Source organism: Rhipicephalus microplus, chromosome 8 (assembly GCF_043290135.1).
Source record: "Rhipicephalus microplus isolate Deutch F79 chromosome 8, USDA_Rmic, whole genome shotgun sequence".
NCBI lineage: Eukaryota > Metazoa > Arthropoda > Arachnida > Ixodida > Ixodidae > Rhipicephalus > Rhipicephalus microplus.
Genome location: NC_134707.1, coordinates 130922719 through 130994807, shown reverse-complemented (window position 1 = coordinate 130994807; position 72089 = coordinate 130922719). Strand labels below are relative to the sequence as shown.

At 43.6% G+C, this 72089-nt stretch overlaps 1 long non-coding RNA gene across 1 annotated transcript; it reads left to right on the top strand.

Moving 5' to 3' along the window:
• The first annotated feature begins 42162 nt into the window (after nt 1-42162).
• LOC142769383 (uncharacterized) lies at nt 42163-51341 on the top strand. The gene is made up of 3 exons (XR_012885812.1): nt 42163-42897; nt 46453-46662; nt 50810-51341. It is a non-coding gene; the product is annotated as an uncharacterized LOC142769383 (long non-coding RNA).
• Nucleotides 51342-72089: the final 20748 nt, after the last annotated feature.

The following is a 72089-nucleotide window of genomic DNA, read 5'->3' as shown; positions in this document are numbered from 1 at the left end:
TGATGCCACCTGCGCAAAATGTTGCTGCTTCGCATCCCATTGGGGTTTCCTTTGGGAAGACGTTACTTTTTTCTTTTTTTTGCTCTTTTGTAAGCTTGTCTCTCCCAAGGTGCACTCCAAGGCTTGGAGGCCGGCACAGTGGCCTCCTTGTCCAAGCCTTGTGGGAGCACATTGAAAGGCCTGTGTGTGTAGGGAGGTCAGCTTCACACTTTGGCTGCCTCCCAAGGGTAAAGCAGGCACACTGCATGCTATGTGGGGCAACAAGTGCCAGTGGCATAGGGGTCTTGCAGGCCAGTTCAAAATAATAAGGGGATCAGAAAGTGTACAGTTAGATACAACCTTCGAAATAGGCTGACTGGGCTAGTTGGTTGTGCATACTTGAGGTTAACAGTGCGAAAAAAACACACGGCGGACAGATCAAGCGCTGATTGATTGATTGATTGATTTGTGGGGTTTAACGTCCCAAAACCACCATATGATTATGAGAGACGCCGTAGTGCAGGGCCCCGGAAATTTTGACCACCTGGGGTTCTTTAACGTGCACCCAAATCTGAGCACACGGGCCTCGACATTTCCGCCTCCATCGGAAATGCAGCCGCCGCAGCCGGGATTTGAACCCGCGACCTGCGGGTCAGCAGCCGAGTACCTTAGCCACTAGACCACCGCGGCGGGGCCAGGACAAGCGCTGACTTTCAACTTAAATTTTTTTGATAAGAGTGAACAGAAAAAACAGCAAAAAAACAGATGCGAAGATACAAAATAACAACAATCACTGAGCCAGTTATCGCGACCCTCGCACCCTAACAAACATTGCTCTCTTTCTGACAGAGCAACTGATAGCTTGCTTACGCATGCGTTCCTTCAAAGCGCCTTCTGAACAGCCTCATGGATTATTATACACTCGTGCTCTGATTTAATGTTACCTAGAACTGTTGTCCCTTTGAACTGCGGAGTGCACCCTTACGTGTAGCGTGAGGAAACCATCTTTGCCATTACCAAGGTTATTGGAGGGTTCCCGTTAGCGTTCTTTTAGGCATCTGCCTATCTGGCCCACACAACTTGCACTGCAAGACAATGGGATCCTGTACACGACGTTTAGCGCCCAGTCTACAAACTGTGTCCTGTGCCACGGTATTAGAACTATTTTAGGTGGATCGACGGCACTTCCGGAGGGAAGAACTTCTGTCCCTGTTTTGTGAAGAGGCCCGAGATAGGGCCACAACGGCCGTGGCTCAGGCGCAGGTCGTGAAAGCAACTGAAGGACAGAAAAATGAACTTGTGCCTTTGTTTAATAAGTGCAAAAGTAAATAAATTAAAAAAAGTGGCAAACAATTACATTATCACGATACGGCAAAGATAGCCGCAGAAAAATTTTTTGAAATCAAAATGATGAAATTGGAGAGGTTGGTGCCATTTTCGTGGCACTGGCTACTCATTTTTTCTTAGTAGACAAGATATGTAGAATGTTTAATTCACCACATGGAAGGTTCGCATCGGAGCATATCTTTTCGCAATCACAAACGTCAGATCGTGAATTCAAACATGCGATGATAAAATCCCGTGTAACTATGACAAAAGTTTGTTCTTGGTGGAAGCAATGTTCACGTTGTAGTTAGACAAGAATAACTTGTTAATCGAAGTCTAGCAGTAGAAAACCATAATTTTGATTTTTGTCGCGGCGGTCACACTTTGATGCAGGCCCGAGTGCTGTGTGATGAAAAGCGTGTGAACTTGAGCTTCTTAGTGCATATTTAAAGTGAAAAAAACAGCACAAAACACGAGACAGACAAAACCTTATTCTGTGATGCCAGTGCACGTTACAGAACACCACGCTGTCGAGAATTTCCGAGCCTTTCACTATGGCGTGCCTCATATTTATATCGTGGTTTCAGGGCATAACACCGCAGGTTTTCTCATTGTTAACAAGCATGGTTCTTGCTTGGGTAGAGTAGGATGGCACATGTAGATCTATGGAGATCTTTTAAAGCAAAGGAACAACTCTCAACTCTAAAACCGCACATCTTAATAGAGAAATGTAGATACATTCATATTGAAACGGCCACAAACAGAAAAGGACAGCACTTCAACTAAAAAGGAAACCAGCTAGTATTGAAGACGCATGTGAAAATAAAGTGATGCATTTTGACTTCGAGGTAGCAACTTTTGAAGCTTGTTAGCCTCATTCGTTTGCAATATTGGCGCCAACGCACTCCTTCATAATGATAGGGCACTTGTGCCATTATTCATGTCTACTTTATGTTCCTTTCGTATAAATGAGAGGTTCTAGTTATCTAACACAAATTCAATAGTCAAATCATACACGTCCTTATCGCTGCCATGCTTCCGAACTTTTCACTCACCTTCTTTCAAATGTTCAAATAGTGCGGCATTAGGGTGCATAAGTCCTCCTCTTGTCTTCGAAACTACAAGAGCTGATGCAACTCTTAACATAAATGTCCCAGTCAGTCCAAGCTTGCACTTAGAATAATTTGTATTTTTAGTTTTCAGCTAAGAAACCTGCATACATAACAAGTTAAGCAGTCAGTAACGCTGTCTGATGCAGTCATCGAGTTAATACATTGTTGCACTCAACCTCCTTGAAAGCTGAAGTTAAATCACACAAGCTAAGGAGTTGTCGCTGTTCACTATAAAGTAATGGGCAGTTCCTGTATTTGGGTGGCTTTAAAAGACTGGATAGCATGCTGTATAATTGCAAGATTGTCGGCAAGCAAGGATGTTCATTTTGGCCTCCAGCCAAAAAACTTTTCCACATCTTCGTTAAACTTTGCAGCTAACACATATTTGAAGTCTCATTTCTTTAACAAGTAGTTTGACAGCTGAATCGTAGACTGAATAGTCACTCGCAAGCCCTCAGCAGTGATTCCCGAAAACAAAAAATGTGAGGATTAATTCATCCTGGCTTCACTTCTTCCCAATTATTGAGTCATTGTGGAAAGAACTGTAGCAATTCAAAATTCTTTCCGTCTAATCATAGACCTTCCTAAGGGGGTGCACATGCAGCGACTGGCTCGGTGGTAGCCAGTCGCTGCATGTGCGCCGCTTGGCTACCACCGAGAGCGGAGCGCTCCGCGAACGTCTCGCCCTTTTCTTTTCATTTGGGTCTTCTTTATATTCTCCCTCTCCCCTTTCTCATGGCGCTGAGGCGTGGTTTCTAATCTTACATACCCCTTCCCCTTTAGTAACCGGTTCCTAGACTATGAATGCCATGAATCAAAAATAACATTTTTGATTCATGGCATCAAAAATGTTATTAATTCGCACAGTGAAATTGACTTTTTCCATGCATGTGTTGTAGCCAGATTTTCACTGGGGCTCAATACACTTCTTTCCCATTTCACGACTTCCTCACATGAACAGCATGGATTTTCATCACGCACACGCAAAAAACAAACACAAAAACAAGAGTGCAATGTGAGTACTGCTTTGTCTGAACAACACTGTGTGTGGTCTGAACGAGGCCCGCTCGCCACTCGCAAGACTGTGAGCCACGTGACTGCTTCTGCCATGTCGCGGCGCGGTGGAGTGGAGGAACCAAAGTTGAGCGTGCGGCGTAGCGCATCGGTGGCGCTCCGTCGTTCCACCTATACACCAGAACACAGCGAGCTCAGTGCTTGCTGCCATATTTGAAAGCGCATGGCGCCATCTGTTTCAAGCACTGCAAAGCAACACACTCAGCTACCACGCGAGCAGATGCTCTGCAGATATACGCAAAACTGCACAACCTGAGTCCGGCTGTAAGCATGTTTCGCGCTGTTCCTGAGCTGGAATTTTACACTGATTTCGTGTGAAACGTCAAGGCGACCTTCCTCGACAGGCCGGAATGTCAGCAGCACGTGCATTTCAGACTACGGAAGCAGCTTCAGCAGGTATGTACGACAGTCGAGCCCAGATGTATACAGTTAAATCTCGTTTTAACAAGACGGGCTATAACGAAATAATGGATATAACTAGCACATATTAATTCCCCTTGAAAGTCCCCATACAAACCAATGTATTCAAAACCTCGTTTTAACGAGGCGAAATTTGCCTGTTATAGGATATAACGAACAAATTTTGTTAGGAAGTAAAATTTGGAGCCGATGTCACGACAGTGCACAACGCTAATTGGAGACGGCGCGTAGTGCGAGAACTGTATTTAGCAGTTTAAAACTTCCGCAACGCTCGCAAAGCAGACGACACGCGTTGTTTCCGGAGGAGAGGTCGCTGCATGTGCGCCGCTTGGCTACCACCGAGAGCAGAGCGCTCCGCGAACGTCTCGCCCTTTTCTTTTCATTTGGGTCTTCTTTATATTCTCCCTCTCCCCTTTCTCATGGCGCTGAGGCGTGGTTTCTAATCTTACATACCCCTTCCCCTTGAGTAACCGGTTCCTAGAGGATGGATGGATGGATATGGCTGTACCCTTTAGATCGGGCAGTGGCTAGCGCCACCAAGCCGTAATACTTAATGAACCAAAAACTAGATTTATTTTTTTCTTTAAAGCGTGAGTTTGAGGATTCGTACTTTGCAGTGAAGAGTTTAATTTTCACTCGCGCCTTGACTTTAGCCACCAATCAGATAACCTCCTTCTAGTGAAGTCCACCCCCTTAAAGTTTATTTTGCCCTCCCGGTCCCTAAACCCCAGTGCTTTGAAAAACTCTGCGCCATCATCCTGAATTATAGGGTGAAGCCCTTTACAGAACATTATCAAGTGTTCGGCAGTTTCTTCTTCCTCTCCACACGCACTGCATACTGTGTCTACCCCTTCGTATTTGGCCCGATATGTCTTGGTTCGCAGTACTCCCGTTCCGGCCTCAAACAGTAGAGAACTACCCCGAGTATTATCATAGATCCTTTCCTTGGCAATTTCCTGCTTAAACGTTCGATAGACCTCTAGTGCGGACTTCTTAATCATGCCCATTCTCCACATGTCAGTCTCCGTTTCCTTCACTTTCTTCTTAACCGATAGTTCTTTTAGGTTTGGCCACCTGCTGTTTTCTAAGTATTTACCAGTCAACTTCCTGGTTCGCTTCCTCCATTTTGTATCGACATTCTTCATGTACAAGTAGCTGAAAACCTTCCTAGCCCAACGCTCTTCCCCCATTTCTCTCAATCGCTTCTCAAATTTTATCTTGCTGCTAGCTTGCCTGCCCTCAAATGATGTCCATCCCATATCACCTTGTACTCCCTGATTTGGTCTATTTCCGTGAGCTCCTAAAGCAAGCCTACCTATTCCACGTTGCTTAATTTCTAATCTTGCTTGAACTTCTGATCTCATGCACAAGACCGCATTGCCAAACGTCAGCCCAGGAACCATGACCCCTTTCCATATTCCTCTCACAAAATCATACTTATTGTAATTCCACAGTGCCCTATTTTTCATGACTGCTGCATTCCTGTTACCTTTAGTCGTCACGTATATTTCGTGTTCCCTCAGATACTCGGTCCCATTGCTTATCCATACGCCCAGATATTTGTATTTATCTGTTATCTCTAGCGTGACCTCCTGTATTCTAAGCTTACTACCTTCGTTGTCATTGAAAATCATGACTGCTGATTTTTCCTTACTGAATCTGAAATCTAACCTATCTCCCTCATTACCGCAGATGTCCATCAATCTCTGCAAATCTTCCTTGTTGTTGGCCATTAGCACTATATCATCTGCGTACATTAATGCTGGTAGTGCCTGATCAATAAGTTTTCCTTGTTTGACTAAAGAGAGGTTGAAGCCCAGTCCACTTCCCTCTAATTTTGCCTCTAATCCTTGTAGGTACATCATGAATAATAAGGGTGACAGGGGGCACCCCTGCCTAAGCCCCCGTTTTACCTCTGCAGGCTTGGATACCTGTTTTTCCCACTTTATAACTACCTAGTTACCTTTATAGATACCCTTTAAAAGATTAGTGACTACATGTTCCACGCCTAGTGTGTCCAGTATTCCCCACAATTCCTCTTGAACCACGCTATCGTACGCTCCCTTGATATCCAAAAATGCTAGCCACAGGGGCCTGTGTTCCTTTTCTGCTATTTCTATGCACTGCGTCAGTGAGAAGAGATTGTCTTCCAACCTCCTGTGTTTCCGAAACCCATTCTGCAGTTCTCCCAGCACCCCCTCATCCTCTATCCTCGCCTGCAGTCTTTCCTTTATAATCTGCATCGCCAGCCTGTAGACCACTGATGTCACTGTTATAGGACGGTAGTTGTTTATGTCAGCTTTGTCCCCCTTTCCTTTATAGATCATGCTCATCCTGCTAAGTTTCCATCCGTCGGGAACTTCACCATCGATTATTATTGTGCTCACTGCCTCTCTCAAAGCCTGCTTAGACTTCGGACCTAATGTCTTTATCAGCCTAATTGGGATGCCATCTGGGCCTGTTGATGTACTACTAGGGACCCTTTTCTCAGCCCTTACCCACTCTTGTTGTGAAAATGGAGCCATTGAACCACTTGATTCGTCCTTGTCTATTGTGGTGCATAAAGTACTTCTTTGTTGAAATTTTTCTGTCACCCTTGTTCCTATATATTCAATAGCTTCGTCCCCTTCTAGCCTAGCACCTTGGGCTGTAGTTATAAAACTCTGCTCTAGGCTCGTCTCATTTCTTAGGGAGTTTAGATGGTTCCAAAATTTCGCAGCTGCCTTTCTATCTTTTTTATGTACTTCTGCCAGCCACTGAGCTCCCTTCCTTCTAATCTTTTCATTGATCAGAAGGGATGCATCTCTTCTACAGCTTAGAAAGATTGCCCATTTTCTTTCAACATCATCTGTCGGTTCACCCCGCTGCTTAGCATGTCTGTGTTCCCTAGAGGCTTCCTGACGTTTTGCTATGGCTCTCTTAACTTCCTCATTCCACCAACTTTTGGGTTTGTGTCTTCTTTTCCGGGGCGACTTGTCACGCGTCTTAGCAAGCTCCAGCTCAAAGAGTCTAATTACATTAGTGTATGTCCATACTGTCTTATTATCCTCCGTGATTACTTTCTCAATTTTTTTAGTGGCTATTTCAATTTGCCTTTCCGGATAAAAATTTTCCTGTAGTTGCTCATCTTGTCTCCTTCCCACTTTCACTGCTCTTCCAAAACTTAGCTTGATACGTTTGTGATCGCTACCCAGACTTCTGGAGCCACCTTCATCTATGTGCATTCCCCTGAGCTTATCATACATCCTATGTGACATCAGTGCATAATCTATCGTCGACTGAAGCCTTCCTACCTCCCATGTTATTTGCCCTTCACACTTCTCGGTACTGTTGCAAATGATCAAATCAAGCCTTTCACACATATCCATGATCATTTTGCCTGTCGGGTCGGTGTACCCATCTATATCTTCTATGTGCGCATTCATGTCTCCTAGTATAATTATCTCGCACTCTCTTCCTAACTCCTGAATGTCCTTTGATATACACTCTACCATTGTCTGGTTTTCCTCTCTGGCCTTTGCTCCCGTCCACAAGTACACGAAACCAAGGAGTGTCATTTGACCTGCCACTTTCCCTTTTAGCCATAAATGTTCCTTGCACTCCTGCTTGACCCTTTGCCAGTCTGTACTTTTATGAATGAATGCCCCAATACCACCCCCCTTTCTGCTGCCTTCTGTTCTATTACAACATTCCCAGCCGTAGTCCGGATTGTTCGGAGGTTGTTCCATGTCCCTGAGATGTGTTTCTACAAAACCGTATACCATCGGCCTCTCTTCCCTTAGGTGTTCTTCTATCTCTTCCCACTTCAGCCTGTTCCTACCACCCTGCATGTTAATATACCCTATGTCTGAATTGGCTCGGCGCTCGTGGCTACGTCTATTTATGCCCCGGACTCTACCTATCTTAGATATTGGTGCCACTTTGGAATCGTATCTGTCTATACCACCTGTTGAAGAGTCTCCCTGGTTGTTTTCCTCGTTACTAGCTATCCTGCACCCCGAAGGGCTCGCTTGCCCCCCAAAAAAGCTACTGCGCGTCCTGCAAATCGCCAACCCACCTCATGACCTAGCCGCCCATCGAAGTGAATTCTGTCTCGTTGAACCCCCCCCCCCCCACCTATGCACCTCTCTGTTTATTTCCACCACCCCTACTGAAACGTTCCGCATATACGAATCCGTACATACGCAATTATTGGACTACGGAAAGCCGCATCATGCGGAAAGATACGAACATGCGCAGCCTACGGAAAGCGCCATATCATGCGAAAAGATGCGGACATCCGCAGCTTACGGAAAGCGCCACATCGTGCAGAAAGTTGCGGACATCCGCAGCTTACGGAAAGTGCCATATCATGCTAAATTACCCGATAAGCAGCTTACGGAAATTAGCATAATGCAGAAACTATGCAGCTATCTGCTTCATCTTGCAAAGATCAAATGGACATCCTAGATCTCGAGTAAAAGCAATTGGCCATTCACGTTGTTTGCAAAAGCAAGTACTGTGTATAAATATATATGAATATTTCATTCTTAATCTGTTGCATGAAGGTGAAATATGTTTGCTATCTGAAACAGCCTTGATGAGTAAACAAAGGCTTGAAAGAAACAAATGTGTTAAGAAGCTACCTAATGAGGAATAGAATTATCTGCATCTTTCTAATTGTCGTGATGCGGAAGCAAAACTGCCTTTCAAAAAAATACATTACAAAACTACTAAATTAACATGCTAGCGATCACAAATGGTGGTTACATTGCAACACATTAATGCAGTGTTCTATGCAAGACCTAAAGAACTTATAAAGTTATTATTATCAATAGAGAAGCATTATTATACACACCAGCCCTGCTACAATCAATATATTTTTTTATTTGTCTGAATGCTCCAGCTGTGAATGGTGACATTTCAGTGTTGATGGTACACAAATGAGGTGACTACACCGTAATTTCACGTGCTCCACCTAAGCCACAGGATGGTGGCACAAAACACAATGTAACAGCAATTTTAGAACGAAATGTTTAAACATAAATAATAATCATAGCACTGTGAAAGTGTGGCGCTGTGTTTGTATCATGAACGCCTTGTGGAGATCGGCGAAATGCTGCTTGAGGCTCCGGCACCACTGTAAATTTGGAAGGTCACTGCCATAGAACTTATGTGTCCTTCATAGGCACCTGGAAATGAAAATAATTGGCACAAATAATGTCAGAGACACATGTTAGCACATTAGTTCACATGCACAAGAAATATAACACACAGAATGAAACTGAAAATGTAAGGCACACAATCCTTCAAGTTATGCATATGTGAATAATAGAAGGAATGAGTGTATAAATTAGTTCTGCCACATCAAAGAAAACAGCATGCTTACCACAGTGAAAATAACTAGGTTGTCACGCTTTTCAATGGTAGAGATAATCGATTAATATGTCCTTATGAAATTATGATTTAAATGCTTCCTGCACAGTAAAACTTTAGAAACTGCAAGTGAAAGCTCTCAATGTACATTTAATAGTGTGTGCATGTATATCTGCTGCCTTTATACTATACAGTTTGTGCACAAAATTGGCATCTTGAACAATTTTGAGAGTTAAACCTATGTAACTTATGAAGGTTAAAATCACCATGAAAGCAAGCAGGACAAGGCAGGTGCCATTAAAAATCTGTGCAAGCCAGATAACTACAACCGAACTGCACACATATAGGGAAGCAAGAGTACCAGAAATTCGGCTGCTGACCCGCAGGTCGCGGTATCAAATCCCGGCTTCATTTCCGATGGAGGCAGAAATGCTGTAGGCACGTGTGCTGATTTGGGTGTACGTTAAAGAACCCCAAGTGGTTGAAGTTTCCAGTGCCCTCCACTACGGCGTCTCTCATAATCATATCGTGGTTTTCGGACGTGAAACCCCACATATAAATCAAGAATAACAGAAATAAACTGCCAACAGAAAAGTTGTGTGCATGTGCTATCTGTAAGTGCTTACACCTTACTACATACAGCATGCTCATTCCATTTTAAATACCAATATTGAAAATAACTGCTCTATTAGGAATATAAAAGGTAAGGTAGAACTGAACGACCCTACAAAAAGTGACCCTATTATGACATCACGTTTTCTTATAACAAAATTGACTGAGACTCTGAAATATCATTATGCAAGAAAACATCTTCAAAAGAACAATCAAGTTTGAAGTCATATATTTTTAATATGGCTACTATGACTATAACCAGGAAATCGACCTCAACATGGCTAATGTTAGTTTTTAAGGCCTCTGTTCACTAGACAATGAACTATACCACAAAAAGCACAGCGTTCAGGCAAAGCACCACACAAAAAAAGAAAGCAGTCCGTTTTGTTATTATCTACAATGCCCTTAAAATGGCATTTTTACCTCTACTTCCCGCTTTTTATCAAAGTAACTGGTGTGAAACAAGTTAGCTGAAAATGCACTGTGCCTCCAAAACCTGTTGGTTGAATCTGAATTTTTAAAACATGGTGAAGCTTGCACTAAATTAGGCTCCACAAGCCTTGGAACAGCGAGACTGCATGACTCTTAGGACTACTTTGGTTACTTGTGTTTTGTTTCTGGGCCTAAGCATAAAGACAAGGGCTTAACTGAATTGCTGCTAACAAACAAATGCTTTCGAAATTGCCCGAGCGTCAAAGGATGCTCAGACATTTGTTGTTTTTCGCACTGGGCTATTCTACACCAAACATACAAACCATACTGCCTGGCGACCATCACAGATGTATAGTTTAAAAAATGATGGTAATTTACTCTCCTGAAAATAGCTATTTGCAGAAATGTTTTGAAGAGAAAAAAGTAGTGGTCACGTGGGTACCATCAGAATTTCGCAGAATGTCGTGCGGGTGTTATTTGTGAGAAAAATTTCGAATTACTGCTTTTTCTTGCCATATCAAATTTGACCTACATATTAAGTAAAGGTGCTTCTTAAAGTATTTGAAGTCGAGTAACATTAGTGCAATTTTTCCGCTACATAGGCTTTGAAGAATTCAGCCAAACTGTTTATCGTTTGCATTTCTTGTATGGCAATACTGCACTTTGTATGAATATTTGAGCCACAAATACTCACTGCACAGAAGTTATATTTCACGAAAAAAAATAATGTTAGGTCCAGATTACAAATATCACTATATAATCGTTTTTGTCCACATTGAGAAGCAACTTGAGCTGTGTGTTTGTCTAATTGAAAATTACTTTTATGTGTAAGTTGAAAGCAAATAAACAGTTCTTGTTACATGGCAAGTGTTATCATTACAATTTTTGTTTAAATAAGGAAAATGATTTTTGAAGTCTCCTATTGAGGGCCATGGAGAACTTCGGAACGGAAGCTGTCGTATATCAAATGCAGAAAACAGCCTTCATAAGAAAACTTCAAAAACTCATTTCTACTTTAAGACAAAGTGTAATCATATAACTTGCCATATAAAAAGAACTGCTTCCTTGCTTTTGATGAGGCAAAAAAATTGCACTAATATTACTGAGCTTCATGCACTACACACAATCACCTTTACTTAATACCTAGACTGAATTTGGTGTAAAAAGGCAGTATTTTTGAAACACTTTTTACTTTTTACAAACAACACCCAGACGACATCCTGGGAAGTCCAGAAGGCACCAACGTGGCCTAATATTTTGTTCTCTGCGATATATTTTAGCATTTCGCTGTTTTTAATACAGTAACCGAGCACAATATTTTTTTTTTCAGAACACATTTAGTACGGTTGGCAAAATGGCTGGGATGTTTGATGTGTAATTGCTTCACTGCCAGCATTTATTCTTCCGAAGCTCAAGCTATCACTTCTCTGTTACTGCCTCCCTCACATACAATGCCTGCATAGGAAAGAAAAAGAAAGGCAGGTCCGACAAAGTTCGCAAGGCAAGATATTTTCATGTTGGATAAATTCATTACCATAAACAGCAGCAAAACAACATTCATTTTGAGTAGTCCAAGACACAAGCTATATACCAGCATACTAAGAGCCAAGCACAAACTTTTCATTTGAACATGTGTGGTGATAGACAGGAAGCACTTATTGCAAGACTGATCAGTCTGTAATTAACTGAATGAAGTACAATGCACTGTTCAATCCAACACCACATAGGCATCTTTGCTATAGCAAAGCCATGTGTCATTGATTCATGCACTTGATGGGACAATGCAAATGTAACAAAAAAGGTGAAAAAAGAAAACAAAAGAAAAAAAAAGAAGAAAAGGGGGGATGCAAAGTAGGAGCAGTGTAGCACTACTTTTACTTTGCATCCCCCTTTTCTTTCTTCTTTTTTCTTCTTTTCTATCATTTATCTTTTTTTTGCTTCCCTTTGGAGGAGAGAACACTTTGTATCAGCGCAACCTAACTTGAAAAGAAGCAAGGGCTGCACTCTTCTGCGTTATAGGTTTTTTTTTTCTCAGACAAACAATTCCAACAGGCACACACGCCTACAGCAAAAGATGATGTCATTACTGACCTTATTTAAACTAACACGCCAAGGATGACAAGGTGACTTCTAAAAATTAGGTCCTCCTATCGCAACATCGGCCGGCCTGTCTGAGGTACTTCCACTGTTCACCCTGATTACTAGATGTTTCCATCTGTCGACTCACATCTTCATTTTGGATAACACTAAGACGAGCTTACATTGATGAATACCCACGAAAGTTTAGTGATGTATCATGTATGAGATTAAGCAACTCTGTTAAAAAATTATTGATAGCTTGCTTCCAGGCTTTTTATACTGTAGCCTAAAACTTCGTAATATCTTCTATGCACATGAACCAGATTGACAACGTAATGCACAACATGCTTAAGAATTCTGCGAGGAACATGATAACGACAAAACGACCGGCCACCCAAATTTTCGCTGTACATGTTTATAAAATATTCATGTACACCCAAACGAGGTGCTTATGATACAAGCCGAAAAAACCTACAAGTAGGGCCTTGGAGCCTTCTGGAAGTAGACGTGTTGCATTTTTTCTGTGGAGGACTTTACACCCATAAGTAAGGAACAAAACTCCTATATAATGAAGAATGTTGGCAGCTATCAGTTATAGAAAAACCTAATGCAGCTAATGTTCCCCGACACATCTGTACATTTAGAGAGGTTACGTAGCTTCTGTGATTGTGGCAGTAACTCCAACAGGACCAGTGCGAAAATTGGCACTACTTGGCTAGACAAATGTCCAAACATGCCTGCCCGACTCCCTCTAGCCATCCCGGCTGAATCTGACACATGATTTCTTAACTAATGGCTGGACAAAAACAAAACCACTGAAGCACTCACAATACACAGCATGAAGTTCCTCTAGAGTGGTCAACTTCGTCTTCTGCGATGAAAGAGCAGCACAGTGTACTGATAAGGCACTCCTTGCAATGGCTTTCAATGCCACACAGTGACCATGATGTTCCTGTTGAAGAGAGCTTCGGGAGCTTGGAGGGTGCTTGCTCTTTTCTGGGGGCTGCTGGTGCTCCTCGTTTTCTGCTCAAAGTCAACCTGCACAAAGTTGTAGACGAGGCTTTAAGAGTTGTATATAATGATATGCATATTTTCGCTGAACACACATTTCCTCGTGGCACACTGAGCAATTTCTTATAAAACTTAAGGCCTCGCATATGGAAACCTTTACAATCGATCCGAAGATGCACTCGACTCTAAAGGAGCAAGTTTGTTAAGTAGTGTATATAAAGAAAGGTCATTCAGCACAACCACAACTACAGTTGCACACGAAAACGACAATTTACACGATCCTGTTTATTTACATGGTCCATTTTATTTTATTTACACGGTCCATTTTACACGGTCCCATTTTACACGATCTGGTCTGCATGAACTCTTGAACCGGGCATCATATAGATTGAAAGACACACACAGAGTTTGAGACAAACCTAGTTTCCCGTGGAGCATCTTCTTGCACTATAACAACACATCTCAATTTAGTTAGTTGGTCAGAACGAGGAGAAAACAGCTCACACTTGAAAAGCACGGGAAAAAAGGAATGACGCCTGCACCCTGTGCTCCCTGTACATTCTCGTTGAGGGTGCAGTTTTCACCTTAACCTTATGCAATTTCGCATTTATAACATTGTTCGCTGCATAATCTTTGTGGCATTAAAGTGTGTGATACCGTCATGTGTATCCCATGTAATTTATAAAAATAGAATACAAGATAGCTTGATTCAAAAATAACAAAGTGCATCCAGTGCCATGTCCTGTAGCCATTCCTTAGGCAAGTGGCAGAATGATTTATTCTTCAAAACATATCTTACTTGTAACCACTACAACAGCTAACTCGTGCACTGGCACATTTTGTTTGCCTCTTCAGATTATAAGGTACCTTTTTTACACCAGAAAGTCTTCAAGAAGAATAGAAGTGTTGTAATTGTGAAGAAAGAAAAGTAGAAGGAAAAAAGATAACCTGCCCTGTACAGGGACCGAGCCTGCGAACTTCGAATAACATGTCCGATGCTCTATCAACTGAGCTACCATGGCGGCTATCCCTCTTCCATTTTGTACGGTATATATGTGCATTTATACATGGAAGAGTCAGTCAGCGCTGCTTGTTACCATTATGGCAAGTGTGGCACACCTTTTTTTTGCCTACTGGCAATAACATTACGATTGCAATTACGTTACGATTACTTCCAATATCCCTATACTTCTTTGGCAGCATTATGCATCTGTCAGTTCTCAGAAAATCTGCTAGTCACAGGAGGTGGCAATGGTTCACCCTCCCACCTAAATGCATGTACTTGAACACATGCACAACTGATCAAAAAAAAAAGTCACACACCGCTAAGATTACTGAGATTCACTGTTTCAGATTCATGAGTAAAGGAAAGAACTATAAATTTAAGGGTTTGTTGTCTTTGTTGAACACATTATAATGAGAACTAGTAGAAAATGATGCCAAACAAATTCTAGGGGATGTTATCAAAAGTAACTTTAACAAAATTATGAAAAGAAAAGTGTACAAAAATGTAACTTGGCAACGTTTCTTGACAATTGAATTGACATTACTTTTTATAACATCCCTATATTTTACTGGGTAATGTTGTCAGGTAATTCTCATTATTAGAGTTGTGAGTAGGCTGACAAAAAAAGCATATGGCATTGATACTTCTTTTGAACACCTAATAGTTTGAGGACCTTAAAAGAGCGGAAGCTATTTTGAGTAGACCAGAATATTTAGTTGGAGCGAAAAAAAAAACGTACACACATTTTTACCAGGCTTTTTAACACATTTTGAGACATAAAAGTATGCTGCCAGTAATGTTAAGTACCATTACTTTTGTCACACTATGCACTGTAGCAGGTGTAGTTAGAGTGGTGACAGTGAAGGATTATTCAAGCACGCCACCAACTGTGTTCACATCAATGGTCGCGTATTTTAAAAATAAACCTGCTGTATAATAAAAAAAAGTTTAGAGCATTTATGTTTTTATCCAAATCAAGTTAAACCGACTGGGTAAGCAAACCATTTGCATAAAATCAAAAGGCATAAAGTGATTCATGTATTATAACTATGTGAACAAATTTTAGCAACGCAGGGCAAAGTTACAACAGTTCTATTAAAAACCCCTCTCATTATAACATGCATTAAAAGCACCACACCAGAATATTTTACAGTGCATGTAATATCGAGACTACTAGACTGTCTATTGACCTTTTAGAAGAAGGGTATCTCCTTCACGTTCAAGGGGCAACCACTTAGCCTTTTCCTGAGCTTTTCTGTGAATATTTCCTGAATTTCAGATATCATTAGGATTGATTTAGAGTGAACAGATTTTGCTTACGCATTGAAACCTAGTTCTGTATGTAACTGCAATTATGGGTGCCAAACCACCTCCAATTAATTTTTAACATTTAACTCATTTTTTAACTGCAGCAGCACAACTAGCTGTGGGTGCCCAAAAAGTAGCTAGAAACAATACCTTTACCTCTTTGAGCCTTTCGGAAGTGTTCAGCTTCTCAGTGCTCACCTTACAACATTTTTTTAAATACGTTGTTGTGTGCCCACTACTCTTGCTCCTTGTACAGTGAGGAGGAGCACATGGCAAGAAGAGACAAGAAGCATTGCGAAAAAAAGCGAAATAAGCGAGGACCTCTTTTGTATCGTACAATGTGTGTAACATTACTATTGCGACAACATATAGACAAATTATCACGGCTATGCATCCATTGTAGAGTCATACACAGCTGCAACACCACGACTAAATTTCAACCTTGTGTTGGTTTAGTATCCCTTTATAGTGGCAAGCTAATGATATCTGCATTTGTTTGGCACACATTGAGATGCAGCGAAATGTGATATGGTAATCTCATTTAGAATGCACGTCATGTGGCTTCATTGTATATGTGGCCACAAGTAACTCTGGTTGCAAAGCAATATGGCAGAGCCTAAACAGACGTCACCGACCACTCCAATCTGAACTTGCCTTTGCTTTTTGCCCATTATCATCCCAGCAAAAAATGAATAATTGAATCTGCTATAGATATGTACACGCTTATGCTAAGGACCCTGTATGAAGAGTGTTTTGTCATTATTCATATCAGTTATTTCTCGAAGAACACTTGCTGTCAAACACAAATACATTGCTGTTGAAGCATCAAGACTCAAATATAAAGCAAAAAGAAGTGTCTCTTTAAAAATTACAGGCCACAAGGTGCAAGATAAATATTTGATATACTTGGGATGTAAGGCACGCAAAAGAGGTGCTGCCATATTATACTTTTTCTTGTGTTGAAACCTGCTTGCTTTACTCACCCAACACATCTGTAAAGATGCCGTGAAAACACCAAAGAGCTGATGCAGCAAGGTTGAACACATGTCCAGGGATTCCACCATTCCTAAGCAGCCCTACAGCCTCCACAGTCCTGCAACCATTTGTAAAAAAAATATAGTTCTACCCAAAGTTCTTGGTTTACAGACACACATGCAAGACGCATAACCACTCTATAGGAAATTTGCATGATAATGCGCTGGGTAGCAAAACGGATGCCAATATCAAGTATCCCGGCCTGCCGCTTCTTTCTTTCCGTTCTTAATTAATCAATCCATGGTTAATAAATGTTACCCCAATGTGAAGTGTACTGGCAGTCCGGTGAAGAATTGCAATGTATTTCAAACACAGTCCAATTCATGGCAAGTAAGCATCCAATAGCGTTCTGTCAGCTGTTCAAGAAAAGAGCATGAAGTTTAGCTAAAACCCAAGTTTTTTATAAACACCATTCAAATTGATATAAAAGTTGTGAGCATTATGTGAAGGAACACGGATTAATCTTTAATCAATGATTTCTTATAATGTACTGATATGAATGCAACTAACTGAATATGAAACGATAATTTTTGCTTGAGAATTTAGAGTTATGAACACTATCGCACTTGCCAGCTGCATCTTGTCCAAAACAGCAGCAAGATAGGCTAGTTTCTGTAGGTGAGCAGTAATGAGCAGTGCAAAGTAACAACAAGAAACACCAGTAACAACAGTATGGAGCAAGCACAGACTGCCAACTGTATAACTTACTGCACAAAAGTTCGCCTGAATATCAGTCAGACAACTCGTGCAAATGAAGGTCCAGTTGGGAATGAACAAGTTACGAAATCAACAATGCCTGCTTTCACTAACAGGACCCTCATTCACATAAAGTATGCAGCGATAGGCCCCTACCGAGGTACGTCACAGCATGATGTCACTGGCACATGTAAAAGGTGTGGCTGGAAAAACACTCCCGCTGGTGGCTCAGCCCGGTACAGTCGTGCGGTGTTTGGGGCAAGCTTTAATTTTTCAAAGCTTACACTTCACGTTACAATGTCGACATTAGCTGTAGTATGTGTCAGCAAACATCTAGCTGTGTGGTAAAATATTTGCCACGCTGTCTGTTTATCTTGAAGAAGTGAACACACGTGGTGGCCTGTGCGAGGAACAGTGGCATAGTCTTCAAAAATGTGCACTGTTGATTGCGGCATGTAGTGTGCATTGAAAGGTATTGAGAATATTGGTTCAACTGAGAATATTGTGTGTGGTGTGTGCAGTGTCAATAACAATGTGTCTTGTTTGCGAAGACGTTAGCACTCATGGCAGGGACCGGTCGATGAAAAAACTTGATTCGACATTTTAGTCAAGGTAAATATGCACTTGACGCGACCATCTGCGAGTGGGTACATCTCAGTGTTTGCGCTATGTGCAGAAAAAAATTGCATGGTCACCGGGCTGGAAGATACCATTTGCTGAAGCTGCATATATGAATCGCCCCGACGAGTACGCAAGCCCAATAAAGGTATAACTCGTTTTATCGAAGGCCTCATATGTCTTCATGTAATAAGCAGAGATTCTTGTTTCACATATACTCAGTACCTTTACCGCTCGATATTCATGAAGTGACAATGCAAACAAGTTTGTGTGTTAGGTCCTAAGGGAGCAATGTAAATATGCAAATAAGTTGTAGGTGTCAGATGCAGCGATGTAACTGCGCAAAAGCTTATGTATATATTAGGCTACAGGTTTAGAATCGCATACATCTCAGTGGTCTATCAGGAATGTCACAAACAACTTCCTTGCCAACCAGCCCTTGCACAGAGGGAAGGAATGGCTGGCACGGCGCTCGAAGTGACGTCACACTATTTGCAAACATAGAGAGGTTTCTTACTTAGGCAACATTTTGCACAATATATTTTTTAGATGCAAGACTGTACTCGTCCACAATAATCATACTGATGTCTTTTGTTGTTACTTTGTGCTGTGAATTACTAGGCATTTAGTCACCATGATCTTTAAAAGCTAATTTCAGTGTTCTCTCTCATATTGCTGACAACTGTGTTGTTGCATAAATTGGGCAAGAAAGCAACACAGAAAGGCTGTCACAATAAATACACCAACATGGGTATTCTCCTGCAAACAAAAGTCGGCACTCCTCCTGTCATTACCCGTCTTCCTTCTCTCTTTGCCTTGTTTGTGCTGAAACAGCCAAACACCTGATGAGTTAGATGAGAAATATTAACGCATCAAAACTATAGGTGCTTGCATCAGCAACTACACAACAGCATGATAACCGCACCCCTGCCACACAGCAGCGAAACATATTTTGAACATGCTGGCAGTGTATTATTTTATAAAAAGCAACTCTGGCAGATTACAAAATCTCGCATTGTGTATGCAAGTTTTCTTCAAAGTCAGGCGTACAATGTAGGTGCTGGCCGGTACATTATTAGTTACAAGCAAAAGCGTCTTGCAGGTACATATGCAGATTGCACGAACACCTCTCTCTCTACACTAGGCACACACATTATATCTTTTAACAAGCACACGCCCCTGTTTAGGGGCATAATAACGCTCTACCGTGAACGTATGCTAATCAACCCACTTAGGCGGTTGGCTAGGTGAATCGAGCCAAGTTACGAGTTGTATCGCCCGCGAACGTAAACAAAATGCTGCTTTCCATCAAATGGCACTGCAGGCTTCGTTTAATCAACAACGTAGCAAGCGCCGTGTGCGTCTTCCTCACTACACTGCACATATGAAAAAATCGATCACCATACACATGCATGTTGCCGCAGTTGTCTCGAACTAGCTCCAGTAAGGCCGCGCCGATGCGCCATGGCTCTGCTAGCGTTAGCCTTGTCAAAGCGAATCGGCAACCGCACTCGCAAAGGCGCGTAAGGTTGCCGTTTCACGACGCCTCGTTCGAGTGCAGCAACACACACTTGCACTGAGTGGCATACTTGGTCTACATAAAAAAGTGTCCACCTTACCTTTAGTTTCTTTCACACTGTCCTGAGGGAAGCAACCACAGGCGTCAGCCGTCACCTCGGAGTCCTTCGAGCGCCCGCCCAACCCGCCGATTGCTTGGACGACTCGCACTTAATCCGCACTCGAACAACCGCGGGAATAGGGCGCAATCTTAGCACATCACACGAACGAGGAACGGCGCTTCCTTGCGTAAATTTAACATTTCGTGTTCTCGTGTGTAGCAGCGCGAACACAGGAGAGAGCTACCCACGGAGACAAAGACAAACAACATGTGGCTTTAGCTGTGAATGGATTTGGCTTGGATATCTGTGTGAGGGGAAAAAAACATCTGTCGCTGCTATAAACTAAAAAAATGTATGTTATCTGGCAAAATAACTTTAAAAGTGATAAACGGTTATTCAAAAAACAAGTTACAACTTATGAATATTTTCGCAGGTTTTTGTTTTGTTTTTGTTCTAGCAGACGACAGCCTCCTACTGCTTCTACGACAGACGTAGTGCGGTTTCACGTTCAGTGCGTGTCGCCGACGCAAAGCTCTACAGTAGTGATATCAGAGTTATCAATTCTCAATGAATAATAGGATGGCTACAAAGCAGTAACATTTTGATATAGTGCACTACGCAATCTTTCAAGGTATGACATTTCTTTGCTCTGAAGCAAATCGAAGCAAGCGGGCCGGCGCAATCAGCTGATGTCGCCACTACGCGAGGCATGGTCGTGCGCAATAACGTCGCGCCCCGCGCTCGATTTGTCATCAAGCGATAGAGCTACTAAGTGGAATACAGCGAGATGCAGGGATTAATGGCGTATCACTCTAATTCCCTGTGGTGGCCGACTCAATCGCAAGAGAGCCCCGGGAAACAACCTTCAACTGCTCAAGCTTGTGTGTGGATGTAAAAATACTTGTTTTCATCCGCGGCGGGGCAGCAATCTATAGTTGAAAGACATGCGAAAAGCATGTGACGTATATACAATCACAAAACGTATGCACACAACAATAGATACGATCGCATATCGTACATAAATATGCCAACACATAGCGTGTGAAAAGCAAATTTATATGCATAACTTAAACGCTACTTCACTGTTCTGCGCGAATAGCTCAGCTAGTTAACGCACTCGGTTCACGTGCACGAGCACAACTGAGTGGCGCAGGTTCGAGTCCCGCCAAAATTATTTTTTTTTGTTTTTTTTTTCAACGTTTTCATTGTACTGCTATTTTTTCTAATGCCTTAGGTTATAAAACAAAATAAAAGCAATATTGCGTTCAAGTACGTATGTGGGACTGTGTTTTTTGCGCAACAGTTATTAGTATTTTTATTTTCAGTATTAATTTTTTTATTTATTTCATAATATAACAAAATTAAGGACTAAGGGGAACATTGGGTCTGCTTTATTGTGAAGGGACTCGAGAACTGAGAAAACTCAAACCAAAAAGTTTATTTGAGAAAAAACTGAGCATTTCACAGCCGGACCAGTTTCCTCAAGGGTAGGCCCTAGGTATGCGCGAGACTTGCTATATGACTCATCTCAAGCTGTGGCAGTTGAGGGAAGGCAATATCACCGAGGAGCAGTTCCAAAATATATTTTGGTTGATGTTTTTTGATTCCTCCAAAATAAGGGCTGCACAATTGTGATCGAGCCAAACCAAGAATTGCGGGCACGAAGTCATGAGACAGAAAATGAATAATGTTGTTTGTTTGAAAAATTGCCCTTAATAAAAGGAAGAGTTATGGAGTGCTACGTAGCTTAACCCGCAGTAGGAATTTTATATATACATATAAATAGTTTAAAATGGACAATGTTGCACACACAAACATTGGTTAAATTTCTTTGCAGCACAGTTGAAGCATCTATGTAGAACTGAAGCATCAAGAGAAGCTCATGCGTCCTCACTTTATTGCGCTTTACATAGCTTGTATGCGTCCATGCAGCCATGATATGATATATTTTAAAGCATTTGTTTAACCTATAATCTTTTTATTCATTAAAGCTGGCCCATAAGTTGTGTCTTATGTAGCACTACAATGGAAGCGTAATCTGCATGGTGGTCTGAAACAATGCTTTTGAAGATCACAAAACGACCCAGCTCTATACACGACCATCCGTGCATCAATAATAAGCACCATTATGTGTCCGTACATATCAGTTGTGCTCTCATACTTAATTATTTTTCTGACCACTGCCTCTGCCCCTACCTCGTTTCTGTCGTGAAGCTGTGGCAAGTTGTGTATAGCTGTATCTATATTGTAGGAGCACATATACTATCAATAAAAAATTATTTTTAGGCTACATGCAATTAGTTTTCATAGATTTTCATTTCTTTTGTCGGTGCTCAGAAGAGCTAAGCTCATGGTCGATATCTTAAAATGACAGTTCTCTTTGCCAATGTTAATGAGAACAGTTTCATTATTATTGACAAGTTCATTCACATTGAATTTAGTTCTCATTATTATTGTTTCTACCAAAAAACGAGCCCTTGAAGTTATGCTTTGCTTGCTTGATTTGTTTTCGTGTGACAGCATGCAAGTAAAATGACAGTTATTGTCATTCCTTGTGAATGACACATTTTCCGTGTGACAGACTTTAGCACCTGGTCATCTGCAGAAGTTCTATTCATTCTGGAAAAGGGCGAACAGCGGTGACTAACAACACAGACTAGCCTGCGTTATTCTTTTGTACTATATATGTCACTGTGCATTCATTTATAACTTTATAGAGCTCGTATTTCCTGCTGAAAATGTGACAACAACTGTACAGTTTCCACATTTTTGCAACAATCCACATTCCTTTCATACACTATTGCACATTTTCGTAAGCACCTTACAAAATTTGTATATTTCCGTAAGACCTTACATTCTGTATTTTCCTTATGAAAGCTTCTGTACACTCAATACACTTTCCTTATCCTCCCAAATCTTCCATAATGAACTCTCCGTATGCTCCATAAGTTTCCTTATCTTTCCATATTTTCCATAAAACTCACTCCATCCACGCCATAAAACTTCCTTATCCTTCCATATACTCCATATAAAGCTTTCCATATATGCCATACATTTTCCTTATCTTTCTGTATACTCCATAAAAAGCTTTCCGTATACGCCATACAATTTCCTTATCCTTCCATATATTCCATAAGAAGCTTTCCGTAAATGCCATACAACTTCCGTATATTTCCATAAAACTCCATTAGTTTTCTGTATGTAGCATAAGGAAATGTTACGGAGTCCATATATTTTCCGTAAGATTTCATACGGAACTTTTCAGTAGGGACCTCAAAGCCTTTCTCTCGACTCATCCTCCATATCTCTTGGTTTGCGTTGACCACCGCTCTTTGCAGGTTGCTATCACGCACCGGTACCTCCGGTATTGTGCATATTACTACCTCTACCTTAGGAGAAGTGGCGCGCATGTCATCGACGCCTTTCGCCAGTGTGGCTGCTAGTCCTGCTGAATCTCTATTTAGGACATCGTTTAAACCGCCTGAAATTATCACTAGGTTTCGTCTATCAGCTGTCGTTTTGAGCTTTGCGTTCGCTTGCCTCATGACTGCTTCCAGCTTGCGTCCGGGGAACGCCCCTACTGCAACCCTCTTGTCACCTCTTACCCTCTCTTTGATGGCTTCTGTGCATCGATTTAAATTCGAGTCCCCGGCAATTATCACATGCTGCGACTTTTCAGCTGGAGCGTTCTGCACCTGGGGGCTACTTGCACCTGTGACGCCGGCTGCTTTGTTCCCTTCCTGCCCCACCACTACCTCACTGAAGCTGGGCCTTGCGACAGTTGAACCGGCTAAACCTGTTTTTTTCCAAACTTGCCTGCTTTTCCTTCTCCACCGTTCTGGTTGCCGGCTCCCTACTGTTCTCTCGGTAGGTCGCTTCTTTGTTCAGCTTCGCTAGCGCTTCCTCGGTGGACTTCAGTCTTTCTCCCATTGCCCTCGTTTTTCTTGCTCTGTTGCCAACTCAGTCTCGAGCTTGGCGATTCTCACCAGCAGTTCACTCTGGGCAACCATCATTTTCTCCATTTTTTCCTCGACCTCACATTGCCTACACTTCGCGTCAGCCTCTTCTCCATCCGCTTCTACACTTGGGTCCACTTTCAAACCCACTCCACATCCTGAACACTTTACAGTCTTTTTAACCATGCCTTTCTGACACCAATTGTCCCTATACTCGATAATTACTAAACTCGAGCCCTGCACTACGAGAAAAAAAAGTCTAAGCTCTACTACAAAGATGTGTGTGTTCAACGTACGCGCGCCTCCCCCACGGGGTGGCAAAAGAAAAAAAAACAACAACAAAAAATTCAAACACACACACCCGCACTAACTAATAAATACCTGGTGACTGGCCCCCGAAAAAGCCGTACCATAAAATAAGTGCTACGAAGATTTCAACCGCTGCCTTATAATTACAAAGACAAGCTCAAAACATGCAAAAACACTTATCTGCGCAGTCGATCCGGAGCGCTCAAAAAACACGTCCATCCACCTTGACAGCCCGAACTGAACTGAAGAGGGCAGCGCAAAAGAGCGCCCCCTTCTGCCCCTTCCTCTTCACAGTCACTTTCTCTGCAAGTGTTGTCGCTCGCCGACGTGAGCCGCGTTGCTTTTGCGTGCGTGTTTCTTCTCTTTTTCGTCCGCTTACGCCTTATCTTTTGTCGTGCTGCGCTCGTGATTCCAGCAACATGAATGCGCCAGGCGGGAAGCCAAAGCGCATAACGCTAGATCAGAAGGCGGCTATGATAAGAGCCGTCGAATCGGGGACCAAGAAAGGCAACGTGGCAAGAGACTTTGGCGTATCGACGAGCACGCTGTCAACCATCTTGAGCAAGCAGGAGTCCATTATCGACGCTGTTGCACGTGGCGTGAAAGGAAGCGCTAAGAGGATGAGGGCACCTGCCTTTGAAGCGGTCGAAAGGGCAGTTTTTAAGTGGTTCTCGGACACGCGGGCCGTGAATCTGCCGGTGAGCGGCGCCTTGCTGCAAAGAAAAGCGAGAGGCTTTGCCTGCATCATGGGCTACGACAACTTCGTAGCAAGTTCGGGTTGGTTCCAACGCTTCAAGGAGCGCCACGACATTGTCGGGAGAGCGGTCTGCGGCGAATCGCAATCTGTCGACGAAGCAGAGGCTACCAAGTGGGCAAAAGAAAACATCGTGTGGCTGCTAGAAAAATACAGTGCGGAGGATATCTTTAACGCGGACGAAACCGCTCTTTTTTTCAAGATGTTGCTGCACAAGACGTTAGCCCTCAAAGGCGAGCCGTGCCATGGCGGCAAACAAAGTAAGCTGCGGATGACTGCGCTACTTTGTGCAAACACGACCGGCTCTGAGAAGCTGCCAATTTTCGTTCATGGTAAAAGTGCATCCCTTCGCTGCTTTAAGGGGAAGAGGCAGCTCCCAGTCAAGTACGTAGCCAATCGTAAAGCCTGGATGACCAGGGTGATTTCTTCAAAATGGCTTTGCGAATGGGACGAGAATCTGAGAAAGGCAAACCGCAAGGTGTGCCTTGTTTTAGATAACTGCACCGCCCACCATACCGCTGCCGTGCTTCAAAACATCGAGCTGCTGTTCCTTCCTGCAAACTGCACAGCAAAAATACAGCCGCTTGACCAAGGCGTGAATATGTCGCTGAAGGCAGGTTGCCGAAAACGTGTGATAGACAAGCTCCTGCTCAACATGAGGATGAAGCGAGACACCGATGGTGACTTGTACGCTGCGCTCGAAATGCTTCAGGCGGCGTGGATGAGTGTGACGGCGACCACGATCTCAAACTGCTGTCGACACGCCTCATTTGCCCCCGCACCAGACGCCAGCGATGAGCAATCAGACGAGCCCACTGTGCCAGACGGTTGCTGCAGCATGTACGGCACTTCGTGACGCCGGTGTCGTGCCTGACAGCGAGTCATTTTGCGATTATGTGAGTGCGGGCTCGGAAGTGGTGGCAACGGAGCAGCTCCTGGATGACGATATTGTGCGCCCTGTCAGTTATCGTAACAAAACTAGTGACGATGACTCTGTCGACGAACAGGAGACAAATGTGCCGACGGCGTCGGAGGCATTAGTTGCGGTGGACGTACTGCGCCGCTACTTCGGCGCTCACGAGGGCGGCGAAGATAGCTTGAACATTGCGGCCGCAGCTGAGCGAGCCATCGTTCGCATCAGGAAGATGCATCAACGTCCAATTACGGACCTCTTTGCAGCTAAGTCTGCCTGAAATGCAAGCTGTGTATTTTGAAGTGCATTAAAACAGGTGCATGACTTTTTGCTTTTTATTTGGGAATGCGGTTATTTTGTTGCATACCACCACGCGGCGGGATGCTATTTCGCCTCCTATTTTTCGGGGTAAGTACAGTGAATAAACAAGCGGCGATGGCGTACTGATTAGAGCATCCGCCTCGCGTGCAAGAGGTCCGTGGTTCAAATCCCGATGCCGCGCAGTTCCCAACCGGATAAAAAAAATCCGCCTGTTGATGGAACTGCATTAAGAGGCCCGGGGTGCGGCCTCACCGGTAACCACCGCCGGGAACGCACTCCCTCACCAGAGAAGGATTGGCAACCCTGGTGCAGTATCTGGCCACTACCTCCCACATGCTTACGTCAAATAACTCACGGCCCTCAGTCCCCAGCAGCTGCGAAGCAACTGACCACGGCGGCGGTCAGATCTGCAACGCAGCAGAGGGTGCTAAGAATCTCTGGATCCGGACAGGCCACCATTGGAACTTGGCAACGTTTAACGCTAGACCTTATCTAGTGAGGGAAGTCTAGCTGTACTATTCGAGGAGCTAGAGGGTGTTAAATGGGATATAATAGGGCTCAGTGAGGTTAGGAGGACAGATAAGGCCTATACGGTGCTACAGAATGGGCACGTCCTTTGCTATAGGGGCTTGGCAGACAGAAGAGAAGTGGGAGTGGGGTTCCTAATTCACAGAAACATAGCTGGCAACATAGAGGAATACTATAGCATTAATGAAGGGGTGGTAGGTATCATAATTAAACTGAATAAAAGATACAAGGTGAAGGTAGTACAGGCTTACGCGCCTACATCCAGCCATGATGACGCTTCAGTTGAAAGCTTCTATGAAGACGTGGAATTGGCAATGAATAAGGTAAAAACACAGTATACTATAGTGATGGGCGACTTTAATGCAAAGGTAGGGAAGAAGCAGGCTGGAGACCAGGCAGTTGGAAATTATGGCATCGGTACTAGAAACGCCAGAGGAGAGCTACTAGTAGAATTCGCAGAACGCAATATTTTACGGATTTTGAATACCTTCTACCGAAAACGAGAAAACCGCAAGTAGACCTGGAGAAGCCCTAATGGCGAAAGTAAGAACGAAATAGACTTTATAATGAGTGTACACCCAGGAATCGTGCAGGATGTGGAAGTGGTTGGCAAGGTACGATGCAGTGACCATAGAATGGTACGGTCTTGAATTCACCTAGACATGAAGACAGAACGGCAGAAACTGATACGGAAGAAGCCAATCAATGAGCTAGCACTGAGAGGGAAAGTGCAGGAATTCGGAGTGTCGCTGCAGAACAGGTACTCGGCTCTTAGTGAGGAAACCAACCTTAGCGTAGATACAATGAATGATAATCTGACAAGTAATATTATGGAGTGTGCAGTGAAAAATGGAGGCAGGGTAGTTAGACAGGACACTGGCAAGCTTTCCCAGGAAACGAAGAACCTAATTAAGAAGCGTCAAATCATGAAAGTGTCAAGTACAACAGACAAAATAGAACTGGCAGAGCTTTCGAAGTTGATTAATAGACGTAAGGTATGCGATGTAAGAAGGTATAACATGGAGAGAATTGAACACGGTCTGAAAAACGGAAGAAGCGTCAAAGTACTGAAGAGGAAACTTGGGATAGGCAAAAGTCGGATGTATGCACTAAGGGACAAAGAAGGCAAAATAACTACCAATATATTAGGATAGTTAAAGTAGCGGAAGAGTTTTACAGAGATCTGTACAGTAGCGGAGACAACCACGACCTTAATACTATAAGAAGTGCCAGTAACCCAGATGACACCCCACCAGTAATGATAAAAGAAGTCAGAAAAGCTTTGGAGAGCACGCAAAGAGGCATAGCTGCTGGTGAGGATCAGGTAACATCAGATCTGCTGAAAGATGGAGGACAGATTGTGTTAGAAAAACTAGCCACCCTGTTTACGAGGTGTCTCCTGACGGGAAGAGTACAAGAGTCTTCGAAGAACGCTAACATTATCTTAATACATAAGAAAGGAGATGACAAGGACTTGAAGAATTGCAGGCCTATCAGCTTGCTCTCTGTAGTATACAAGCTATTTACAAAGGTAATTGCTAACAGAGTAAAGAAAATATTAGAATTCAATCAACCAAACGAACAAGCAGGATTTCGAACAGGCTACTCAACAATTGACCACATTCATACTATCAACCAGGTAATAGAGAAATCCTCAGAGTATAACGAACCACTATACATAGCCTTCATAGACTACGAGAAGGCGTTTGATTCAGTAGAAATATCAGCCATCATGCAAACACTGCGGGATCAGGGCGTAGATGAAGTATATATAAACATTTTGGAAGAAATCTACAGGAGACCAACTGCTATCATAGTGCTTCATAAAGAAAGCAACAGAATACCAATCAAGAAGGGTGTAAGGATGGGGGACACAATCTCCCCAATGCTATTTACCGCGTGCTTACAGGAGGTTTTCAGAAGCCTAGAATGCGAACAGTTAGGGAAAAGAGTTAATGGAGAATACCTTAGTAACCTGCGCTTCGCCGATGACATTGCATTGCTGAGTAACTCAGGGGACGAATTGCAACTCATGATTGCGGAGTTAGACAAGGAGAGCAGAAAGGTGGGTCTTGAAATTAATCTGCAGAAAACGAAAGTAATGTACAACAACCTCGGAAAGGAGCGGCGCTTCGAGATAAGTAATAGTGCACTTGAAGTTGTAAAACACTATGTCTACTTAGGGCAGGTAATAACCGCAGAGCCGAACCACGAGATTGAAGTAACTAGAAGAATAAGAATGGGGTGGAGCACATTCGGCAAGCACTCTCAAACTAGGGCTGGCAAAAGTATTATTTCGGCTGGCGTACACTAAATGATCGTATTGTGATAGGAGCGAAAATCTTATCCTCATATGATGCCTTAAGAGCATATAGAAATACTGATGAGTTTACGGCATTCAATGTCATGAATTTTGACACATGCTTCACACACTGCCATCGGATATATGCTTAGGGTGCCATTATTTTCTGAGTTAGCGGTCAAGTTTTGCGTTCCTAGTGAAGACAGCAGTTTCATGGACATTGAAGTTGTTTTGAGGCCACTGCACTCTGCACCAGTTTGTGTAGGTGTTGATTTGACGGCACTCAGAGCAAGCAACGCATTGGCAAGTCCAGACAAACTCACTCTATTAGTGGCCTCTGCTCACACTAGCAGAATAGGGCAATCATCAGGAAGCACTGGAAAGTATGACCCACTACAGAGTTAAAAGGCTCTGCTACATGCATTGGCCGGTGAGCTCGAGTGAATCGACTGGCTTGGACTCATTCAGACTAATATTGAGCAGTGAGTATGAATGAGTCAGGGTCGGAAATATTTTAGCGAGGTTGAGTGTCAGTATGGTTGAAGAAAACTTCAGTATGTGTGAGTGTGAGTGAGTTCGGCCCAAGATAGTTTTCATTAGTCTGAGTCCAAGTGAGTCTGAAGAACCACATATATTACTTGAGTGAGTCTGAGCATGTTCCATTTTCTTTGTCTGACCTCTTTTTTAACACACACAACTCGTTTAGAAGTTGCTATATCGAATGGCATCAAGAAGAGCACTGAATACGTGAGACTTTGGCAGAAAAGAGCATTGAAAGCATTTATTATATAACTAAATATAGACTAGTGAACTCTGGAGTCGACTCACTCATACTCACTCACGCTAAGAATGAGCCGTGAGATTGAGTCTGAGTGAGTACGAATGAATAATGTTTTTGTCAGTATGAGTCCGAGTGAGTCCGGCTGAAGAAAATTTTCGTGGGTGTGAGGGAGAGTGAGTCCGCCTGAGAAAAAAATTATTAGTCTGAATCTGAGTGAGTCCAAAGCGCAAGCTATAGTTTTATGGGTGAGTCTCAGTGAGCACCACAAGTTTTGCCGACCTATAGCATATGTAATTCTGGTTTGTACTGTCGTGTACTTTTTAAGGGTAATAACTGCTTGTAAATTTGACTTATGTTTCCATGCAGATAATAACCAAGCTATATTAAATTACCACTTCAAAAACTGGGACAACTTTCTCTGTTTTGAAATTTACTACAAGTGGCAAGCACTCTCCAATTATGACAGGTAGATTACCACTATCCCTGAAGCGTAAGGTATATAACAGCTGTATCTTGCCGGTACTCAGCTATGGAGCAGAAACCTGGAGACTTACAAAGAGGGTTCGGCTTAAATTGAGGACGACGCAGCGAGCAATGGAAAGAAAAATGGTAGGTGTAACCTTAAGAGACAAGAAGAGAGCAGAGTGGATTAGGGGACAAACGGTAGTTAAGTATATCATACTTGAAATAAAGAAGAGGAAATGGACGTGGGCCGGGCATGTAGTGCGTAGACAGGATAACCGCTGGTCATTAGGGGAACTAACTGGATTCCCAGAGAAGGGAAGCGGGCTAGGGGGAGACAGAAGGTTAGGTGGGCAGATGAGATTATGAAGTTTGCGGGTATAAATTGGCAGCAGCAAGCACAGGACCGGGTTATCTGGCGGAACATGGGAGAGGCCTTTGCCCTGCAGTGGACGTAGTCAGGCTGATGATGATGATGATGATGATGACCTATTCGACGTTGCTTAATTTTTAATCTTGCTTGAACTTCTGATCTCATGCATAAGACAGCATTGCCGAACTTTAGACCAGGAACCATGATTCTTTTCTATATTCCTCTCACAACATCATGCCTATTGTTATTTCACAATGCCCCGTTTTTCGTCACCGCTGCATTCCTGTTACCTTTAGTCGTCAGGTATCTTTCGTATTGCCTTAGGTATTCGGCCCCATTGCTTATCCGGGCGAGCGGGCCTTTGAGTTGCCGAGCGTAATAAAAGGCAGTTCTTGGGTTTTGATGAGCGGGCAGTTCAGGTACTTTGAGAGATCCACTCGAGTAAACGTACGCAGGCTGTATATGTCGAAAAAATGCGTACAAGACGTTTTCGCGACCCGTGCTCACTAAAAACTTGCCCTGTTTGCAGAAGAACTGCGTTGCCATCGCTCAGAGCACTTGGGGTAGAAGTTACTGAAGGCGTGTTCATTCCTCGCCCGGTGATACATGGCTCCTCCTCATAAACCATCGTAGAGTTTGTACGGGTTGGTGCAGCTCGCTTGAAAAACTCGCAGAAGATCGTCAAATATCGACGACAACACTTGCTGCACATATACTGCGCGAACGTTGGCAAACGAGCCAAGTGATCCCCCCTTTCACAGTGGTAACAGCATCAAGGACGGCGCAACGGAGCCCATTTTTCCGCAGCCGAGAGATGAACGTTCTGTCGACGATGGTTTACTGACAAATGCTGCACAAGGGGCGCACCTTTTCCTTTCCTGCAAGAGATTCCGCAGCAAGTGTGATAGCCATGGGCAAATGTCCCATCCATGCTGAAGGAGGTATGACATCATCTTCAGGTAGATACGGCGAGAAACCCGACGCCGTTCATCATGGCCTGCCTTCCTCTCGAAGCTCAGTCTGGATGCGCAGGAAGCTTAGCATTTCTGCCACCTGACGATCTTATTCTAGGGGGTCACTATACCAGACCTATCCTGCGTGGCTTCTTTTGACTTCTGTTGGTAGAGAATTGTAAGGTCGTCAGGCGGGCATCTCCTTATTGCGCGTTACTGCGCGTTGAAACATCAGATGGTCGAAACTTCTCAAGCCCTTCACTACGGCGTTGATCACTGTAATGTCTTCGGACGTAAAGACATTATTATTACTTCATATTAAATTTGTAATATTAGTATAACTGCCTGAGACTGGCAACATTGATAGAGCTAGAACAGCTAGATGCTTATTTTTAATATGATATTGCGCAGTAGCGAGTGCGTACATTAAACATGCATTTTTTACTATTGTATCTTTTATGGCACTAATAATGCTGCTGCATGTTTTCCTCTTAGAACGAGCAGTAACCTGAATAAAGACATCTCTGATGTTACGCAAGATGCAGCCATAGTCTTGCATCACTGTTGCCATGCATTGTGCCAGTGCTGTGAGCGACGTTTACTGCTCTGATACACTCTGCTGCACCATACCCGCTTGTCCTTCTTCCGCTTTAGACGATCACACTGACTTTTCCTTTCAGCTCATTTCTACTCAATTTACTTCAATTCTTTTAACACAGCCAACCGCCCCAACACTTGTCCAATCAAATTCTTCAAAAACCGTCCTACTATCTTGTAACACTGCACGTCAATGTCATGATTTTAATACTTCTTTGTTTTTACCCGCGTTAGCGCAAGTAATTTTAAGGCCTTCATGAACCTGCACTCTTTGGCTATCAAATGACCCTTGCACAAAAAACACCATATATCCTTACTATCTATCCCCTATCACACAACGCACAACGCAAAGAAAAGAAACAAAAGAAAACAAACAGGCAGCTTGCTTGACAAAGTAGAAAGATAACTTAATTATGAAAAAGAAACCCGAACAGCAATTTTTAGTTTCGCCGTATAAGCATGTGGATAAGGTGCCTCAACACCTAAGGGGGAATGCAGAATTTACCTGTTCGAAGTCCTCCTTGACTATGATATTGGCAAAGTGCCAACCATGTTGTCTTCCATCCAGCGGCCGCCTACTCGATCAAGAGAACACTAATCTGATTTGGCGAGGAGGACTGCAGACCCTTGCCCCACTTTGTGTAAATAAAAATTATCAATTTTTGGCTCATTGCGTTGAAGTTAGTTTCGTCTTTATGAGAAGTTTGGTGCCTAAGCGGCACTCGGCTCTATTACTTCGTGAAATGGAACCAATACAATATAGGTCATCAGAGGCAGAGTAAATGATCGGCATTGAAGTATAGTTCTCTCATGGAGCACAGCATACGTTTTTTTAATCAAGGCAGAACCATTGCGTAATGGAACTCCTATAGGCAATGTAGCACCCATGATGTGTAGTAAATGCATAGGTGTAGGACCACCATGTTGAAATGGGTGTTCAAAAAATACCATTGCAAGCTTGCAAAACAATCATGTAATCTGCCTTTGATAACAAGCAAGACTTATTCTGCCCATAATGCTGCCTTATCCAGTGTACTTCTGTTACAACAGAAGTGCCCCCTGTTACTATAAACAACAGTGAGGTGCATATTGTGCAATTTTTTGAAGACTTGGGGTTCTATACAATATTTGATGCCATGTGTGTACATCAACTACTACAATGTCATCATATACCAAAATAGAAAACAGTTGTACTTATATGCTCTGAATGAATGAGAAAGTGGCACGTTTTGTGAAAACCATACAGGGATTAGAATATCGCTAAGTGGGTGCTAATGTTGAGAACAAAAGTACTGTACTTTTTGGCGGGGGATGAGAAGGGTCTGTTTCAAGTTCTAGTACAGACACAAAAGTCAAGTGGCAGTGCAGCACGTAGCACCCAGTCAGTCTTTTCACATTACCAACGTTCAAGATTGTTTTACATTTCCATTTATTTGATCTTTTTGTATCTGATCATTGCAATTGAGGCTGCTTTTGAGAGAAATGTGTTGTGGTGGCAAAACGCTGCAATCAATACGACACAAGAACTGCTTTACTGAATCTCATAATACAATAACAGCATCGTTCAAAGTACCTTGGTTAATATAACCAATCACTATCGACAGCCTAAACACTTAAAATAGAAATGTAGCTGAACACGTATAGGTAATTTCAAAACAGAGAAAGATGTCCCAGTTTATAAAGTGGTAATTTAATATTGCTTGATAATTATCTGCACGTAAACATAAGTCAAATTTACAAGCTTTTATTACCCCTTAGTAGTATACGACAGTACAAACCAAAATTACATACGCTATAGGTCGGCAAAACGTCTGGCGCTCACTCAAACTCACTCATAAAATATAACTTGCGCTTTGGGCTCACTGAAATTCAGACTAATATTTTTTTTTCTTGGACAACTCACTCTGTCTCACACTCACGAAAATTTTCTTCAACCGGAATCACTCAGACTCATACTGACCAAAACATTATTCATTCGTACTCATTCAAACTCAAGCTCGCGGTTCGATCTAAGCGTGAGTGAGTATGAGTAAGTCGACTCAAGAGTTCACTAGTGTATATTTAGTTATATAATAGATGCTTTCAATGCTCTTTAATGCCAAAGTCTCACGTATTCAGTGCTTTTCTTGATGCCAATTGATATAGCAACTTCTAAACGAGTTGTGTGTGTTGGCGAACCAATAATTTCATTATTTTCAAATCAGAAGAAAACAGAAGATATATTTATTGAAAACATGCCCGGAAAATCAGGCGAGTGGGAAGTCAGCCACTTGCTTCAATCGCACCCTCTGATAAATAAATACATAAGGGGTGTGTGAAAGACACTGCTTTCAAAACCATGCGATTAGATTACAATCTACGTAAGGCAGATATTAATGCTGAATAGAAGTATAGAGGTCAGACAAAGAAAATGGAACACACTCATACTCACTCAAGTATTATATCTGATGCTTCGTACTCACTTAGACTGAGACTAACGAAAACTTTTTTGAGCCAAACTCACTCAGACTCACACCTACGGAAGTTTTCTTCAACCATACTCACACTCAAACGCGCTAAAGTATTTCTCACCCTTACTCATAGTCACTGCTCAGTATTAGTCTGAATAAGTCCGAGTCAGTCGGTTCGCTCGAGCTCACCGGCCAATGCTTGTAGCAGAGCATTTTAACGCTGTAGTGGGTCATCCTTTTCAGTGTCTTCCTGATGATTGCTCTATTCTGCTATTGTGAGCAATGGCCACTAATACAGTGAGTTTGCTGGACTTGCCATGCGCTGCTTGCTCTGAGTGCCGTCCAATCAACACCTACGCAAATTGGTACAGAGTGCAGTGGCCTCGAAACTACTTCAATGCCCATGAAACTGCTGTCTTCATTAGGAACGCAAAACTTGGCCGCTAACTCAGAAAAAGAATGACACCCTAGCATTCATCTGACGGCAGTGTGTGAAGCATGTGTGATAATTTATGACATTGAATGGCGTAAACTCATCGTTATTTCTATATGCTCTTAAGGCATCATACGAGGATAAAATTTTTCCTTTATCACAGCATGGTCATTCATTGCACACCAGCCGAAATAAAACTTTTGCCAATGCCAGAAATGATTCCAGCAGTGAGACTATCGGTTTCTAACTAGATACTCGTCTAACATGACATTATTCCGGTCCCTCTACACCCTAACCGAGTTTGAAAATTGATTTGCGCTTTCGCGCTTGTGCTTTTCGTGATTGTGCAAGTTTCGCAAGGAAGCTGCCCTACTTAATCAGCAAATGAGCCACATACATGGTCACCACTTTAAGACGCAGAAGTTATGAAAGCACCAGATTACATCCACTGTCCCAGTTTCAGTGCGATCAGTGCAGTTTATCAGTCTGATTTGTCATCCACTGATGTGTTTGTTTCCCCTATAGCTGGCAACCTTTCAACGAGCAGTGTTCTCAGCTTTTGTTCCTGTTAGAAAAGCTTCATTCATCTTTAAAGAACTGTGTTTCTGGTTTGACGCTTCATTTGGACTTATTGTCACTACTCATGAAGCTTCTTAGAAGTTATCAGCTCCTCCTTTCACAGTAGTCAAAGTGCAACGGCACATTGCGAAGCTCCGTTATTGACGCTTTCAATCAAACTACGCCACTGCGAACCCATCACTAATTTCTCACCTTTGTTATCGTACGGCCCAGCATCAATTTCATACAATCAATAAAATCTTTTCACATATGCCAAATACTACCGAGGGTACGCCCATTTTTGCCACAGCCAGGCGTGGTGTGGAATTTCGTGGTGTTTCCCAGACCTTCACTGCAAATGACCAGGGGCGGTAGATGCGCAATGACGGCGGCACCACTTCAGCGTCCGCGTTCCTCCCTGGCGCGCTCGTATGGCTCACGGTCCTGATCACTGCAACTGGCATCTCTTCAAAAACTATTGCGTGAATATGAAGGCTCTTACCTTAACAAGCGCACATCCCCTTTAACTACCTGGCTGAATGCATCGCGAACAATTTTTTTTATTTGCGCCGTCGAGGGTACGGCATTGTTCTCGTTGAAGTGTCTGAAGAGCCGGCCTGACACACTCGTAGAGACAAGCTGCTAGATTGTGGAGTGGCTCCTTTTTCGTACTTGGGGCAATTAGCAGTTTTGAAACACTGTAGAGAGTCATTTTCTCGGCTCTTTTCTGAAAAACAACGCTTGCGCTGGGAATACGTGTCTCACCGTGACTGTCACTACTGCAGTTCTCAGAGTGCCGTTCATTATGCCCCTTCACACACACAAGTACAGTAAAAGTGATGCTAAAGTAACATTTTACAGGCACCTTTTTTGTTAGGGCAGGACTCGGGCAATTTTCCGCCGTTGACAGACCTGAATGAAGTTCGCAAGCTACATCTGCATTTGTAGTATCATGCACATCTTACAAAGATCACTTATTCAAGGGTCGCCAGTCTGGATCAGAGCAGGATGACTCTGCACAAAGCGCACATAATACTAGTAAACAGGGCAACCCAAACTCAGCCCCACATTAACGTTGTCATCTGCATCTATTCAGTGTGATTTCGGGGCCTGTGCAAGATGTATCTTTCCATCCCCGTGACATTACCCCGACCTGTTAAGCACCGCCTCGGTTCCTGGTATGTATAGAAGGGCCCATCACCGCTGTAGGTCTTCGGACGAGAAACAGGCACGATGTCAGTTCTAATTGTAGCAGTTGGTAAATTGCAAGCTGGGGATAACTCATCCCTACTGAAACGTTCCGTATGAAATCTTATGGAAATTATACGGACTCCGTAACATTTCCTTATGCTACATACGGAAAAAATATGGAGTTTAATGGAAATATACGGAAGTTGTATGGCATTTACGGAAAGCTTGTTATGGAGTATAAGGAAGGATAAGGAAATTGTATGGCGTATACGGAAAGCTTTTTATGGAGTATACGGAAAGCTAAGGAAAATGTATGGCATATATGGAAAGCTTTTTATGGAGTATATGGAAGGATAAGGAAAGATAAGGAAACTTATGGAGCATATGGAGAGTTCATGATGGAAGGATAAGGAAAGTGTATGGAGTGTACAGAAGCTTTCATAAGGAAAATGCAGAATGTAAGGTCTTACGGAAATATACAGATTTCGTAAGGTGCTTACGAAAATGTGCAATAGTGTATGAAAGGCACGTGGATTGTTGCGAAAATGTGGAAACTCTACAGTTGTTGTCACATTTTAAGCAGGAAATCCGAGCTCTTTAAAGTTATAAATGAATGCACAGTGACAAATATAGTACAAAAGAATAACGCAGCCTAGTCTGTGTTGTCAGTCACCGCAGTTCGCCCTTTTCCAGAATGAATAATACTTCTGCAGATGACCAGGTGCTAAAGTCTGTCACACGGAAAATGTGTCATTCACAAGGAATGACAATAACTGTCATTTTACTTGCATGCTGTCACACGAAAACAAATCAAGCAAAAAAAGCATAACTTCAAGGGCTCGTTTTTTTGGTAGAAACAATAATAATGAGAACTAAATTCAATGTGAATGAACTTGTCAATATTATTGAAACTGTTCTCATTAACATTGGCAAAGAGAAATGTCATTTTAAAATATCGGCCATGAGCTTAGCTCTCCTGAGCACCGACAAAAGAAATGAAAATCTATGAAAACGTATTGCATGTAGCCTAAAAATATTTTTATTGATAGTATGTGCTCCTACAATATAAATACAGCTGTACACAACTTGCCACAGCTTCACGACAAAAACGAGGTAGGGGCAGAGGAAGTGGTCAGAAAAATAAGTAAGTATGAGAGCACAACTGATATGTACAAACACATAATGGTGCTTATCACTGATGCACGGATGGTCGTGTATAGAGCTGGGTCGTTTTGAGATTGTCAAAAGCATTGTTTCAGATCACCATGCAGATTACGCTTCAATTGTAGTGCTACATAAGACACAACTTATGGGCCAGCTTTAATGAATTAGAAGATTATAGGTTAAACAAATGCTTTAAAATATATCATATTATGGCTGCATGGACGCATACAAGCTATGTAAAGCGCAATAAAGTGAGCACGTATGAGCTTCTCTTGATGCTTCAGTTCTACATAGATGCTTCAACTGTGCTGCAAAGAAATTTAACCAATGTCTGTGTGTGCAACATTGTCCATTTTAAACTATCTATATGTAAACATAAAATTCCTACTGCGAGTTAAGCTACGTAGCACTCCATAACTCTTCCTTTTATTAAGGGCAATTTTTCAAACAATCAACATTATTCATTTTCTGTCTGATGACTTCGTGCCCGCAATTCTTGGTTTGGCTTGATCACAATTGTGCAGCCCTTATTTTGGAGGAATAAAAAAAAAATCAACCAAAATATATTTTGCAACTGCATCTCGGTGATATTGCCTTCCCTCAACTGCCACAGCTTGAGATGAGTCATATAGCAAGTCTCGCGCATACCTAGGGCCTACCCTTGAAGAAATTGGTCCGGCTGTGAAATGCTCAGTTTTTTCTCAAATAAATTTTTTGGTTTGAGTTTTCTCACTTCTCGAGTCCCTTCACAATCAATCAGACCCATTGTTCCCCTTAGCCCTTAATTTTGTTATATTATGAAATAAATAAAAAAATTAATAATGAAAATAAAAATCATAATAACTGTTGCGCAAAAAACACAGTCCCACATACGTACTTGAACGCAATATTGCTTTTATTTTGTTTTAGAACCTGAGGCATTAGAAAAGATAGCAGTACAATAAAAACGTTGAAAAAAAACAAAAAAAATTAAACTTGGCGGGACTCGATCCTGCGCCACTTAGTTGTGCTCGCGTACGTGAACTGAGTGCGTTAGCTTGCTAAGCTATTCGCGCTGAAGGTAGCTTGGTGTTTAAGTTATGTATATAAATTTGCTTTTTACACGCTATGTGTTTGTATATTTATGTACGATATGCGATCGTATCTATTGTTGTGTACATATGTTTTGGGATTGTATATACGTCACATGCTTTTCGCATGTCTTTCAACTATAGATTGCTTCACCGCCGCGGATGAACACAAGTATTTTTACACCCACACACAAGCTTGAGCAGTTGAAGGTTGTTTCCCGGGGCTCTCTTGCGATTGAGTCGGCCACCACAGGGAATTAGAGTGATACGCCATTAATCACTGCATCTAGCTGTATTCCACTTATTAGCTCTATCGCTTGATGACAAATCGAGCGCGGGGCGCGACGCTATTGCGCACGACCATGCCTCGCATAGCGGCGACATCAGCTGATTGCGCCGGCCGGCTTGCTTCGATTTGCTTCAGAGCAAAGAAATGTCATACCTTGAAAGATTGCGTACTGCACTATGTCAAAATATTACTGCTTTGTAGCCATCCTATGATTCATTGAGAAATGATAACTCTGATATCACTACTGTAGAGCTTTGCGTCGGCGACACGCACCGAACGTGAAACCGCACTACGTCTGTCGTAGAAGCAGTAGGAGGCTGTCGTCTGCTAGAACAAAAACAAAACAAAGACCTGCGAAAATATTCATAAGTTGTAACTTGTTTTTTGAATAACCGTTTATCACTTTTAAAGTTATTTTGCCAGATAACATACATTTTTTTTCAGTTTATAGCAGCGACAGATGTTTTTTTTTATTTTTCTCACACAGCTATCCAAGTCAAATTCATTCACAGCTAAAGCCACATGTTGTTTGTCTTCTTTGTTTCTGTGATAATGCCTTTACGGTGCGTGTCTCATGTGTTCGCGCTGCTACACACGAGAGCACGAAATGTTAAATTTATGCAAGGAAACGCCGTTCCTCGTTCGTGTGATGTGCTAAGATTGCGCCCTATTCACGCGGTTGTCCGAGTGCGGATCAAGTGCGAGTCGTCCAAGGAATCGGTGGGTTGGGCGGGTGCTCGAAGGACTCCGAGGTGACGGCCGACGCCTGTGGTCGCTTCCCTCAGGACAGTGTGAAAGAAACTAAAGGTAAGGGGGACACTTTTTTATGTAGACCAAGTATGCCACTCAGTGCAAGTGTGTGTTGCTGCACTCGAACCAGGCGTCGCGAAACGGCAACCTTACGCGCTTTTGCGAGTGCGGTTGCCGATTCGCTTTGACAACGCTAACGCCAGCAGAGCCATGGCGCATCGGCGCGGCCTGACTGGAGCTAATTCGGGACAACTGCGGCAACGTGCATGTGTATGGTGATCGATTTTTTCATATGTGCAATGTAGTGAGGAAGACGCACACGGCGCTTGCTACGTTGTTGATTAAACAAAGCCTGCAGTGCCATTTCATGCAAAGCAGCATTTTGTTTACGTTCGCGGGCGATACAATTTGTAACTTGGCTCGATTCACCTAGCCAACCGCTTAAGTGGGTTGATTAGCATACGTTCACGGTAGAGCGTTATTATGCACCTAAACAGTGGCGTGTGCTTGTTTAAAGATATAATGTGTGTGCCTAGTGTAGAGAGAGAGAGAGAGGTGTTCGTGCAATCTGCATGTGTACCTGCAAGATGCCTTTGCTTGTAACTAATAATGTACCGGCCAGCACCTACATTGTACGCCTGACTTTGAAAAAAACTTGCATGCACAATGTGAGATTTTGTAATCTGCCAGAGTTGCTTTTTATAAAAAAATACACTGCCAGCATGTTCAAAATTTGTTTCGCTGCTGTGTGGCAGGGGTGCGGTTATCACGCTGTTGTGTAGTTGCTGATGCAAGCACTTATAGTTTTGATGCGTTAATATTTCTCATCTAACTCATCAGGTGTTTGGCTGTTTCAGCACAAACAAGGCAAAGAGAGAAGGAAGACGGGTAATGACAGGACCAGTGCCGACTTTTGTTTGCAGGAGAATACCCATGTTGGTGTATTTATTGTGACAGCCTTTCTGTGTTGCTTTTTTGCCCAATTTATGCAAAAACAAAGTTGTCAGCAATATGAGAGAGAACACTGAAATTAGCTTTTCAAGATCATGGTGACTAAATGCCTAGTAACTCACAGCACAAAGTAACAACAAAAGACATCAGTATGATCAATGTGGATGAGTACAGTCTTGCATCAAAACAATATATTGTGCAAAATGTTGCCTAAGTAAGAAACCTCTCTATGTTTGCAAATAGTGTGACGTCACTTCGAGCACCGTGCCAGCCATTCCCTCCCTCTGTGCAAGGGCTGGTTGGCAAGGAAGTTGTTTGTGACGTTCCTGATAGAGCACCGAGATGTATGCGATTCTAAACCTGCAGCCTAATATATACGTAATCTTTTGTGCAGTTACATGGCTGCATCTGACACCTACAACTTATTTGCATATTTACATTGCTCCCTTAGGACCTAACACACAAACTTGTTGTTTGCATTGTCACTTCATGAATATCGAGCGGTAAAAGTACTGAGTATATGTGAAACAAGAATCTCTGCTTATTACATGAAGAAATATGAGGCCTTCGATAAAACGAGTGATACCTTTATTGAGCTTGCGTACTCGTTGGGGCGATTCATACATGCAGCTTCAGCAAATGGTATCTTCCAGCCCGGTGACCTTGCAATTTTTTTCTGCGCACAGCGCAAACACTGAGATGTACCCACTCGCAGATGCTCACGTCAAGTGCATATTTACCTTGACTAAAATGTCGAATCAAGTTTTTTTATCGACCGGTCCCTGCCATGAGTGCTAGTCTTCGTAAACAAGACACATTGTTATTGACACTGCACACACCACACTCAGAATTCTCAGTTGAACCGATATTCTCAATACCTTTCAATGAACACTACATGCCGCAATCAACAGTGCACATTTTTGAAGACTATGCCGCTGTTGCTCGCACAGGCCACCACGTGTGTTCACTTCTTCAAGATAAACAGACAGCGTGGCAAATACTTTACCACACAGTTTACCACACAGCTGGATGTTTGCTGACACATACTACAGCTAATGTCGACATTGTAACGTGAAGTGTAAGCTTTGAAAAATTAAAACTTGCCCCAAACACCGCACGACTCTACCGGGCTGAGCCACCAGCGGGAGTGTTTTTCCAGCCACACCTTTTACATGTGCCAGTGACATCATGCTGTGACGTACCTCGGTAGGGGCCTATCGCTGCATACTTTATGTGAATGAGGGTCCTGTTAGTGAAAGCAGGCATTGTTGATTTCGTAACTTGTTCATGCCCAACTGGACCTTCATTTGCACAAGTTGTCTGACTGATATTCAGGCGAACTTTTGTGTAATAAATTATACAGTTGGCAGTCTTTGCTTGCCCCATACTGTTGTTACTGGTGTTTCTTGTTGTTACTTTGCACTGCTCATTACTACTCACCTACACAAACTAGCCTATCTTGCCGCTGTTTTGGACAAGATGCAGCAGGCAAGTGCAATAGTGTTCATAACTCTAAATTCTCGAGCAAAATTGATCGTTTCATATTCAGTTAGTTGCATTCATATAAGTACATTATAAGAAATCATTGATTAAACATGAATCCGTGTTCCTCTACATAATGCTCACAACTTTTATATCAAATTGAATGGTGTTTATAAAAAACATGGGTTTTAGGTAAACATCATGCTCTTTTCTCGAAGAGCTGACAAAACACTATTGCATGCTTACTTGCCATGAATTGGACTGTGTTCTAAATACATTGCAATTCTTCACCAGACTGCCAGCACACTTCACATTGGGGGAACATTTAATAACCATGGATTGATTAATTAAGAATGGAAAGAAAGAAGCGGCAGGCCGGGATACTTGATATTGGCATCCGTTTTGCTACCTAGCGCATTATCATGCAAACTTTCTATAGAGTGGTTATGCGTCTTGCATGTGTGTCTGTAAACCAAGAACTTTGGGTAGAACTATATTTATCTTACAAATGGTTGCGGGACTGTGGAAGCTGTAGGGCTGCTTAGGAATGGTGGAATCCCTGGACATGTGTTCAACCTTGCTGCATCAGCTCCTTGGTGTTTTCACGGCATATTTACAGATGTGTTGGGTGAGTATAGCAAGCAGGTTTCAACAAAAGGAAAAGTATAATATGGCAGCACCTCTTGTGCGTGCCTTACATCCCAAGTATATCAAATATTTATCTTGCCTTGTGGCCTGTAAATTTTAAAGAGACACTTCTTTTTGCTTTATATTTGAGTCTCGGTGCTTCGAAAGCAATGCATTTGTGTTTGACAGCAAGTGTTCTTGAACAAATAACTAATCTCAATAATGACAAAACACCCTTCATACTTGGTCCTTAGCATAAGCTAGCACTTATCTGTAGCAGATTCAATTATTCATTTTTTGCTGGGATGATAATGGGCAAGTAGCAAAGGCAAGTTCAGATTCGAGTGGTCGGTGACGTCTGTTTAGGCTCTGCCATATTGCTTTGCAACCAGAGTTACTTGTGGCTACATATACAATGAAGCCACATGACGTGCATTCTAAATGAGATTACCATATCACATTTCACTGCATCTTAGTATGTGCCAAACAAATGCAGATATCATTATCTTGCCACTATAAAGGGATCCTAAACCATTACAAGGTTGAAATTTAGTCGTGGTGCTGCAGCTGTGTAAGACTCTACAATGGATACATAGCCGTAATAATTTGTCTATATGAGGTCGCAATAGTAATGTTACACACATTGTACGATACAAAAGAGGTCCTCGCTTATTTCGCTTTTTTTCGGTATGCTTCTTTCTTGTCTCTTCTTGCCATGTGCTCCTCCTCACTGTACAAGGAGCAAGAGCAGTGGGCATACAAACACGTATTTAAAAAAAATGTTGTAAGGTGAGCACTGAGAAGCTGAACACTTCCAAAAGGCTCAAAGAGGTAAAGGTATTGTTTCTTGCTACTTTTTGGGCACCCATAGCTAGTTGTGCTGCTGCAGTTAAAAAATAAGTGAAATGTTAAAAATTAATTGGAGATGGTTTGGCACCCATAATTGCAGTTACATACAGAACTAGGTTTCAATGCGTAAGCAAAATCTGTTTACTCTAAATCAATCCTAATGATATCTGAAATTCAGGAAATATTCACAGAAAAGCTCAGGAAAAGGCTAAGTGGTTGCCCCTTCAATGTGAAGGAGATACTCTTCTTCTAAAAGGTAAATGAACAGTCTAGTAGTCTCGATATTACATGCACTATAAAATATTCTGGTGTGGTGCTTTTCATGCAAGTTATAATGAGAGGGGTTTTTAACAGAACTGTTGTCACTTTGCCCTGCATTGCTGAAATTGTTCACATAGTTATAATACATGAATCACTTTATGCCTTTTAATTTTATGCAAATGGTTTACTTACCCAGTCGGTTTAACTTGATTTGGATAAAATCATAAATGCTCTAAATTTTTTTTACTATACAGCAGGTTTATTTTTAAAATACGCGACCATTGATGTGAACGCAGTTGGTGGCGTGCTTGATTAATCCTTCACTATCACCAATCCAACTACACCTCCTATAGTGCATAGTGTGACAAAAGTAATGGTACTTAACATTACTGGCAGCATACACTTTTATGTCTCAAAATGTGTTAAAAAGCCTGGTAAAAATGTGTGCACGTTTTTCTTTTCGCTCCAACTAAATATTCGGGTCTACTCAAAGTAGCTTCCACTCTTTTAGGTTCCTCAAACTTTTAGGTGTTCAAAAGAAGTATCAATGCCATATACTTTCTTTGTCAGCCTACTCACCACTCTAATAATGAGAATTACCCGACAACATGACTCAGGAAAATATAGGGATGTTATAAAAAGTAATGTCAATTCAATTGTCAAAAAATGTCAACCCATTAGTAACTTGCCGCCAAGTTACGTTTTCGTTCACTTTTCTTTTCACAATTTTGTTAAAGTTATTTTTGATAACATCACCTATAGTTTGTTTGGCATCATTGTCTGCTAGTTCTCATTATAATGTGTTCAACAAAGACAACAAACCCTTAAAATTATAGTTCTTTCCTTTACTCATGAATCTGAAACAGTGAATCTCAGTAATCTTAGCGGTGTGTGACTTGTTTTGTTTTTTTTTTTGATCAGTTGTGCATCTGTTCAAGTACATACATTTAGGTGGGAGGGTGAACCATTGCCACCTCCTGTGACTAGCAGATTTTCTGAGAACTGACAGATGCATAATGCTGCCAAAGAAGTATAGGGATATTGGAAGTAATCGTGACGTAATTGCAATCGTAATCTAATTGCCAGTAGGCAAAACAAAAAGGTGTCCCACACTCGCCATAATGGTAACAGGCAGCGCTGACTGACTCTTCCATGTATAAATGCACATATATACCGTACAAATTGGAAGAGGGATAGCCGCCATGGTAGCTCACTTGATAGAGCATCGGACATGTTATTCGAAGTTCGCAGGCTCGGTCCCTGTACAGGGCAGGTTATCTTTTTTTTCCTGCCCCGCCACGGCGGTCTAGTGGCTAAGGTACTCGGCTGCTGACCCGCAGGTCGTGGGTTCGAATCCCGGCTGTGGCGGCTGCATTTCCGATGGAGGCGGAAATGTTGTAGGCCCGTGTACTCAGATTTCAGTGCACGTTAAAGAACCCCAGGTGGTCAAAATTTCCGGAGCCCTCCACTACGGCGTCTCTCATAATCATATGGTGGTTTTGGGACGGTAAACCCCACAAATCAATCAATATCGTTTTTCCTTCTACTTTTCTTTCTTCACAATTACAACACTTCTATTCTTCTTGAAGATTTTCTGGTGTAAAAAAGGTATCTTATAATCTGAAGAGGCAAACAGAATGTGCCAGTGTACGAGTTAGCTCTTGTAGTGGTTACAAGTAAGATATGTTTTGAAGAATAAATCATTCTGCCACTTGCCTAAAGTATGGCTACAGGACATGGCGCTGGATGCACTTTGTTATTTTTGAATCAAGCTATCTTGTATTCTATTTTTATAAAATACTTGGGATACACATGACGGTATCACACACTTTAACGCCACAAAGATTATACAGTAAACAATGTTATAAATGCGAAATTGCATAAGGATAAGGTGAAAACTGCACCCTCAACGAGAATGTACAGAAAGCACAGGGTGCAGGCGTCATTCCTTCTGCCCGTGCTTTTCAATCGCGAGCTGTTTTCACCTCGTTCTGACCAACTAACTAGATTGAGATGTGTTGTTATAGTGCAAGAGGATGCTCCACGAGAAACTAGGTTTGTCTCAAAGTCTGTGTGTGTCTTTCAACCTATATGGTGCCCGGTTCAAGAGTTCATGCAGACTAGATCGTGTAAAACGGGGCCGTGTAAAATGGACCGTGTAAATAAAATAAAATGGACCATGTAAATAAACAGGATCGTGTAAAATGTCGTTTTCGTGTGCAACTGTAGTTGTGGTTGTGCTGAATGACCTTTCTTTATATACACTACATAACAAACTTGTTCTTTAGAGTCGAGTGCATCTTCGGATCGATTGTAAATGTTTGCATATGCGAGGCCTTAAGTTTTATAAGAAATTCCTCAGTGTGCCACGAGGAAATGTGTGTTCAGCGAAAATTTGTATATCATTATATACAACTCTTAAAGCCTCGTCTACAACTTTATGCAGGTTGACCTTGAGCAGAAAACGAGGAGCGGCAGCAGCCCCCAGAAAAGAGCAAGCACCCTCCAAGCTCCCGAAGCTCTCTTCGACAGTAACAGCAAGGTCACTGTGTGGCATTGAAAACCATTGCAAGGAGTGCCTTATCAGTACACTGTGCTGCTCTTTCATCGCAGAAGACGAAGTTGACCACTCCAGAGGAACTTCACGCTGTGTACTGTGAGTGCTTCAGTGGTTTTGTTTTTGTCCAGCCAGCAGTTAAGAAATCATGTGTCAGATTCAGCCAGGATGGCTAGAGGGAGTCGGGCAGGCATGTTTGGACATTTGTCTAGCCAAGTAGTGCCAATTTTCGCACTGGTCCTGTTGGAGTTACTGCCAGAATCACAGAAGCTACGTCACCTCTTTAAATGTACAGATGTGTCGGGGAAGATTAGCTGCATTAGGTTTTTCTATAACTGATAGCTGCCAACATTCTTCTTTACACAGGAGTTTTGTTCCTCACTTATGGGTGTAAAGCCCTCTACAGAAAAAATGCAACACGTCTACTTCCAGAAGACTCCAAGGCCCTACTTGTAGGTTTTTTCGGCTTGTATCATGAGCACCTCGTTTGGGGTACATGAACATTTTATAAACATGTACAGCGAAAATTTTGGGTGGCTGGTCGTTTTGTCGTTATCTTGTTCCTCGCAGTATTCTTAAGCATGTTGTGCATTACGTTGTCAATCTGGTTCATGTGCATAGAAGACATTACGAAGTTTCAGGCTACAGTATAAAAAGCCTGGAAGCAAGCTATCAATAATTTTTTAACAGAGTTGCTTAATCTGATACATGATACATCACTAAACTTTCGTGCGTATTCATCAATGTAAGCTCGTCTTAGTGTTATCCAAAATGAAGATGTGAGTCCACAGATGGAAACATCTAGTGGGGTAATCAGGGTGAACAGTAGAAGTGCTTCAGACAGGCTGGCCGATGTTGCGATAGGAGGACCTATTTTTAGAAGTCACCTTGTCATCCTTGGCGTGTTAGTTTAAATGGGGTCAGTAATGACATCATCTATTGGTATAGGCGTGTGTGCCTGTTGGAAATGTTTGTCTGAAAAAAAAACCCTATAACGCAGAAGAGTGCAGCCCTTGCTTCTTTTCAAGTTAGGTTGCGCTGATACAAAGTGTTCTCCTGTTGGAGGTTGGGGGTAAGGGAAGCAAAAAAAAGATAAATGATAGAAAAGAAGAAAAACAAAGAAAGAAAAGGGGAATGCAAAGTAAAAGTAGTGCTACACTGCTCCTACTTTGCATCCCCCCTTTTCTTCTTTTTTTTCCCTTGTATTATTTTTCACCTTTTTTGTTACATTTGCATTGTCCCATCTAGTGCATGAATCAATGACACATGGCTTTGCTAAAGCAAAGATGCCTATGTGGTGTTGGATTGAACAGTGCATTGTACTTCATTTAGTTAATTACAGACTGATCAAGCTTGCAATAAGTGCTTCCTGTCTATCACCACACATGTTCAATTGAAAAGTTTGCGCTTGGCTCTTAGTATGCTGGTATATAGCTTGTGTCTTGCACTACTCAAAATGAATGTTATTTTGCTGCTGTTTATGGTAATGAATTTATCCAACATGAAAATATCTTGCCTTGTGAACTTTGTTGGACCTGCCTTTCCTTTTCTTTCCTATGCAGGCATTGTATGTGAGGGAGGCAGTAACAGAGAGGTGATAGCTTGAGCTTCGGAAGAATAAATGCTGGCAATGAGGCAATTACGCATCAAACATCCCAGCCATTTTGCCAACCGTCCTAAATGTGTTTTGAAAAAAAATATTGTGCTCGTTTACTGTATTTTTCTGAAAACAGCAAAATGCTAAAGTATATCGCAGAGAACAAAATATTAGGCCACGTTGGTGCCTTCTGGACTTCCCAGGATGTCGTCTGGGTGTTGTTTGTAAAAAGTAAAGTGTTTCAAAAATACTGCCTCTTCTACACCAAATTCGGTCTTGGTAATAAGTAAAGGTGCTTGTGTGTAGTGCATGAAGCTCAGTAATATTAGTGCAATTTTTTCGCCACATCAAAAGCAAGGAAGCAGTTCTCTTTATATGGCAAGTTATATGATTACACTTTGTCTTAAAGTAGAAATGAATTTATGAAGTTTTCTTATGATGGCTGTTTTCTGCATATGATGTACGACAGCTTCCGTTCCGAAGTTCCCCAAGGCCCTCAATAGGAGACTTCAAAAATCATTTTCCTCATTTAAACAAAATTTGTAATGATAACACTTGCCATGTAACAAGAACTGTTTATTTGCTTTCAACTTACATATAAAAGTAATTTTCAATTAGACAAACACACAGCTCAAATTGCATCTCAATGTGGACAAAAACGATTATATAGTGATATTTGTAATCTGGACCTAACATTATTTTTTTCGTAAAATATAACTTCTGTGCAGTGAGTATTTGTGGCTCAAATATTCATACAAAATGCAGTATTGCCATACAAGAAATGCAAACGATAAACAGTTTGGCGGAATTCTTCAAAGCCTATGTAGCAGAAAAATTGCACTAATGTTACTTGACTTCAAATACTTTAAGAAGCATCTTTACTTATATGTAGATCAAATTTTATGTGGCAAGAAAAAGCGGTACTTTGAAATTTTTTTCACAAATAACACCCGCACGACATTCTGCGAAATTCTGAAGGTACCCACGTGACCACTACTCTTTTCTCGTCAAAACATTTCTGCAAATAACTATTTTCAGAAGAGTAAATTACCATCATTTTTTAAACTATACATCTGTGATGGTCGCCAGGCAGCATGGTTTGTATGTTTGGTGTAGAATAGCCCAGTGCAAAAAACAACAAATGGCTGAGCATCCTTTGACGCTCGGGCCATTTCGAAAGCATTTGTTTGTTAGCAGCAATTCAGTTAAGCCCTTGTCTTTATGCTTAGGCCGAGAAACAAAACACAAGTAACTAAAGTAGTCCTAAGAGTCATGTAGTCTCACTGTTCCAAGGCTTGTGGAGCCTAATTTAGTGCAAGCTTCACCATTTTTTTTAAAATTCAGATTCAACCAACAGGTTTTGGAGGCACAGTGCATTTTCAGCTAACTCGTTTCACACCAGTTCCTTAGATAAAAAGCGGAAAGTAGAGGTAAAAATACCATTTTAAAGGCATTTAGGTAATAACGAAAAGGACTGCTTTCTTTTTTTGTGTGGTGCTTTGCCTGAACGCTGTGCTTTTTGTGGTATAGTTCATTGTCTAGTGAACATAGGCCTTAAAAACTAACATTAGCCATGTTGAGGTCGATTTTTTGGTTATAGTCATAGGAGACATATAAATAATTATGACTTCAAACTTGATTGTTCTTTTGAAGATTTTTTCCTTGCATAATGATATTCTAGAGTCTTCGTCAATTTTGTTAAAAGAAAACATGATGTCATAATAGGGTCACTTTTTGTAGAGTCGTTCAGTTCTACCTTACCTTTTACATTCCTAATAGAGCAGTTATTTTCAATATCGGTATTTAAAATGGAATGAGCATGCTGTATGTAATAAGGTGTAAGCACTTACAGATAGCACATGCACCCAACTTTTCTGCTGGCAGTTTATTTCTGTTATTCTTGATTTATATGTGAGGTTTCACGTCCGAAAACCACTATATGATTATGAGAGACGCCGTAGTAGAGGGCACTGGAAACTTCGACCACTTGGGGTTCTTTAACGTACACCCAAATCTGAGCACACGTGCCTACAGCATTTCTGCCTCCACCGGAAATGGAGCCGGGGTTTGATACCGCGACATGCGGGTCAGCAGCCGAATTACTGTTACTCTTGCTCCCCTATATGTGTGCAGTTCGGTTATAGTTATCTGGCTTGCACAGATTTTTAATGGCACCTGCCTGGTCTTGCTTGCTTTCATGGTGATTTTAACCTTCATAAGTTGCTTAGGTTTAACTCTCAAAATTGTTCAAGATGCCAATTTTGTGCACAAACTGTATAGTATAAAGGCAGCAGATGTACATGCACACACTATTAAATGAACACTGAGAGCTTTCACTGGCAGTTCCTAAAGTTTTACTGTGCAGGAAGCGTTTAAATCATAATTTCATAAGGACATAATAATCGATTATCTCTACCATTGAAAATCGTGACAACCTAGTTATTTTCACTGTGATAAGCATGCTGTTTTTTTGATGTGGCAGAACTAATTTATACACTCATTTCTTCTATTATTCACATATGCATAACGTGAAGGATTGTGTGCCTTAAATTTTCAGTTTCATTCTGTGTGTTATATTTCTTGTGCATGTAAACTATTGTGCTAACATGTGTCTCTGACATTATTTGTGCCAATTATTTTCATTTCCAGGTGCCTATGAAGGACACATAAGTTCTATCGCAGTGACCTTCGAAATTTACAGTGGTGCCGGAGCCTCAAGCACCATTTACCCGATCTCCACAAGGCATTCATGAGATAAACACAGCGCCACACTTTCACAGTGCTATGATTATTATTTATGTTTAAACATTTCGTTCTAAAATTGCTGTTACATTGTGCCACCATCCTGTGGCTTAGGTGGAGCTCGTGAAATTGCGGTGCAGTCACCTCAATTGTGTACGATCAAACTGCAATGTCACTATTCACAGCTGGAGCATACAGACAAATAAGAAAACGTATTGATTGTAGCAGGGCTGATGTGTATATTAATGCTTCTCTATTGATAATAATAACTTTATAGGTTCTTTAAGTCTTGCATAGAACACTGCAATAATGTGTTGCAATGTAACCACCATTTATGATTGCTAGCATGTTAATTTAGTAGTTTTGTAATGTATTTCAATTAAAAGGCAATTTTGCTTTTGCATCACAACAATTTATAGGATGCCGATGATTCAATCCCTCATCATGCACATTTAAGAAATATTTTGATTTATACACAGTATTTCATGTACTCAAGATGTGGACGTCTATTCAATTTACACATTATATTGCTTTGCACTAGATTCAGACGTAACATGCACACATTTCAGTAATTTCCGCATGATACGTCTTTCCATAAGATGCGGAGTCCGCATCATACGTCTTCCATATTCCAATAATTCCGTATTTGAGGTCTCCGCATCTTACGGAACGTTTCAGTAAGGATAGGTGACAGATGTCACCTGGCGCTCTACTCTGTAGGGCCTGAAGTATTGTGAGAACTTTTCGCTGATCCCTACACGACGAGATGCGAAGCACATTACAATGAGAGGGCATGGAGAAAATTCAGAGCCCTCTGCCCACAAGTTCAGTCTTGTGTGAACATACAGGAACTTTTGTTAGCTTGGGAAAAGAAGAGGAAAGTGCGGGCTACCTTGCGTGCAATGCCAGCTCGAGTAATGGCATCTTGAGCATATGAAGTGCTTGGTATTGGTTTGACAAAAGCAGAGTATCAAAAAATAACAAAGCCTATTGGCCGAACACAACATACAAGGTTGGCGATATCGGTGAAAGGCGTCAAGAATATCTGACAGACGAGAAAGGTGGCTATAAAAACTGGGCGAAATAGCGATGGCAACATCCAGATAGCAGGCGAAGTGGACCATTTAAAACAGTCATGGATCTACGGTGGCCAAACTCTGAAGACAGTCTCGATGAAACCAAGTGTTAGCACCTCTAATAAAATAGGAGAGGAGCATCTCTAAGACTGGTGTGTGGACGCACACCCATCGTGCTCCGCGGCGAATGCCAATTCTTACCGGTCAACGGCCTCGAATCTTCCTGAGCTGCACGGACCCTTTTCCGCAAAGTTCACCTGAACATTTCGACACCTGGTTCACCAAAGTGAGCTCGTTTTTCATCATTTTAGAGGCCTTTTTGCTGCACCGGTGGGCTAAGCCTAGGCGAGGTTAGGCGAGCCTCCCCGCCTACGGCGCTCGCATGCCAGCTGCGAGATGCCGCAGCAGATTGCCATGGAAGAGGACGACGTCACCCCTGAAGAATTACAAGGAAACGAATGGTTCTCCGTTCTAAAACACGGCAAGAATCGCGTATGAAGTCACACACAGCCCGCCAGTCTGGAACGCAACGAGGCGTGACAGCGATGCCTAACGCTACTCTACGACGCGTTGCAGCTGCAAGCCGACTGCCGGCGATGCCACGTAGTCACAATCGAGTCATCGTGCGACCGGGAGGCGGCCTCAACGTGCAAGCCTACAGCCCGCACTGGATTCTCGCCGCACTAATCATGGCAGCTCAGCTAGCGCTGTCAATAACGGAGGAGGACATTATTTGTCCCAACTCGATGCAAAACATTTTTGTCGTCAGTACGCCCAGTGCTACTAATGCAGCAGCGTACAGTCAAGTAACCGAGATAATCCTCACCGACAAGAGACACCCGGTCACGGCCTACCTCTCATCTGCCGGTATCACGAGCCTAGGCGTGATTCGCGGCGTCGACACTGACTTTGACGACGCCGCACTCAACCGCATGCTAATGCAACCGCGCAACTCAAGCCTACTAGGAGCGCGTCGCATCAAGAACACTGAAACTGTGATTCTGATCTTCAACGGGCTCAAAGTGCCCAACTACGTCTACTGCGGCCAGGTCATCTACCGCTGCACGTTGTACAAGCGGCAAATAGACACCTGCCGCACCTGCGGCCAAGTGGGCCATCGCCAAGACGTGTGCCCCACTCCTTCAACCAAGGTCAGCGACCACTGCGGTCACTTACCAACAAACAACCCCCACGTTTGCAACCAACCAGTGTGTGCCTTATGCGGCGAAGCACACCGCACGGGCGACCGCAAATGCCGACATCACTACCAGCTTCCTTACCTGGTGCGCTGTCGTCGTCCGCGCCATCGCCGATGAAAGCAAGCCCAACAGCAAACACCCACCCCAGCACCCTACCCTGTTCCTGCCAAGACCACCGAACCGCAAGGACCTCCTCTAGGTCCACGAAATCCTACTTCCACCGACCAGCCTACCTGGACCGACAAGGTGGTATGCAAAGGTGAGGCCCGCGCAGCGCAGCGTCAGGGACACTCGCCACAGCAACCTGACCCAGAACTAGCACAGTTAAAACGCATGTATGCGGAGCAGGCTAAAGAAATCCAATCACTTAAAGAAGAGCTAGCAAAACAACAGGCCCCCGAATCGCGCGAGGGTAGCATTATCAGCGGCCCCGTCTCTATACGCGGCGCTAGAAAACGGGCAGGCCCGACGCTCCAGGCCGAAGAGCAATCCGAATTTGACCGGTTTACAGCCAATATATACGCGATACTAGAGCAGTACCGCGCAGAGACCACGGCCGAGTATAGCGCTTTCAACGCTAAACTAGAGAGCATGCAGAAACAACTTATCGAGTTGGCTGCATAGCCAGCACAAATGGACGTGAGGACTAAGGTGTTGGAGGAGGACCTGTCACGCAGTAAGCGCGCATGGCTAATACTTAGACCTTAAAATGGCGTCGTCACAATTATTCACAAATTGGCAATGGAACGCAAGTACCCTCCGTACGCGGAGAGAAACGTTACAACAATTCATTTGCTCTATGACCCAACGACCGGCCGTCATTCTCCTGCAGGAAACGCGTATCGACCGATTCGCTCTTCGCGGATACAGAGTTGAGGCCGTGTGTGGGAACAAAGCTCGAGGAATAGCCGCCTGTGTGGCTAAGCCTTATGCTTACACGACACATGCGGTACGGCCAGACCTCAAAATAAAGCATCAGATGATAGAGATCATCCGCAACGCTCACATTAAGCAATCGGCATGTATCCTTAACGTGTACAGCTCACCTTCACACAGCACAGAAACAATCACCACACAACTAACTAAAGTGACGCAGATAGCAGGCAACCATCCCCTAATCATCGCGGGGGACTTCAACGCCCCCCATGTGGAATGGGGTTACAATCGCACAACACAGAAAGGACGCCACTTACAAACACACATCACTCAACACAATCTCATGTTACTTAACGACCTCTCTACCCCCCCACACATAAGTAACTCAGTGTCACGGGACTCATCCCCTGACCTGACCCTAGTACGCAACGTTTCGAATCCCACATGGGTTGATCTGTAAGCTAACTTCAGTAGCGATCACTTTATCAGTAGCACAACAGTCAATATAGGCAGCCTCGAGCCCAGAGACTTTAAAGTAGTAGACTGGAACTTTTTAGGCAAATACGCAAACAAGACACCAACCATTACTCTTCACTCTCTGAAGTCTTTACGAGATTACAGCAGGACGTAAAACAATTTACCAAAAATATTTCTACAACACGCAACATAGACCACATCAACAGCCACCTCGCACATCTCCTGGAGGCTCACAAAGTCTTCAAGAAAGATGGAGAATGCATAAACTCAATCGTAGGCTACGAAAAAGAGTTGCATTGCTCAACCGACAAATCGAAGAGTACAGTCACACACTAGCACGCAATCAGTGGAATGAGGTGTGCAATTCGCTTGACGCACGCATGAGAAAGGGTCTAAAATGGGACCTTCTCAGGCATCTGCTCGGCGACAAGCGCACCAAGTCAGAGCAACGACTAACTCTAGATAGACTGTTACACAGCAGCCAAGTATCTATGCACAGAACCTACCTCACATGAAGACTATCCACCTTACGCGGGGGCCACAGATGACCCATTTGAGCAGGCTATAATTAGCGCTGAATTACGCGCGGTAATAGCAGAGCTCAATACTAAGTCAGCTCCGGGTCCTGGCGGAGTCACCAACAAGCTACTCCGCAACCTGGCTGACTATGACATTGAATCACTAGTCACCCACATGAATGAGGTTTGGGAGCAAGGCAGCGTCCCGCCAGAATGGAGGGCCGCGACCGTCTTACTCATTCCCAAGCCGAACAAACCAACTCGACTATCTACGACCTATCTTCCTCACATCCTGTGTGGGTAAGGTCATGGAGCACGTCATTCTCCTTCGAGTCACAAAATATTCAGAGCGAAAGCACCTCTTCCCATTCAATCAAGTCGGATTCAGGCCGGCTATGGCCACGCAGGACGTGCTTCTCAATATGCAGGAGACGTTACATAGAGTAAGAAGCAAAAAACTCAGAGCAATCCTAGCTCTCGACTTAGAGAAAGCTTTCGATACCATAAGCCACGCTCATAAACTACACGAGATTCAGGAGGCAGGCTTAGGCCGCCGCTTCTACGAATACGTCCGCTCTTAAGAGACAGAACGGCCACACTTAAAGTTGTGGATCTCAAGTCACACACCTACAACCTAGGCCCGCGCGGCACCCTGCAAGGGTCGGTGTTCTCACCATTTCTTTTCAATGGAGCCCTCAGGCAACTTTCACAAAAGCTGACACACATTGAAGGCGTAGAACACGCGCTCTACGCCAACAATATAACTATTTGGCGCACTGAAGGGAGTGATGGACAAATTGAAGTGAGCCTTCTGGAAGCAGTCACTGCAGTACAAACATCTTGAAAGCCCACTGGCCTCAGACTATCGGCATCCAAGTCCGAGTTGCTGCTTCTGCCACCACAGTACGGCAGCACCAAAGCCGAACCTACCATACACCTCTCCACAATGGATAGCTCGTATATCCGGATAGCGTTATCGGTTCGAATTCTGGGCGTTACCCTACACGAGAATAGCAAAAAGGACTTAACCATCACACATCTCACCAAAAAAGCTGAGGCAGTCATGCACCTCACCCGACGCGTCGCTAATAGACACGCAGGATTCACAGAAGTGAGCTTACTACGCATCTTTCATGCGTTCTTGATGTGCCACGTTCACTACGTTGCCTGCGCTAACCCGTGGAGCAAAGGCGATGAAACTAAAGTAGACAACCTCATCCGAAAATGCACAAAACGAGTTCTTGGTCTACTTATGTCCACAAGCACGCAGCGCCTGCTAGCCCTTGGGGTACATAACACGTTCCAAGAAATCATCGAAGCACAAAGAATGTCCCAACTCATACGCCTGTCTTCGACAGCTGCGGGTCAGGAACTCCTCTCACACATAGGTCTTCCTATCCCAACTCAAGTGAACGAACCAGAATCGTTACCACAAAACCTTCGCGCTAAAACCACAGTGCTACCCTTTCCCAGGAACACGCACCCGGTGCACAATCAGACTCGAAGAAGGGCACGAGCTCAATGCTTGCTAAAAGCGGCCAACCTACGTGCGACAGACTTGGTTTTCGTAGACGCCGCTAAATACGTGGACAAACCCTACTTTGCAGCTGTGGCGGTCGCCCCAGACGGAAAAGCTCTTAATGCTCTTACCGTAAAAACACAGAAAGCCTGCGAGGCTGAACAAGTGGCCATTGCCCTTGCTCTAGCACACCCTCAGCACGACACAATATTTACCGACTCTAAACCCGCTGCGCTGGCATACCGCCGCGGTACACTTTGCCAGGCGGCATTAAGAGTTCTAGCATCTGTTCAAAGAACTGTAGACAAGCACATCCACTGGTTCCCGGGTCATGAAGGGATCAACGTTCAACCAGGGGTCCCCAACGGTAATGAGCTGGTCTATAACCACGTGCGTAATCTTATGTGCCGTGGGGGGTCGCGGTCCGGCTCACTGGCCGGGGATACCAACACGCACCGGAAGCCACTCCTATCATATCACGAAATTCGCTCGCACTATAACTTATTTAGAAAGAAATTGCCCTCACCTCACTCAGCACTAAATAAAGCACAAAAATTAACGCTTCAACTGCTGCAAACGCTCAGTTACTCCAGCCCCTATATCTGCAGCAAATACCTACCAGATATAAGGCCATAATGCCCCAAATGCCCAAATTTAGGGTGCGATTTAAGTCACATGCTGTGGCAGTGTTCCATGCTACACGCTAGCTTCGGATCCCCTGCCACTGAGGACGACTGGATCAACCACCTCAGGAGCCCCGACAGGGCCCTTCAACACCAGGCCGTCCAGAAGGCCCAAAAGGTGGCTGGTGAGCTCCGATTCCCAGTCCCCACATGGGCGGAGCCACCGGGCTGGCCCCCGTAAGGGGTGCGCAGTCCCCTTCAGGACCTTTATTAAAATAATTCTCTCTCTCTCTCATTGAATACGGGCATGTCAATGCGCTCATCGGCCTTCCATCAAAGTCTTCTCGCAGATTCCGTAGCCTTTACTGTTTCCCAGTATTCTCTCGTTGTCAGCACGAAGTGTCGTTGGCACTCGATTATCGCTTCACAGCTGTCTGTTGGACCAACTGTAGGCACCTTCATTTTTAGTCGACGTATAGTGAAAAGTGAGCCTACACAATTTATGTGGCTCATACCCATTTATGAGGATAGTTTTCAACCGAGTCGCTCAGTGGCAACTCAAGGGCTGCCCTACAATCTGTGCTCTCAGCACTGCGTCGGGGGCCATACGAACAGCTTGTTTTTGAAATTCGAATCTTCTCCACACTACACATGAAAAAGGGCATCATGGGACATCACAAGGGCTGCCAAGTCACTGCGGCGTCAAAGGGAACGAACAGGCCGATACTGCCCCACGGGCAGCTTTTTAAGGAACACGAAAAGAAGCCATACCACTTTCGCGGACCGATGCAGCCAGTAATCTTCGACGACTTGCGCGTGAAGTCCCGTTTTCACTATGGTTACCACCAAACAACGAGACGAATCGTCAACACCACCTGTCCTCATTGATGGCTTTCCCATTGCTTACTGGGCTCGACCGATGAGAAGCCACCCTTATTCATCGCTTATGGCTAGGAGTGGCATTCACAAAATCTTATTCCTTTGTCACAGGAATGGCGGAACGCGCTCTCTGCGATGCCTGTCATTGCGAAGAGACGGTACACCACATCCTGCGCGACTGTCCGTTGTATGATATCCAGAGACATTCACTGGCGTCCGTTCTCGTGTGCATCGACAACAGCCAAACGTCTGTGGACACTATTCTGTCAAGTGCCCGAGAGAAGGCATTGCAACAGAAGACGACAAAAACTCTGTTGAAATTCCTACGTGACACGAACTTGAACAAGCGGCTGTAACAGCAATGTAACACACCGCTAAAGACAAAATTGGACTATGACTGAGTGTGCACGTGTGTGCTGCCAAATATGCTGGGTTTATCTCCTTCTCTGTCTGCTCTCTATCACTCATCTCCCCTATCCCCCTGCCATGCGCCGGGTAGCAAACCGGCTGCCTTTAAGCTGGTTACTCTCCTTGCCGTTCTTTTCCTCCAATTTTCCTTCATCAAGATCAACCACTGACTCACACGCAACGATTTGCTGAACGGCTTTACTACTAAAGAAATTTCCACTTCACTGTGCAGCAGCTAGTGCTGCGTTGAACCCTTTGTATACAGGACACAAGACCTCATTCTTTCAAAGCGCTTTGCCTACTGCACTGTAGAAATAACGAGCATAGAGGCCCCTGACCTGCCGAGCTGCTTGGGCAAAGTGGCGTGCCTGTGTACGAGGCACTCCCATTAGCGGCTGTGCAAAAGGTTCGCGCGAATGACCAGACCACTGCTGCCCAAAAACATCCCCACAATCGACAAAGCCAGAGCCACAGTAGGCACCTTCATCTGCAGTGCCCCTTTGGATTAGGAAGTTGTGAAGAGCACAGAAGGCCTTCACCGTTTTCTCAGCTTGTTTAGGATGTTCACCCATAGCCCCTGCCGAAATTCTAGGCCTGGTCAGCATAATTGCAAAGGCCTTCTTAGCGCACCTCCTATTTCATTGGAACAAAGAAAGAGAAAAAGCATAAGGGACCAGTTACCATTTCAGTTCTGTCCCATCACTCTCAAATGAACATATACTTTCTATACTATTTGTGAACAATCACCAAGAGTAGTAGCTGAAATTCTAGTGACACTTGTTGGTGCCAGAATGAACACAGGGAACAGCTGAAATTTTCTGTCGCCAGACTGCCAATGAAACTTGGGTTGGAGTTACACATTATATTGAGCTTTTCTTACGAGGTGCAGGTAAAGAGAACTACGGACATGAGCCCACGTGACACTCCACCTGTCCCTTCAAATTAGGATTTTGTCCAACGCTTGAATGTGAAATTAAACGATCACTGTCACAACACTTTGAAAGCCAACATTTTGTAGCATTTGAAAATGTGCAAGACAGCAACAGAAAATTTGAACAAGGCCACATTCAAAGAGCATTGTAATGCACAGACTGTGGTCTGACAGTAAAGCTATTTCACACGCGCTCGAAATCCAGATGGAGGCATTCGATTCCATCAAGTCACTCGTGCTTGGCCCATTTGAGCCATGGGGAATGCCGTGACGCTCTCTCACGTGAGCCAAGATGTCATGTGTCTGTTTTCATCTGTTTTGCGAACGGAGGCGAAGGAATGGTCAGAGAGACTGGGTCAAACTAAACGACTGGACTGAATTGGCCTTGAGGCGGCACGGATTGAATTGAAATGTAAGCACTTCACGCATTTTCAGTATCCGGGTATTTCGAGAACATGGCATCGCAGCAGGCCTCTTGCACTATTGCTGTGGCTCAATCCCCCTCCGTCGTCGTGGCCAACCCGTCTGTCTGTCCGTGTCTGCTGTCGTAGACAGACAGACAGACAGACAGACAGACCGACAGACAGACAGACATACAGACAGACAGACAGACAGACATACAGACAGACATACAGACAGACAGACAGACAGAGACAGACAGAGACAGACAGAGACAGACAGAGACAGACAGAGACAGACAGACAGACAGACAGATGGAAGGATGGATGGACGTGCCCATAATCTGCTTCGTCCATGCACCACCAACGATCCACCACGTATGGCGACTATGCAGGAGATTGTGAGAGGCACTCGTTCTCCACGTACTCATGCACAGCCCGCGCAGCCCGCGCCAATTGAAGAATAGCAGGACAGCGTCATCTGGAATATCCTCAATGAACTGCAGTTTGCATGTACTTCTATGAGACAGCGCTGTCTATAACACACTTTGGGAGATGCTGCCATCTTTTTTCTCGTCTCTTCTCTCGGTTACGCGTAACGCATGACAAGGTTCAACAAAGAGGAGCTTCGCCCCTAAAGAACAACAAGGAACAAAAGGGACATGTGTACGCAAGTGCTTGAGAGGCCACAGCACTAAATCGCTGTAATGACTGCTTGTCGTACAACACTCAAAACTTTCCATTGATGAAGCACACCCTAAACATTAATTCTGCCCAGGGCATTGTAATGAATGGTTCTTGTTGATGTATGTCCTTACAGTTAGCCCTCTGACTATGTGGTGTACTGACACAATATCGTAAAAAAGTTAACTGCATTTATCGTTTTGTAGCTGTTGGCAAGCAAACTTCTCGTTTTGTAATGCCATGACTGCAATTAGTAAAAACATTGCAAGTTGAAGTTTATGTGCGTAGCTGTGTATACAGAACATATTTATACGTAATCGTAATTTACTTCGACATAACGCGATGTTAGAAGTAAAGATATTAGTTTATTCACCTCATAGATTACGCGTACTAAGCTGCTGAGTCTTAGTATGAAAACATTACTTGTTGTCATGCAATGACTTGGTTGTTGCCAACTGGTTTGTGGGCCTCCAGCCACATCATTCCCCGAACTTTTTCAGAATGTCTGAGTGCCTGGTAACCTCCCTGCCTTCTTTCTTGTTGTTCTTGTCCTCCTCCTTGAGTCCTGCAGTTTAAATATCCTCAAAGAAAATGGCCACATGCTGCTGAAATCAAGGTTCTGCGGCCCAATCAAACAAGAAGTGAACTGCAGGACACTTTTAAAGATTACTGTATGTCTAGCAATACAACTGCCCTCAATGTGAGGTCCCTTTTATGACTCACAAAACAGGTGACCACAGTATGCATTCCACATGTCCGTTTTTGTGCATGGGTGTCCCAATTACACCAGTTCAATTCGCCATAGATATGATAGGCTGGCGCTGACAAAGCAAACTGAATCTTTATACTTGTAAAACATTGTAAGCAAGTTTGCATGAGGAACAGTCAGAATATTTTTTGAGTATATGAAACTACACTAAATATGCATTAGCTATGCGCCTATAGTACGTTTGGCATTCTAAGTATTTATCAGGCAAAGAACAAATGCTTCAAAGGCAAGTGTACTGCCACAAGGTTCCAGAGAAGTTGTAATACCTTGGGGTAATAGCAAGTCGCTCTGCTGAAAATATGACTTCGCGGATGTGGGTCTCTCTCTCCGAGTCTTCTTTTACCAAACTGTGGATATAGCCAAAATGGAATGCGTACACGCGATAGTACTTTTTGAAGTAATCGTTGTCCCCAGCACGCATTTTTTTTATTTTGGATTAGGAAGCATACTTTGCTTTCCTTTTCTTTCCCAGCAAAGATCACAGAAACATAACTATGCATATTTGTGTTCTGCCTCTTAAACCAGCAGCATTTTCATAGCTCAGGAAGTATGTGTCGTGTGTATTGTATGTTTACTGCTCACAAGGAACTAGTACGCCCCATACAGGCTAAGCAGACTACTTCGTGCATGTTCTATAGTCAGTCTCAGATTACCAAATTAGAAATCACAACTCTGGCATTCACAAGCACGATCGAATAGCTTTAAGTGAAAAATAGAAAGAAGCTGTTGTGCGCGCATTGTTCGAATTTGCCTCAAACAATATGTGGCCGGCAGGATTCGGCTGCCTTGCAAAGTGAAATCAATCTGTTCTATTCTGAATAATTCAAAAACAGTGGTTGATATTAAGTATGAAAATTTGCGGAATCCAGTTATGCATGAAATATTTATTTTTACAGGAACGGGCCGTGTTTTGGGTTATGAAATATGTTTCAACAGTCCGTACGACCGTGGACTTCCTGTAGTAAATTTTGTTTCTTGCAGATTTAACATTATGTATAAGCATACGCTCCTGGTAATCCGTAGACAGACGGCTACAAATTGCATATTAATTTTGTGTTCTTGTATTCTATAGATTTATTTATTTATTCATCATACTGCAGGCCGAGGTTGCCGGTCCAAGGTAGGAGGGGTATACATTAAAAAAAACAATAACGTTAACAAGCGTCTCTGAATTGTACTCGTCTATAATAAGGTTTAGTACACAAACAGGTAAGGTAAAGCAGCACAAAAAACAACGCCATCATTAGTAAGCTTGAAATTGTATGAAAAACCGATACAGCAACCAATACAGCAAAAAAGGCACAGATTATATGAACAAATGCGTAAATATTGCCTGTCATTTTTGGCTTGGCTATATTCTGTCGATTGTTTATAAAAAGAAGCCTAAAAAGCCTATGTGACCTTTTGTTTAAGTGAATTTTGTAGATTTGCTATGAACAAGAATTCAAAAAGTGTATGTGATTTTTTTTTGTTTAAAGGGGCCCTGCAACACTTTTTGAGCATGGTCAGAAAACGCTGGTGCTGGTGATCAGTAGTGGAGGCTCCCCACAACACGCGAGCCAAATGTTATAGCACAGCACGTGGCCTGGAGTTCAAACTAAACTATCAGTCAGCTAAAAGTTGCTTTCTCTTCTCTCGACACATGACGTTATATGCCAAAAAATTACACGTCAATGACCCATATATTAGCCATTGGCTTATTTGAAAATAGCACGCTCGCTCGTTATAGAGAACGCCGTGGGAGGCTGCTACTTGTCCACGCGTGTGCACGCAGTCCCACTAAAAAAGCCGCGCATTAAAAAAAGAAAGAAAAAAAGAAAAAAAATGACCCTTAATTTGTATGCTACACTGCTCATTTCGTCGAAAGATGATTGCCTTGCGCCTGGAGAGAGTGGACAAAATGTTCACTCTTTTCAATTCTGCGTAAGAAAAGCGGTGAGTAGTACTCTGGAGGCGCTGTGTTAGAAAGCCTCGAGCGTGTAGCGGAGGCAAATGACCGCATCGAGGAACGTAAGATACGAGTGCCATCTGGCAGTTATCTTCGAAAACCAAGGTGTGGCACGCCCGCGGAAAAATATGCGAACCTGTCTCGAAGGTGCTCAGGTGTAGAACCCAAAGCGAAGGCCAATGCGTTGGAAACACCTTTTTGAGCATCGCGTTGCACTGTCAGTGCAGCGCGATAGACGCTACAGTTCTTGGAGTTACTTGTGTGTGCCTCTTCTAGTATAAAGGCAGACATACAAAATGGCGACATGTTGTTATGGCGCCTCAGATATGCGCAGTAATTGCTTTTTATTTGAGAATCGCATTACTGTGAACGCGAAAGTTCGAGGATTATTGGGGGGCGCTGCGAATGGGGTCGGCCATCTGATGCCGTTTGAGGTATCGTTAAAGGCGGAAAAACAGAAAAATGGACAGACAGACAGACAGACATACAGACACACACAGACAGACAGACAGACAGACAGACAGACAGACAGACAGACAGACAGACAGACAGATGGACGGACGGACGGACGGACGGACAGACAGACACAGACAAACAGACAGACACAGACAGACACAGAGAGACACAGACAGATAGACACAGACAGACACAAACAGGCAGACAGACGCAGACAGGTAGACAGACACAGACAGGCAGACAGACACAGACAGGCAGACAGACACAGACAGGCAGACTGACACAGACAGACAGACTGACACAGACAGACACTGACAGACACTGACAGACACTGACAGACACTGACAGACAGACACTGACAGACAGACAGACAGATCGAAATTATTTCTTCGAAGGTCCCCAAGATAAACTATCGTCTTTAAAAGTGCTCAAGATGGCGAAGCGCGCGTGACGCTTTTTGCAGCCCGGCCATTCCTCCGTGCTTAGCTTCCAGCACTATCATCGGAACGAGAGAAGAAAGAATGCGATTGCCGCATGTGACAAAACATTGTAACTCCACTCGCACTGGACAAACTCTTGAAATTTTTGTGGCATTGAATTCGTGAGGCAAAAAACTCTTCCAGTGAATTCATTCCATGGCGACTTGAAAAAGATTTTCAGGGCTCCGTTTTGCTTCATTGAATTCTGTAGATTGTCTGAAACGAAAGTGAATAGGTAGGTCTATGTTTTTGTTTCATACTTTATGTGCTTAATGTCAGGCTGCTGGTTGAGAATATCCGATTACTTTATATTTTGTTTTTATTAACCCTTTAAAGACTGTCTAAAAACGAAGTCAAGGTATATTTAGTTCATATTTTTCTCATTTGTGAGACTTTTCATGAAAATTTTACCAGACGTCTGTTCAGCCTACGCAGTTTTGCAACATTTCATTTCACTGCTACTGAGCACTCCTAACCCAATTTCCCGTCGAAGCCCTTTATGCCAAAAGTGAAACGAACTAATAGTTTGATCTGCTGCTGTTCAGCAGGCAGGTGTGGTTAAAAAAATACTTCTGGCGAAGTCTGAATGGTACGCACATTGGTTCGACCACCGGTGACAGCAATTTCGTCTAGGCGCGCATGACGTCACAAGTTGTAAAGAGTAGTGTCCTCACCTGCTACCAAAGAGCACCTCCTACTCGCAGTAGTGTTGCGAGTGTTGCTTGCCGCGTGGCCCACATGTGTCAGTATTGCGGCGTTTTACCGGTATCATCGCTATGTCCTCGGCCCCAATGTAAACCCACGCATCGGGCAGGGGTTCATCGAGTATCATCGGCGACGACGTCGCGTATGCTGTGCATTTTGACTTCGAATCTATCGCCACCTGCTCAAGCGACGAATAAAGCCTCCAAGACGGGGTGAACCAAGACGCCAGATGTCATTGCAGATGTCATTGGACTATGACTGAGTGGACTATGACTATGACTCCATCTGGCGTCTTGGGTGAACCAAGACGCCAGATGGAGACGTTGCAGATGTCATTCCGCAATAAGTACTTCGATTTCAAGCGTGCCACGTTGACAAGTGAGCCTTAGGTACGGGGCTCTGTCGACGCTGCATTTACGAGCAAGTGTTACTTTACGCAGGTAACGCGTGCAGATCGATTGTTGTGTGCGGCATATGTAAGCAGTTGTCAAACTGAAGGGCATATCCGCGTGGCGCCAGTGTTACTCACGACATACATTTGGCTGAATCTTTGCTCGAACTCTGTCGATTGCATTCGGTCACGGTAAAAAAGAAAATTAGCAAGTGTGACGCTTAAGCATTGCACTGCCTGTGAGGAGTTTCAATGAATATTTAGCCGTAGGGAAAAACGACATACGCGCTCCACATTCACAGGACACTTTTTGACCTCAGACAGACCGAGAAAAATTCTTTGCTGTAAAGACCTGCGCTAAGGGTGACGTGGTGGTGCGGTGATGGTGATGTTGTCACAGACGAGGACACCCTGACCGACCTGGCTGAATATTTCACGACCTAAGTAACTCCATGTAGACTTCGGGTTGCCAAACATTGCTTAACCCTGTCTCTCGGAGAAACGCACGAGTCTGGTAGTTCCTGGCTTTCGCATCGACCGCGCACCTGTTAAAAACACGTCTTCATTGGATCCTTGAGGGAACGCAATAATAATGGTATATAAATGTCTCTTTCTCATCGAAAACGATTGCACGACAAAGATAGTGTTGAATATAAGCGACATCTATGCACTTAGTGCACAGCAAGAAAGGACCCCCTGTGACTTTAAATAACAATGCAGGAGTGTTTGCAAACAGCGTTCTTACTCTGTCTAGCAGAGTTCACTTGGCTTGAATTAATGCCCCTTCTGACACAAGGCTCATGGGGTGAATTGTTCCCATTGCTCCAGAACATTCAGTTCGGAAGGTAAGTTGAACAATGCAGATAAAGTTTGGCAGCAAGCACAGATGGCCATAAAACACGATTGCCCTCCGAAAATCATACCATGCAGCAGCTCGCGAAACGGCGCGGTACGTCTCTGCTAGCGAGAGCGTCAGTGTTGCCCGATTCTCGGGAGGCTCCCTTGTTTATAAAAGTATTCTATATAAAATACCAGCACGACTGAATGCTCTAAACTTTCGCCAGCTTGTTTGTGAACGTACAAGGATCAACTCACACAACACAGATTATTATCGCAAACTGCAATTCAGGATACTTTTATTGTTGTCGGTCTTGGGTGGTGGTCGAGGTAAGGACATTACAAAAACTAGAAGTGAATACGCTGAAGCCCTCCACTACGGCGTCTCTCATAAACATATGGTGGTTTTGGGACGTTAAACCCCACATATCAATCAATCAATCAGAAGTGAATACGCTGGGAAAGAAGTGTTAACAACATGAGCTACACTGTCATCAGTAATAAATTTATTGTCAATTTTACTAAATGATACTTACACGCATGTCTTTGATTTTACATATGTGAAATTGCCAATATTTCTTTTCGGTTATGTCGCAGTAACATCGCAACAACTGTTAAATGCTTGTAAGTGAGCATCCTGGTTTTCTGTTACAGGTGAAGTGCTGGAATAAGGGCAATGGCTGCAAGGAAGACCAGGTGGTTTCCGAAATTCACAAGCACTTTTATGAAGATTGTGCTTATCATTCCACACGGTGTCCGAAATGTTCGGCTGTCGTCCTGCGCAGTAAGCTGTGCACGCACCTGAGAAGTGATGACTGCAGCACTTCTGGAACACACAGCATGGTGGAAAACTTGGCGCCATATGACACATCATCTCGTGAAGCCATGCTTGCGACTGTCGAGGCAATACTGGGAAAACATGCGGCAGAAATAAGGTCTGGCTTTCATCAGGTTGTGTGTGACATGACCCAGTGCGATATGCTAACTGAGCTTTCACACTCCATGAATGTTTTAAGAGAGACAATGATGCAGTCATCTGAAAAGCAAGCAATAGCAGCTGGTCAAAGTGTGAGTGCGACTGCTAAACAAGTTAACGAACTGAAAGCATCTCTAGGTGACAGGCTTAACCAAATATCACAGGGCATGAGCGTTGTGAAAGAAAAGGTGATAGAAGCTTCTGAGCATGCAACTAAGAAATGCCTTGAGAAACTGGAAACTAACAATACGGTTCCTATAGGTCACATTGCTATACGGTCCGCAGGAACTTCAGTGACCGGAGTCTAGAACTTCTGCAGTTCTTAGCGAACTACCTCCCTTATCGCATCTCGCAAGTAGCTCTGGTATTTGAACGTGTTGGCAAAAGCATTTATTAGAAAATCACTGACATTCGATCATATTGCAAGCAGCATTGACTAAAAGCCTGCCCGGTAGTCGTGGCCGCCTTAATAAAGTCAAACATGGTACATGGAGGGTTTTACCGTGTTTGACAGATAAATATGCGACATCTTATGATAGTTTTTGACGAGCTGTTTCTACAAAGTTTTCCACCTGCGTGAACTATGTTTTGATAACAATTTTTGCTTCTTTCCTTCTGACATGGTAGTTACGTTTCCGGTTATTCAATTCTTGAGCGAGCGAAGGCTCTACATGAACACCGTGACATGTAACTTTGCTAATCTTTGAGGTAAATATAAAGGTTGAAGTGAAGAAAAATTGTTTAAGCTGAAGTATTTTTCTCCGTGGCGAGGCAACAAAGCAGCTCTTTAGTACTACATATTTGCACAAATATTTTGCTAGTATGTCATCACTATGCCCCCTGCAGAGAAAATACCTCTCCCAAGATACGCCAATGAACCCGGTCTTGTGCTTTCCGTTGCCACGTTATAACGGCGAACTTTTCAGTCTTATTGGCCCACCTAAGTTCCTGTTCGTTTTGGCTATCGGACTTATGCAGAGCGTGTGCTTCTCTTCAAAGTGCCGTCTTAACGTAATCCTTAACATAAGTATGTCAATTCTTATAATGCGTTTCCCTGCTCTGAGAATCCAGTCAGGTGCCCTTAATGAGCAGTGGTTATCCCGTCTATGTGCTACGTGTGCTGCCTATGTAGACTTATTGTTAATTTGGACTATGCTATCGTTAACACCAGCTTGTTCCCGGACCCACTCTGCTCTATTCTTGTCTCTTAAGCTTACACCTATCATTTTCTTTTCCTTACATGAAGTTAAGATGAACCCTGTTCGTAAGCTTCCTGGTTTTTGCTCCATAGGTAAGAACTGCCACGAGACATCTGTTATATGCCTTTCTCTTAAGGTTAGCGGCGGATTACCATTCATGATTTTAGAATACTTGCCGAACGTGATCCACCCCCTCCTCAGTCTTCTATTTTCTACACTTTCATGATTCGGCTCTACGGTTACTACCTATCCTAGGTAGACATATTCTTTGACGACTTCCAGCGTCTCTCCACCTATCGCAAATTGCTGTTTTCTGCCAACAAGGTGGCACATAACTCAAGTTTGTGCATTATATTGTAAAGTTGGCTACACTGGCCTCGCTGAGCCAATTTCGGGTGGCATTGGTCTGCGCATGCGCAATGATACTCCGCGACCGCTGCGCGCGCTTCGCCGCCAGTGTGTACGCATTTTGATGCGCTGCGCAGACGATCAGTGGTGCCACGCACCGGAGCCGGCACCTTCCTTGCACTCGGCCGCGGCCGCGCGTGACTCGCAGCCACCGGTGTGCGCTTTCCAGAAGAGTGCCGTCATAGCCTTGGTAGACATATGGACGCCGACGCGCGCACCTTCCCTGTGCATTCGCCATCTGACGCTGCGCTGGAGCCGCTTGATAACGCCTCTGACAGGCGTTTGCCACTGTGGTATAGCCATGGAGAAGGAGAGTGCAAATGCTTCTCAACGGTGCAATAGAGCGGAAAAGCTTAACTCATCGGATCCCGAAGTAGTTGCCCGGCAAAATAAATATTGCCACCCACACGTAGTGGGTCGACTGCAAGAGTGGCTCTACCATCTGGAGGAAAAAAAAAGATTGCGTGCCTCTTCTCGGCTCGAGAGCCAGCCACGACTGACGCATCGTCCTAGACCTAGCTATCCGGTCGTTCCATAAAGCCCCCAGTACTTGTGACTCATCGTGACAAACTGGCGGAAGGTGCTGGGTAGTCTCACGGATGCTGCAGACCCCCCCCCCCTCCCCAGGAAGCCGTAATACGAGTCCAGTGCCAATCAATACTCCCGTGCATCGGACCAGCCGCCGAATCAGGGGATTGCCTCCGGAAGTCAACGATACTGCTCTCACTACGTCAACAAACATGACCAGCACTTCGGTACAAACCTTGCCAACTGGCACGGGAAGCACGTCGTCGAACCGCTATACGTTGGAAAGCCCACGGGCTCCGACGACGTTCCATGGTACGGAGCGCGAAGACGTTGATGACTGGTTGGCGGACTTCGAGCGCGTAGCCAACTTGAATCAGTGGGACGACGCGGCGAAACTTGGTCGTGTCTACTTCTATCTCGAACACGGGGCTCACACGTGGTATCAAAATCGAGAGGAGCAGCTGACGACGTGGCCCTAATTCTCTCGTAGACTTCTGCAGACATATGCCAGCGCTGACCGCCAAGAAAGAGCTGAACGAGCTATTCTTGCCCGCGTCCAGTCGCCAAACGAAACTGTGACCGCATACGTCGAAGACATGACGTGTCTCTTCAGACGGGCAGATTCAAGAATGACGGAGGACAAGAGGTTGCGTCACTTGATGCGTGGTGTCAAGGACCAGCTTTTCGCCGGCCTCATGCGAAGCCCTCCGAAGAGGGTCGCAGAACTCTTGTCTGAAGCCATGACAATAAAAAAAAAATGCTGCAGCAGCAATCAAACCAATACGCCAGGCAAGTCAGTGCCATGTCCACTGCTGACATTTTCGCCGCCGCTGGGACCAGCGATGACTCCTTACGTGAACTCATCCGTAATATTGTACGTGAAGAGTTGCAAAAGGCTGGTGTAACACCTCATCCTACGGTTAGCTCTATTGCAACTGTAATCAAGGATGAGCTGCACCAGGCCCTCCGGGACACCTTGCTTCCTGATACAGCTGCGTCAGCTCCTGCTGAATACCACCGTAGGACAACCTATGTGGAAGCCTTGAAACGCCCTGCTGCATCGCCGCCATTGTTTGTTCATCCTGTCCCTGCAGTTTCACCCGAGTCAGCGCAGCACATACCATACTACGAAGGCACGTACACGCCACCGCCCCTGCCCTTTGTCCGTGGTGCTTCTGTCGCCCATCATTCGGTGCAACCGGTCCAGTACATCGACGATCGGCACTCGTCTCCTCGGAAGTCTGATGTCTAGCGCACATCCGATCACCGGCCTCTATGCTTTCACTGCGGAGAAGCTGATCACTTGTACCGCCAGTGCCCTTATTGCCGTCTTGGGCTTCGCGGCTTCTCTGCGTACTCACCGCCACCCCCTTACGGACAGAGACCACGCGACATCCAAAACTACCTCTCCCAGCAGCATGCACCACCATCTGCCAGGCGCCAGTCGCGCTCGCTATCTCGAGGCGATTTTCATAAACCCCCCTGTGGTATTCTACCGCACGATCTCCCAGCCCCCGCCGGATGGATGGATGGATGCTATGAGCGTCCCCTTTATAACGGGGTGGTGACAAGTATGCCACCAGGCTCGACAAAAAAAAACCTTTTTTTCTTTTTTTTATGTTGGCCTAATGCCTCTACTTCGATAAATTCTATCCTAATGGAAAAAAGGTAAATTTTCAGCTTAAGTTCTCTGCCATTTACGGCACACTGTCCATATTTTATTTTTCCAATATTTATTTTTGTCCTTTCTCTCTAATTTTCTGCCACCAATACTCTAACCGTCTCTTACTTATTTCAATCGCGGGTGTGTTCAGCTTTCCATTGTTGTCCCTAAAACCCAAGGCTTCCTGTAGGCTCGTGCCCAAACGTACACCTGGGTGGATATCTCCACATTCAATCAGAACATGCTCCGCCGTTTCCTTATCTTTCCCGCAGCATGTGCATTGTTCTTCTTCTTTACTGAATCTTGCTTTATAACTACGCGTTCTAAGGCAACCCGATCTCGCTTCAAACAGTAAAGCGCTTCCCCTTGAATTATCGTAAAATGCCTCCCTCCTTATTTCATTTTTGCCCTTTCGGTAGTTACTCAAAGCCGGTTTTTTCTCCATAGCTGCCATCCAGTAAATCCTCTCCGCCTCGCTGACTTTTCCCTTAATGCTCTTTGTTGACATATGGCTCACAGTACCAGCCGTATATTTACTAGTGAGTCTTCTGGTTCTTTTTCTCCACTGTGTGTCCACGCTCTTCCTATACAAATAACGGAACACCTTCTCTGCCCATCTACTCTCCTTCATATTTCTTAGCCTTTCTTCGAACCTTATTTTGCTCTGCGCTTCCCTCGCCTCAAAACCTGCCCACCCCATATCGCCCTTTACAGCCTCGTTTGTCGTCTTCCCGTGAGCACCCAACGCGAGGCGTCCCACAGTCCTTTGATTTACATCCATTCCCGATTGCACCTCTGCCCTCATGCACACCACTGAGTTCCCAAAAGTAAGCCCTGGAACCATTACACCCTTCCACAGACCTCGAAGCACCTCATACCTATTGTATCCCCACAACGCTCTGTGCTTCATTATTGCCGCATTCCTCTTTCCTTTTGTTGCCGAGGCTTTTTCCTGTACCTCCATGTATCTATCACTCTCATTTACCCATACTCCAAGGTACTTGTATTCACTTACCCTCGGTATTTCTTGGCCTTGTATGGACACCGTCTGATCACAGGGATGATTGAATACCATCAAACCACACTTCGTTACACTGAATCCTAGTCCAAGAGCTTCACCTTCCCTTCCGCATATATTCGCCAGCTGCTGTATATCATCTCGACTGTCCGCAAATAAGACGATATCGTCCGCATAAAATAAACCTGGAAGCTTCTGCTCAATCATCATGCCGCCCTGTTT